Source organism: Heterodontus francisci, chromosome 1 (assembly GCF_036365525.1).
Source record: "Heterodontus francisci isolate sHetFra1 chromosome 1, sHetFra1.hap1, whole genome shotgun sequence".
NCBI lineage: Eukaryota > Metazoa > Chordata > Chondrichthyes > Heterodontiformes > Heterodontidae > Heterodontus > Heterodontus francisci.
The window spans coordinates 96,957,450-97,029,538 of record NC_090371.1 but is presented as its reverse complement, the minus strand read 5'-3'; the positions used below and the strand labels follow the sequence as shown (position 1 = coordinate 97,029,538).

At 42.9% G+C, this 72,089-nt stretch overlaps 1 protein-coding gene across 2 annotated transcripts; it reads right to left on the bottom strand.

Annotated features, from left to right (window-relative positions):
• Window positions 1-39,216: 39,216 nt before the first annotated feature.
• On the bottom strand, window positions 39,217-64,861 carry LOC137381736 (granzyme K-like). Of its 2 annotated transcripts, none has more exons than XM_068054416.1 (5): window positions 64,765-64,861; window positions 61,817-61,979; window positions 60,269-60,410; window positions 52,032-52,307; window positions 39,217-39,543 (listed from the first exon to the last, which is right to left on the bottom strand). In XM_068054416.1, the coding sequence occupies exons 1-5, from the start codon at window positions 64,859-64,861 to the stop codon at window positions 39,361-39,363; spliced, it is 861 nt and encodes a 286-aa protein (XP_067910517.1). In that variant the 3' UTR covers window positions 39,217-39,360. The 2 variants fall into 2 exon arrangements, with proteins under 2 accessions (XP_067910517.1, XP_067910526.1); XM_068054425.1 differs by having other exon boundaries at window positions 60,269-60,419; window positions 64,765-64,839.
• Between the last annotated feature and the right edge of the window lie 7,228 nt (window positions 64,862-72,089).

Below are 72,089 nucleotides of genomic sequence, written 5' to 3'. Positions count from 1 at the left end.
AGTTGAACGGGTACATTTCCTGGATAATCAATGCCAGGAGACCTTTGATTTACAGGAAATAGTCTATGGCCGGAATTTTAAAGTGGGCAGACGGGAACGGCCACTGACGTAAAAGTCGGTGGCGAACCCGTTTCCGCCTCATCTGGGGATCAGTTCAGTATTTTACGGGTCCCCAGGCTTTAATTGTTTCGAGGCGGGACTTCCACCCACTTGAGGGAGGAAGTCCCACCTCATTGACCTGCTGGCCAATCAGCGGGCCGGCAGCTCTTAGTCCCAGCAGTGCCACCCATTGTAAACTGTAAAAATGTACCATGTGAGCGGATTACATATAGAAATGTAAATTTCAGACAATATATTGACAAAATGTATTTTCCTTCTGTATATATTATCATCTATGAATAATTGAATTTAAGTAGAAGCATTGTTTGCTTTATCAAGGAACCATCTACATGCTTATGTTAATTAACAGCAACATTTATGTAGCTGCACCTTCAAAATAGAAAAACATCCCAAAGAGAATATTCAAACAAAAATTGATGCAGAGATAAAGAGGGTGACTGAAAACCTGGTCAATGAGGTAGGTTTTAAGGGAAGTCTTAAAGAAGGAGACATTATAAAGAAGAGGAGGGGTTTAGGAAGGGAATTCCAGAGCACAGGACCTAGATAGCAGAGGTTATAACTGCCAATGGTGGTGTGAAGGAAGGATGATGAATAAAAGAAGAGAATTGGAGAAACACACAGTTCTCATGGGTTGTAGGGCTGGAAAAGCTTACAAAGAGAGGGATGGGTGAGGCCATGAAGGGATTAAAATATGAAGATATGAATTTTAAACTTGATGGATTGGGGGAGAGGGGGCACAAAATTCAATTGTGTAGCATTGCTCCTAGCAGTGCTTTGCAGACATATCTGTCTTAGTTGTGTGGGAGACATCACTGCCTGCTTTCCCTGTGGGCCGTGTGACGCATGCAGGTCAAAGGACCGATGCAATGCACAAATACTAAAATTAGCCAACAAATGTGCAGGGAATGCCTTCCTTACAAAGATGGTTGTCTGGAATTCATTGTGCAGAACGGTGGTGGAGGCAGAAACCCTCAACTCATTTAAAAGGTACCTGGACATGTGCCTGAAGTGCTGTAACTTGCAAGGCTACAGACCAGCTGCTGGAAGGTGGGATTAGATTGGACGGCTAGATTTTTCGGTTGGTGCAGACACAATGGGCTGAATGGCCTCCTTCTGTGCCGTAATTTTTCTATGGTTCTATGGCTGCTCAGAGACAAAGGATATTCCCTTGCACATGTGGCTCATGACCCCCTTCCGCTTTCCCACCATGAGAGATCAGAGACCTTCAACAAGAGCCATGGAGACACCCAATACACCGTGGATAAAGGTATCAGTCTGCTAAAGTAGAGATTTTGCTGCATAGACTACTTGGGGTTGGGGGGGGAAGGGGTGGAGAATTTGGTGGTGTTGGGATCTCTGCAGTACATGCGCGAGATAATCTCCATTACTGGTGGTAAGTATTCAGCAGCCACCTTGAGGGGAAGGAAGAGGAGAAGGAGGAGGAGGCGGGAGAGGAAGAAGGGAGGAGACCACATGCAGCAGCTACATCTGAATGAGGTGAGAGGGACTGCAGAGTAAGGCTTTACTTCAGGTAAAAGGAACTTCCCCACCCTCAACATGGACCCACCATCTCCTTACAATACATTGATTCCAGACTCTCTGTGACAAATTTCCTTTCCTGGCTTCAACCTCTCAGGAAAGTGCACCCAGTGAGGCCTTGCTAAATCTGGGCATCCTCTCCTTCCCTTACTGTGACATGTCTTCTCTGTCAGTGGTGAAAACCAATTATCCATTGGCCTTTTATAGGGAAGTCTGTCTGGAACACATGCTTTCTACAGAAAGCTACCAGCCCGCTGGAGCCTGCACAGGAATGGAGACCGTGGGTGCATGAGTATCACACCTTCCAGCGCCACAGTTATAATGGAACACATCAGTTACCACCATAATTAAGCAGCATGTGGAAAAGCAGTTGACTTCTGAGATGTTCCTGTGGGTGTCCAGAAACTCTCTGTGGTATAAAAGTTGTGGCCAATGGTGACCTTAACTGCCATTGGCTGTGCATTGCAAATAGTTCACATTCCCTATTGTTTCTCTTGCACTGAACAGCACATTTGAGTCACAGCTTGCCAGTTGAGTAGGAGCCCTCTTCATTAAAGAATCATGCAGTGCAGAAGGAGGCCATTTGGTACATCGTGTCTGTGCTAGCTCTTTGAAAGAGCTGTGCAAATGGTCCCAGTTCCCTGCTCTTACCATACAATTTTTTTCCCATTCAGGTATTTATCCAGTTCTTTTTGAAAATGCACTATTCACATAATGCTGCTCAGGCATACTCAGGCAATATATCTGCTGATGTCAATATACATGCCTGCTGAGCCCTCTGTACTCCTTGATGACCCATATCTCTTCCTGCTGTAGTGCAAGTTTCCTGGAAATAGCAGAACTCTGCACTAGTCACTACTGTTAGCATTGTGGTGATGTTTGGAAACTGTTCCTATTATTAAGCTTCCTGACTCCAGATCAGACCTGCATTAAAGCATCACTTTTTAATTAATGTGCAGAGATGTGTAATTTTGCCTGAGTTATTCACGATCGGAACAGGGATCTTAAATAGCAAAAATCAACTTCTTGCCTGAATTTTTGCCATTTCATTTTGGTGGAATAGCTATCTCGTTAGCAGCACTAAGCATGGATAAATAGTTTTTGACTAACATTTTCTACCACATTTTATTTGTGTCTATTTTTTTCTGAAGTCCCATACTGCTTTTGGCAGGTGTGCAGCATTGAATCAGATCAAGTACTTCTTCTGGCAGCAAATTGGGGAAGAAGCTGATTCCGCCAGTACCTGCTTCAAAATTCATCTCCCAGAATTTCCTCGCATGATTTGACTCTTCCTTTGATTTGCATCGCGAGTCCCTGTGCAACTCATGACCAAGTGTGTTATGTACAGGCCAAATCATATCCTGTTTAATCACAGTTTAAAAAATATTGTATCAAGAAACTCAATTTAATGGTATGTTTTGTCAAGTTAGCAGCTAATATTCAGTCATCTAAAGATATTTTTCAGTGATTTAAAAACATAAATAGCAGAAACTTTAAAAAGAACCAGAAAATGCTGTAAATACACTGCATGTCTGTTGGCATCTAAAAGAGAAAGATGACTCACCTTTTATGGTTGGAAAATCCTCATCAGAGTTGTTTGCAATGTTTCTCACTCTGTAAAATATCACTTGGTTAAATTGCCATACAAGTGGTTTTCAATGCTTTCTGTAGGTACATATCCGTTATAAAGAAACCCCCCAAGCCCACTATACTGGCCTTCAAGAGTGAGTCTTGCAGCAAATGTAGTAAGAGATACAATTTCAACAATACTATTTGCAACTCCTCACATACTGAAGCAGTGGCAAGTAACATTCAAGCCAGACAACTACCAGGCAATGATCATCTCAAACAAGAGAGCATCTAACCATCTTCCCTTGACATTTAATGGCAGTACCATCGTTGAATCCGCCAACCACCCGCCCCCGCCCCCGCCCCACCCTTCCCACCATCAACATTCTCGGGGGTTAACATTGACCAGAAATTTAACTGAACAAGCCATATAAATACTGTGGCTACAAAAATTAGTCAGAGACTGCGAATCCTGAGGCGAGTAACTCTCCTCCTGACTCCCCAAAGCCTGTCCACCATCTGCAAGGCACAAGTCAGGACTCCGATGGAATATTCTCCACTTGCCTAGATGAGTGTGCCTCCTACAACAATCGTGAAGCCCGACACCATCCAGGACAAAGCAGCCCGCTTGATTGGCACCTCATCCACCACCTTCAACATTCATTCCCTCCACCACCGATGCACAGTGGCGGCAGGGTATACCATCTAGAAGATACATTCGTCAACTTGCGAATCCTCCTTCAACAGCACCTTCCAAACCATGACCTCTACCACCTAGAAGGACAAGGGCAGCAGATGCATGGGAACACTACCATCTGCAAGTTCCCCTCCAAGTCACATATCATCCTGACTAGGAACTATATTGCCGTTCCTTCACTGTTGCTGGGTCAAAATCCCGGAACTCCATACCTAACAGTACTGTTGGTGTACCTAACCCACATGGACTGTGGTGGTTCAAGAAGGCAGCTCACTACCATCTTCTCAAAGGCAATTAGGGATGGCCCTTGCCATCGATGCTCACATCCTATGAATGAATAAAAAAAAGTGCGACTTGATAGCACTGTCGACGACCCCTTCCATCACTTTGCTGATGATTGGGAGTAGACTGATAGGGCGATAATTGTCCGGGTTGGATTTGTCCTGCTTTTTGCGCACGAGACATACCCGGGCAATTCTCCACATTGCCGGGTAGATGCCAAAGTTGTAGCTGCACTGGAACAGCTTGGCTAGGGGCGGGGCTAGTTCTGAAGCACAGGTCTTCAGTACTATTGCCGAAATGTTGTCAAGGCCCATAGCCTTTGCTGTATCCAGTACCTTCACTGTTTCTTGATATCATGTGGAGTGAATTGGATTGGCTGAAGACTGGCATTTGTGATGCTGGGGACCTCAGGAGGAGGCCGAGATGGATCATCCACTCGGCACTTCTGCCTGAAGATGGATACAAATGCTTCAGTCTCGTTTTATTGCACTGATGTGCTGGGCCCCCCCATCATCGAGGATGGGGATATTTATGGACTCATTAACTGTTCCAAAAAACGACTTTGTTATTCTTCCTTGATGTGTTGTAATTTTTTTGGAATTCTCAGTATCATCTTAATGGCAGACTTGGTATCTCTTTAATAGATTTTCCCATGACTTGTTTAACTATGGTGGCTATTGTAAAGGTTACAGGATTGGAGGGTAACTAGTCTGAACTAGAATCTGGGCCCAAACTAGTCAAAAGCATGAGGTGATAGCCAAAGTTCTAATTTTTGCATTCCGTTCACCATCAACATTCTATGTTAGCAATCTGTCGAGATTGTAATTATGCTGAAGTTTTTACTTTTCATTTTTGCCAGTACCATTTATTGCAAAGACTCAAACCTCAGGAGTTGACGGCAATAGAGTAAACATACTTTGAAAGCGTTCAAGCCAAACTGCTGAGGAACCTCCTGTTAGTTGTTTAACTGTCCACCATCATTCACGACTGGATGTGTCAGGACTGCAGAGCTTAGATCTGATCTGTTGGTTGTGGGATCGCTTAGATCTGTCTATTGCATGCTGCTTCCGCTGTTTGGCATGCAAGTAGTCCTTTGTTGTAGCTTCACCAGGCTGACACCCCATTTTTAGGTATGCCTGGTGCTGCTACTAGCATGCCCTCCTGTACTCTTCATTGAACAAGGGTTGGTGCCCCAGCTTGATGGTAATGGTAGAGTGGGGGATATGCCGGACCATGAGGTTACAGATTGTGATTGAATACGATTCTGCTGCTGCTGCTGGCCCACAGCGCCTCATGGATACCCAGTTTTGAGTTGCTAGATCTTTAGAAATCTATCTCATTTAGCACAGTGGTAGTGCCACACAGCACGATGGTGGGTATCCTCAATGTGAGGACGGGATTTTGTTTCCACAAGGACTGTGCGGTGGTCACTCCCAGCAATACTTTCATGGAGAGATGTATCTGTGACAGGTAGATTGGTGAGGACGAGTTCAAGTAGGTTTTTCCCTCTTGTTGGTTCCCTCACCACCTGCTGCAGACCCAGTCTAGCAGCGATGTCCTTTAGGTCTCGGCCAGCTCGGTCAGTAGTGATGCTACCGAGTCATTCTTGGTGATAGACGTTGAAGTCCCTCACCCAGAGTAAATTCTGTGCCCTGGAGGAGTACAGACTCATCAGCTGTGGAGGGGGGTACAGTAGGTGGTAATCAGCAGGAGGCTTTCTTGCCCATGTTTGACCTGATACCATGAGACTTCATGGGGTACAGAGTCAATGTTGAGGACACCCCGGGCAACTCCCTCCTGACTGTATACCACTGTGCCGCCACCTCTGGTGGGTCTGTCCTTCCGGTGGGACAGGACATACCCAGGGATAGTGATGGTGGTGTCTGGGACATTGTCTGCAAGGTATGATTCCGTGAGTATGACTATGTCAAGCTGTTGCTTGACTAGTCTGTGGGACAGCTCTTCCAATTTGCACAACGCATGTTTTGTATTCTGCTGGCACACACACCTGTATTTTTCCTTTTCATGGCAACAGATTCAGAATGAATCTCTACTTCCTGTTCATCATGTTGCTTCTCTCATGCTTTTTTTCCTTGATGGGCTCCTCCCTTCCTATTCTCCTGAAATATCTGGTTCCCAGCTGTTCACTGTCACCCTCTCGTATTCACCAGTTAGCCATTTTTCATGTCTGAGTCTTGATTATGGGTTTTACCAGGCTATTTGACAGTGGGGAGCATTTCTTCTGAATCTTATCCTGTTCGCAGCTGATGTCTACATGTGCACACTTTCAGAAAGGGTTACTGAATAGTAATCAGGAGGAGAAAATTTTCCTTTCTTACCCCAAGGAACGTTGAGGCTAATTCTAACATGCAAGATGGTCTGGGTAAGGTTTGTTAATTCGACACAGGGATTAAATCTGGGACATTTCTTGTTGCTGTGGCTCAGCTACATATACCTTAAACAAGCAGAACCATTGCCTAAGGAAACGTTCTAAAGAAGTTTCCCCTTTCTATTTTATTTTAAAATTTTTTTTAAATATTTATTTTTTGTTTATCCTTTGTTTCCCACGAATCTGCCATTTCTGTGCTTCAGCTCATTCATATTCCTTTCTACTATGACCAGACTGTACAACTTTCTGGTTTCATCTATCTTTCTGGCAGAATACAACCCTCAGAATATGAAATAATACAGAGTTAAGCATAAATGACACAGGCTGGTTTGTGTTGAGGAAGGTAATTCAGTAACTCTTGTTGGAAAATGTTAAAAGGATGGGGTAGGGTCTCTTGGACAAATAAGAGCTCTCTATACAAATGCACATAGCATATTGAATAAAACAAATGAAATAGATGTGCAAATTTACCCTAAATGGTATAATGTAGTGGCCATCACAGATGAGGTGCACGACTTTGATGGGATTTCTCTACAGACTTTCTAATAGCAGTGATAAAGTAGCAGGATGTATAAAACAGAGATCAGAGAAGTTTGTTGAAAAAGCAGGGTGGTAATACTGGTGACTTTAGCTTTAGCATAGACTGGGTTAAACAGAACAGCTCAAGTCCCAAAGGCAGCAAATTTCTTGAGTGTTTGTGGAACAATACATTCTGGAACAAACCACAGGGCAGGCCAAAGTAGCTTTTGTGATGAATAATGAGCCAGAATTAATTAACAGTCTAATGGTAAGCGAGCAACGCTTAAATAACAGTGACCATAACATGATTGAATTCAGTATTAGTTTTGAGGCGGTGAATTGTGAGTCACAAACCAAGGATTTAAATTTAGGTAAGGCTGACTATGGAAGAATGAGGCAGAAATTGACCACAGTAAGCTGAGTAGAACTGTTGATGAATAAAACTACAGAAGAACAGTTCAAAGAAGTAATAAGTGCAATTGATCAGACTTCTGCTGTACCCAGCAGGAATATCTCTGAATAGCTTTGCATTACTCAGGGATATGATTGCCTATGTATGGGACAGGGGCGTGGACACCTGCCTCATCAGCTTATACCAGGAGAAGACCTTTAACAGAATATCGTACACCTACATGATGTACATACTCTCCAAAATGGGTTTGGGGAAGGGAATCAGCAACTCCCAACGGCTCTGCATAAACACCATTCGTGCAGTTTCAATCAATGGTGGGAGTCAGAAAGTTTACCGATCAAATCTGGAGTCAGGCAGGGCTGCAATCTCTCCCTGTCCTGTTTATGTGCTGTATCAAACCTTTTGCTCAGTCCATCGGGAAAGGTACGGGCATAAGAGGGATGACAATTCCAGGCAGCAGACACTCTGGTCAAAGCCTCCTTGTGCATGGATGGCGTTGGCATCTTCTGCTCGGAACCACTGTCGGTTTGCAGACTGATGAGCATCTGTGACCAATTTGAACTGACCTTGGGAGAAAAAAAAATTGCAGCAAAAGTGAGGCCATGTTCTTTGGGAACCAGGCGGACTGATCCTTAGTCCCCTTCACTGTCAGGTCAGACTACCTGAAGGTGCTGGAGCTATGGTTCAGAGGGGCCAGGACATGTGACAAAAACTGGATAGCCAAGGTGAAACAGAAACTGGGGGCTGGATTTTGTTCCCCCCAGGCGTCAGATTCTGTGGCGGGGGGGTGGGAGGCTGCCCGAAGATGGCTCTGGATCAGGCCCGCCACAGACCTTGACATCGTGAGGGTCCGGCCCGATCCTCCCAGTGGCGGAGAGGCTCTGAGGCGGCCCACTCACCCTCACCCCCTCACCCCTAGGCAATGGGACCACAATTAAAATATTTAAATAAATTAAATGAATACATTTAAATTGACTTCCCTGCAATCTTGAGGGTCCGCCATAATCTTCAGTGCGGTGGCCGGCACTCCTGTGCCTTCAAATCCCCATCTGGGGAATTGCGGTGGCACACTGCTGGGGAGGGGAGTGGAGGTAATATTTTCAGTGTGGCAGTGGGGACGGGGTCAAATAAAAATAATGGGTGTAGGGGATGGTGGGAAGGGTTGACCTTTAAACTTTGTGCAGTTTGGGGGGGCAAGGTCAGATGTAAAAGGCAAGTGTTTTTGTGGGCGAGGGAAGGGCAAATAGTTATTGTAATTGTTATTGGGAGGGTGGGAAAGGGGTGTTATAAATTTATTTATTTATTTTTGGCAGGTTACTATTTTAAAAATTTACATCTGCCGTCAGGGCTGGCTGCCTTTTAAAAATAGCGCCAATGTTTGGCAGCTGACACTATTGCCGGCGATGGACAGCCCGCCCCCTCCACGTGATTGGGGGAGTTGCCTGTCCCGTTCATTTAAATGAGCCACCTCACAGGAAATTACGGTGGTACTTTGCCGTGCGGCCTGTATGGGCGGGCCACCATTTTTTGAGCTTACTGCTGAGATCGGCAGTGAGCTCTTAAAATCCAGCCTTGGATATGTGGGAGCAACATTCCCTCTCCATTGTGTGTAAGATCCTGGTCATTAGGTGTGAGGTGCTATCAGTGTTGCTCTATGTGCCGCAGGCCTGGCTGATATCCCGCTCCTGCGCTGTGGCAGTCACCTGAGCCATCTTCCGCTTTATCTGGAGATTGAAAATGGACCATGTCCACAGGGACATGATGTTCAAACAAAGAAGTAAAAAATGTACCCAACATCGCCCTCTTCCTGATGGCCACCTTTGTGCACAGCTGAACCAAGCTGTGCAGACACTCGGTACACAAACACTAAGTGTCACTACGTGTTGAAGTTTGAAGTTCTATCCGTCCCTGCTGTTGTGAAGGATGGGTCTGACCACGTTGCTGCGGAATGCTCCATTTTGTGTTGTCCCGCCTGCCCCTCGTGGAAAAGTTTGTGCAGAAAAACTCCTTTGACTTATGTCCATCAGGCAGTGGTTGACACAACATTCTCTAGGCCCTGGGGGAAAAGGAGATGGTGGATCCTGTTGAGTGGTTCTCTGAGCAGACTGTCAAATTCATTTTGCAGAATGCCTCATCACCATAACTTTCAAACAAGCACCAAGACATAGCTTGGCTGATGGTGAGAAGGGCCTTCCTCGTCAGATTCTTCCTGCACACCGGGAGTCTCAGGGGCCACTGCACGGTGCCCTCGAAGTGGCTGTGGTGGGGAAGAGACGATTGCCCCCACCCACCTTCTGAAATGTGCCTTTAAAAAGCAGGTCTAGAAAGAGATTCTGATTTTTTTGTCACGGTTCATTAAGAACAGCTCTGTAACACAGGCCTCAGTGCTGTTCCCAGGGACGCACACTGAGACAAACATCAACTGCTGCTGGATCACTATCAACTTGGTAAAAGACACTCTTTGGTCTGCCCGAAACTTGCTGGTCTTCCAGTGCAAAGAGCTATCGATGACCAAGTGTTGCAAACTGGCAAGGACTACATGCTGAGGGACATACTAAAGCCTGGGGCAGCTGCTGCAAAGGCTCAATGGGCTACTATCTCAGGCCCTCCTGCCATAGTATACCCAGGGGCTGGAACCGATGTAAAACCCCTCGGGCTGTGTTCACCAGGGAATGTTTCACACGAAATGTAAAATATACATTACAAATTAAGCCTGCACTGGAAAGTGTTGTGAGGCACCTCATGTGCTGTATTGAAAGAAACTGAAATATATTGCACTTTATGTAATGTCAAATTTGAGCAGGTGTTGTAATGTACTTTTACAAATCTTATGAAAGTAGTATATTTTTGGGAAAAAATACTTGGTTCAATACGTAGTTAACTGGCAGGGGAGAGACCATGATCAAGAAGGTGGTACAACTACCATCATCACCACTACCCACTACCCACCACCACCCAAAACAACCTACTCCCACATATATCACCTTTAAAGTAATAAAATGTCCCAAGGCATTTTACAGGAGCGTTATAAAATAAAGTACAACACTGAGCCACAAAAGGAGATATTAAGTCAGATGACCAAAAGCTTGGTCAAAGAGGGAGTGTCTTAAAGGAGGAGAGCAAGGTGGAGAGGCAGAAAGATTTATGGAGGGTATTCCAGAGCTTGGGGACTAGGTAACTGAAGGTGCAGCCACCAATACTAGCGATTAAAATCAAGGATGCCAGAATTAGAAGAGTGCAGATATCTTGGACAGTTGTGGGGCTGGAGGGGAATGCAAAGGAGACTACACTGGGGACACTAAACGCAGATTGGGTGACCACTTTGCGGACACCTCCGCTTAGTCCAAAAGCATGACCCCGAGATTCCGTTGCTTGCCATTTCAACACCCCCACCCTGCTCTCACGCCCACATTTCTGTCCTTGGCCTGCTGCAGTGTTCCAGTGAACATCAACACAAGCTCCAGGAACAGCACCTCAATTTCCAATTCGGCACTCTGCAGCCTTTCGGACTGAACATTGAGTTCAATAATTTCAGAGCATGACTGCCCCTTTTTTTATTATTTTATTTTATTTTGTTTTAACATTTTTTGTTTTGCCATGTGCCTGCCTTAAACTTGTTTTTTCATGTTTGTGTTTTTGGACAGAGCTGTTCATTATTCTGTCATTAATACTCTCTCTGCCCTATTGCTTGGTCTTTCACCACATTATTAGTACACTCCCTTTGCCTTTGCTCCATGACCTCCTTGTCAGTTAATCTCTCCTGCCCTCTGCCCTATCACGCACTTTCCCTTTTGTTCTCTTTCCCACCCCCCCCACCCCCACTTCTCTTGCTTAAAACCGATTACATTTCTAATCTATGCCAGTTCTGATGAAAGGCCATAGACCTAAAATGTTAACTCTGCTTCTCTCTCCGCAGATGCTGACAGACAAGCTGAGTATTTCCAGCACTTTCTGTTTTTATTATGTAAATTACTGCCTAGCTTGTCACCTAACAAATACTTCTGCAACGATCTCTTCACAATTTATACACTTCTTTCTGCAGTAGCATTTGATACTGGGTGATATGGTGATATTAGAGTGTGTTGACTCCATTCTTACTCAGAAATATTTCAGACTCTTCTGACGTAAACTGTGGACCATGATCTGACACCAACACTTCTGGCAACCCATAAATTGCAAACAAATTCTCAAAACCTCAATAGTTTTGGCGCTTGTGATATTGGGCATAAACTCAACATTTATCCACTTGCTATAGCTATCAACCAAGACAAAATACTCATTACCTTCCACTTCAAAGAAATCGACATATACTCAATACCACTCATTTCTCATGTTTGACCATGGAATAAAAGGAACTTTGGTTGGATCATTTCTCATTCTGAGACACACTTCACGATTTTCACCAACTCTTCAATATCTGCGCTGAGTGTGAACTAGGGAGTTCGGCAAGTGAGTGAATTTTAAGGGTTAATCTCTCAAGACTAGTTTTTTTTATTTACATCTAGCAATTAATTGAAATTTCTGTTTCGGTTAAGAGGTAAGTTAGGTTTCTTGCAGTTTTAAACAGGGGCATACTAACACTCTGAAAATAGCTGTAGCTAGTTAATTAGGTAACTAGCTTAAACTGGTTTCTGAGCTGTAACAGAGCTCTAGCAGAGCTGACACTGCATTGTTTTCAGAGTGTAAATTCAGGAGACTCTCATTTCTGCTGTCTGCGTTGAGTGCTGCTGGAGGGCATAGACTGTTAAGGCAGTTTGGTAATTGAGGGAGTTCGGTCAGGAGAGGAACATAAATTAAGAAGAAAATAAATTTGAGTGCACAGAGTATAAAGTGGGAGTTTGGTGCGTGAGGGAGGGGCTCCTTTCTTTCTTCTACCTTTTTCAGCCTCCAGTAGCTGCCTCTCTCTTCGGTAAAGGGGAAGAAGTTGATTGATGAGTAACTGGTAAGTTATTTTACTTCTCATTGGAACAAAAAGTTTTTAAAGTTGTGGTATGGCAGCTCAGCTCGGCCAAGTGGAATGTACATCCTGCGATATGTGGGAAGTCATGGACACACCACATGTCCTAGACAAACACATCTGCAGGAAGTGTCACCGGCTGCAGAAGCTTGCGCTACAGTTTTCTGAACTCGGGCCGCGGCTGGAGTCACTGTTGTGCATCTGCAAGGCAGAGGACTATGTGGATAGCATGTTTAAGGAGGTGATCACACCATGGGTTAGGAGCATGCAGGCAGAGAGGGAATGGGTGACTGCCAGGCAGTCTAAGAGAACCAGGCAGGCAGTGCAGGAGTCCCCTGTGTCTATCTTGTTTGCTAATCGGGTTTCCATTTTGGATACTGGTGAGAGCGATGGTGCTTCGAAGGGGAGAGGTGCAGCCAGAGTGATGTCTGTGGCACCATGGGTGGCTCAGCTGTACAGGAGAGGGGTAAGAAGAGTGTCAGAGCAATAGTAATAGGGAATTCGATAGTCAGGGGATCAGACAGGCATTTCTATGGCAGTAAACATGACTCCAGGATGGTGTGTTGCCTTCCTGGTGCCAGGGTCAAGCATGTCATGGAGTGGCTGCAGGACATCCTTCTGGGGGAGGATGAACAGCCAGAGGTCATGGTCCACATTGATACCAATGACATAGGTAGGAAGAGGGATGAGGTCCTGAAAGCAGATTTTAGGGAGTTAGGAAGGAAATTAAAAAGCAGGATCTCCAGAGCAGTAATTTCAGGATTACTTCCAGTGACACGTGCTAGTGAGCATAGGAATAGGAGAATTGATCGATTGAACACGTGGCTGGAGAATTGGTGTAGGAGGGAGGGCATGAGATTTCTGAGACATTGGAACCGGTTCTGGGGCAGGTGGGACCTGTACCAGATGGACGGGCTACACCTGAACAGGACCAGAACTAATATCCTCGCAGGGAGATTTGCTAGTGTCGTTGGGGAGGGTTTAAACTAGCTTGTCAGGGGATAGGAACCTGAGAGGTAGCTCAAATTGGAAGGAAGTAAAGCTGGCAACAGGAGGTAGAAGAGTAGCAAGTGGCACGAGAAGGCAGGCGAAACAAAGGCGAGCATCAACTAGGCTTAGAATGCAGAATGTCAAGAAAACAAGGTTAAGGCATTCTACCTGAATGCACACAGCATTCGCAACAAGGTAGATGACTTAAAGGCACAAATAGAGGTAAATGGGTATGATCTAATTGCCAGAACGGAAACGTGGCTGCAGAGTGACCAAGACTGGGAACTGAATATTCAAGAATATTCAACATTTAGGAAGAACAGGCAAAAAGGAAAAGGAGGATAGGATCAGTACATTAGTAAGGGAGGATCTCAGATTGGACGCACAAAATGTGGAATCTGTTTGGGTGGAGCTAAGAAACAGCAAGGGGCAGAAAACATTGGTAGGAGTTGTTTATAGGCCACCGAACAGTATTGGTAGAGTGGGGCATGGTATTAATCAGGAGATTAGAGAAGCATGTAGCATGGGTAATACAGTAATCATGGGTGACATTGATCTGCATATAGACTAGGTAAACCTAATGAGCACTAATGCAGTGGAGGACTAGTTTCTGGAATGTGTTAGGGATGGTTTTCTAGAGCAATATGTTGAGAAACTGACTAGAGAGCAGGCTATTTTAGATCTAGTATTATGTAATGAGAAAGGGCTAATTAATAATCTTGCTGTAAAATAACCTTTAGGGATGAGTGACGATAATATGGTAGGATTTTACATTCTGTTTGAAAATGAGGTAGTTCAATCTGAAGCCAGGGTGTTAAATTTGAACAAAGAAAATTATGAAGGTATGAGGGGCAAATTGGCTGAGGTGGATTTGGAAAATACATTAAAAGGTATGACAGCACATAGGCAATGGGTAGTCTTTAAAGAAATATTACATAGTTTACAGCAACTATACATTCCTTCCAGGCACAAAAACCCCAAAAGGAAAGGCAGTCAACCATGGACAACAAAGAAGTTAAGGATTGTATAAGATTAAAAGAAAAGGCTTATAAAGTTGCCAGAAAAAGTAGTAAACCTGAGGATTGGGAGGATTTTAGATTACGACAAAGAAGAGCCAAGAAACTGATAAAGAAAGGGAGAATAGAATGTGAATGTAAGCTAACAAAAAATATAAAAATGGACTGTAAAAACTTCTACAGGTATGTAAAAAGGAAACGTTTGGCTAAGACACATGTGGGTCCATTACAGACAGAGTCAGGAGAATTTATAATGGGGAATAGAGAAATGGCAGAGAAGCTAAATGATTACTTTGTGTCTGTCTTCACTGAAGAAGGTACAAGAAATCTCCCAGAATTAGAGATCAAAGGGATTAGGGTGAATGAGGAATTGAAGGAAATTAGTATTAGTAAGAAGGTTGTATTGGAGAAATGAATGGGGCTTAAGATTGATAAGTCCCCAGGACCTGATATTCGACATCCAAGAGTATTGAAAGAGGTATCTATGGAGATAATGGATGCATTGGTGATCATCTTCCAAAATTCTATAGATTCTGGAGCAGTTCCTGCAGGTTGGAAGGTAGCAAATGTCACCCCACTATTGAAGAAGGGAGGGATAGAGAAAACAGGGAATTATAGACCTGTTAACCTTATATCAGTCATTGGGAAAATGCTAGAATCTATTATAAAGGATAAGATAAATGGACACTTGGATAATAATGATCTGATTGGGCATAGTCAACATGGATTTATGAATGGGAAATCATGTTTGACGAACTTTTGGAGTTTTTTGAGGATGTTACGAACAGTATTGATAAAGAGGAGTCAGTGGACGGAGTATACTTGGATTTTCTGAAGGCTCTTTATAAAGTCCCCCACAGGAGGTTGGTTGGCAAAATTAAAGCACATGGGATAGGAGGTAATATACTGGCATGGATTAAGGATTGGTTAACAGGCAGAAAACAGAGAGTAGGAATAAACGGGTCATTCTCGCGTTGACAGGCTGTGACTAGTGGGGTACAGCAGGGATCAATGCTTGTTCACAATATACATCAATGATTTGGATGTGGGAACGAAATGTAATATTTCCAAGTTCGCAGATGACACAAAACTTGGTAGGAATGTATGTTGTGAGGAAGATCGACCGAGGCACCGGAACCGACAACGGCAAACCCAGTCCTGTCGACTCTGCAAAGTCCTCCTTAGTAACATCTGGGGGCTTGTGCCAAAGTTGGGAGAGCTGTCTCACAGACTAGTCAAGCAACAGCCTGACATAGTCATACTCATGGAATCATACCTTACAGACAATGTCCCAGACACTGCAATCACTATCCCTGGGTATGTCCTGTCCCACTGGCATGACAGACCCAGCAGAGGTGGCGGGACAGTGGTCTACAGTAGGGAGGGAGTTGCCCTGGGAGTCCTCAACATCGACTCTGGACCCCATGAAGTCTCATGGCATCAGGTCAAACATGGGAAAGGTACTCTCCTACTGATTACCACCTACCGCCCTCCCTCAGCTGATGAGTCAGTACTCCTCCATGTTGAACACCACGTGGAGAAAGCACTGAGGATGGCAAGGGCACAAAATGTACTCTGGGTGGGGGACTTCAATGTCCATCACCAAGAGTGGCTCGGTAGCACCACTACTGACCGAGCTGGCCGAGTTCTAAAGAACACAGCTGCTAGACTGGGTCTGCGGCAGGTGGTGAGTGAACCAAGAGGGAAAAACATACTTGACCTTGTTCTCACCAATCTGCCTGCCACAGATGCTTCTATCCATGACTGTATTGGTAGGAGTGACCACCGCACAGTCCTTGTGGAGACGAAGTCCCGCCTTCACATTGAGGATACCGTCCAACGTGTTGTGTGGCACTATCACTGTTCTAAATGGGATAGATTCGAACAGATCTAACAATGCAAAACTGGGCATCCATGAGGCGCTGTGGGCCATCAGCAGCAGCAGAATTGTACTCAACCACAATCTGTAACCTCATGACCCGGCATATCCCTCACTCTACCATTACCATCAAACCAGGAGACCAACCTTGGTTCAATGAAGAGTGCAGGAGGGCAATCCAGGAGCAGCACCAGGCATATCTCAAAATGAGGTGTCAACTTGGTGAAGCTACAACACAGGACTACTTGCATGCCAAACTGCAGAAGCAGCATGTAATAGACAGAGCTAAGCGATCCCATAACCAACGTATCAGCTCTAAGCTCTGCAGTCCTGCCATATCCAGCCGTGAATGGTGGTGGACAATTAAACAACTGGAGGAGGTGGCTCCACAAATATCCCCATCCTGAATAATGGGGGAGCCCTGCACATCAGTGCGAAAGATAAGGCAGAAGCATTTTCAACAATCTTCAGCCAGAAGTGCCCAGTTGATGATCCATCTCGGCCCCCTCCTGAAGTCCCCAGCATTACAGATGCCAGACCTCAGCCAATTCGATTCACTCCGCGTGATGTCAAGAAATGATTGAAGGCACTGGATACTACAAAGGCTATGGGTCCTGACAATATTCCGGCAATAGTACTGAAGACCTGTGCTCCAGAACTTGCCGCACCCCTAGCCAAGCAGTTCCAGAAAAGCTACAACAATGGCATCTACCCGGCAATATGGAAAATTGCCCAGGTATGCCCTGTACATAAAAAGCAGGACATGTCCAACCCGGCCAATTACCGCCCCATCAGTTTACTCTTAATCATCAGCAAAGTGATGGAAGGTGTCATCAACAGTGCCATCAAGCAGCACTTGATTAACAATAACCTGCTCAGTGATACCCAGTTTGGGTTCCGACAGGGTCATTCAGCTTCTGACCTCATTACAGCCTTGGATCAAACATGGACAAAAGAGCTGAACTCAAGAGGTGAGGTGAGAGTGACTGCCCTTGACATCAAGGCAGCATTTGACCGAGTATGGCATCAAGGAGCCCTAGCAAAACTGGAGTCACTGGGAATCAGGGAGATAACTCTCTGCTGGTTCGAGTCATACCTAGAGCAAAGGATGATGGTTGTGGTTGTTGGAGGTCAATCATCTGAGCTCCAGGACATCACTGCAGGAGTTCCTCAGGGTAGTGTCCTAGGCCCAACCATCTTCAGCTGCTTCATCAATGACCTTCCTTCAATCATAAGGCCAGAAGTGGGGATGTTCGCTGATGATTGCACAACGTTCAGCACCATTCGCGACTCCTCAAATACTGAAGCAGTCCATGTAGAAATGCAGCAAGACCTGGACAATATCCATCGTAGGGCTAATAAGTGGCAAGTAACATTTGCACCACACAAGTGCCAGGCAATGACCATCTCAAACAAGAGAGAATCTAACCATCTCCCCTTGACATTCAATGGCATTACCATCGCTGAATCCCCCACTATCAACATGCTAGGGGCTGCCATTGGCCAGAAACTGAATTGGAGTAGCCATATAAATACCATGGCTACAAGAGCAGGTCAGAGGGTAGGAATCCTGTGGCGAGTAACTCACCTCCTGACTCCCCAAAGCCTGTCCACCATCTACAAGGCACAAGTCAGGAGTGTGATGGAATATTCTCCACTTGCCTGGATGGGTGCAGCTCCAACGACACTCAAGGAGCTCGACACCATCCAGGACAAAGCAGCCTGCTTGATTGGCACACCATCCACAAACATTCACCCCCTCCACCACCAACGCACAGTGGCAGCAGTGTGTACCATCTACAAAATGCACTGCAGCAGCGCACCAAGGCTCCTTAGAGCACCTTCCAAACCTGCGACCTCTACCATCTCGACGTACAAGAGCAGCAGATGCATGGGAACATCACCACCTGCAAGTTCCCGTCCAAATCACACATCATCCTGAATTGGAACTATATCGCTGTTCGTTCACTGTCGCTGGGTCAAAAGCCTGGAACTCCCTTCCTAACAGCGCTGTGGGTGTACCTACCTCACATGGACTGCAGCGGTTAAAGAAGGCAGCTCACCACCACCTTCTCAAGGGCAATTAGGGATGGGCAATAAATGCTGGCAAAGCCAGTGACACCCACTTCCCATGAATGAATAAAAAAAAGATGCAGCTTCAAGGGGATTTGGAAAAACTTAGTGAATGGTCAAGAAAGTGGCAGTTGGAATATCATGTGGAAAAATCTGAAGTTCTCCACTTTGGTCGGAGGAATAGATGTGCAGAGTATTTCTTAAATGGTTATAGAGTCATACAGTCATACAGCACAGAAACATGCCCTTCCCTTCGGCTCATCGTGTCTGTGCCGGCCATCAAGCACCTAACTATTCTAGTCCCATTTTCCAGCACTTGGCCTGTTGCCTTGTATGCTATGGCGTTTCAAGTGCTCATCTAAATACTTCTTAAATGTTGTGAGGGTTCCTGCCTCTCCCACATCTTCAGGCAGTGTATTCCAGATTCCAACCACCCTCTGGGTGAAATTTCTTTTCTCCAAATCCCCTCTAAACCTCCTGTCCCTTACCTTAAATCTATGCCTCCTGGCTCCTGGTTATTGACGCCTCCGCTAAGTGAAAAAGTTTCTTCCTGTCTATCCTATCAATGCCCCCCAATCATGTCCCCCTCATCCTTTTCTGTTCCAAGGAAAACAACCCTAGCCTTTTCAGTCTCTCTTCATAGCTGAAATTCTCCAGCTCAGGCAACATCCTGGCGAATCTCCTCTGCACCTTCTCCAGTGCAATCACATCCTTCCTGTAGTGTGGTGACCAGAACTGTACACAATACTCCAGCTGTGGCCTAACTAGTGGTTTATACAGCTCCATCATAACCTCCCTGCTCTTAATTTCTATGCCTCGGCTAATAAAGGCAAGTATTCCTTATGCCTTCCTAACAACCTTGTCTACCTGTACTGCTGCCTTCAATGAGCTATGGACAAGTACACCAAGGTCCCTCTGACCCTCTGTACTTCCTAGGGTCCTACCACCCTTTGTATATTCCCTTGCCTTGTTAGTCCTCCCAAATTGCATCACCTCACACTTCTCAGGATTAAATTCCATTTTCCACTGTTCTGCCCATCTTACCAGCCCATCTCTCATCCTGTAATCTAAGGCTTTCCTCCTCACTATTTACGACATCACCAATTTTCATGTCATCTGCGAACATACTTATCATACCTCCTATATTCATGTTTAGTTTAGTTTAGTTTAGTTTAGAGATACAGCACTGAAACAGGCCCTTCGGCCCACCGAGTCTGTGCCGACCATCAACCCCCATTTATACTAATCCTACACTAATCCCATATTCCTACCACATCCCCATCTGTCCCTATATTTCCCTACCACCTACCTATACTAGGGGCAATTTATAATGGCCAATTTACCTACCAACCTGCAAGTCTTTTGGCTTGTGGAAAGAAACCGGAGCACCCGGAGAAAACCCACGCAGACACAAGGAGAACTTGCAAACACCACACAGGCAGTACCTCGAATTGAACCCGGGTCACTGGAGCTGTGAGGCTGCAGTGCTAACCACTGTGCCACTGTGCCGCCCAGTCTAAATCATTAATGTACACGACAAACAGCAAGGGTCCCAACACCGATCCCTGTGGTACACCACTGGTCACAGGCTTCCACTTGCAAAAACAACCCTCAACCATTACCCTCTGTTTCCTGCCACCAAGCCAATTTTGGATCCAATTTGCCAAATTGCCCTGGATCCCATGAGCTCTTACCTTCTTAAAAAATCACCCATGCGGGACCTTATCAAAAGCCTTACTGAAGTCCATGTAGACTACATCTACTGCTTTACCCTCATTTACACATCTAGTCACCTCCTCAAAAAATTCAATCATAGTTAGTTAGCCATGATCTCCCGCTGACAAAGCCGTGCTGATTATCCCTGATTATTCCCTGCCTCTCCAAGTGGAGATTAATCCTGCCCCTCAGAATTTTTTCCAATAGTTTCCCAACCACTGATGTTAGACACACCAGCCTGTAATTACCTGGTCTATCCTTGCTACCCTTCTTGAATAATGGTACCACATTCGCTGTCCTCCAGTCCTCTGGTACCTCTCCTGTGGCCTGAGCGGATCTGAAGATTTGTGTCAGTGCCCCTGCTATAACCTCCCTTGCCTCACACAACAACCTGGGATACATCTCATCTGGGTCTGGGGCTTTATTAACTTTTAAGCCTGCTAAAGCATCTAATACTTCCTCCCTTTCAATGTTAATAAGAACAAGTAGATCGCAATCCCCCTCCCTGATCTCTACACCTACATCGTCATTCTCCACAGTGAAAACAGATGAAAAGTAATCATTTAAAACCTCACCTATGTCCTCCGGCTCCACACACAGATTGTCACTTTGGTTCCTAATGGGCCGTACTCTTTCCCTGGCTATCCTCATGCCCTTAATATACTTATAAAACGCCTTCGGATTTTCCTTTATATTGACCGCCAATGTTTTTTCATGCCCCCTCTTTGTTCTCCTGATTACTTTTTTAAGTACCCCACTACACTTTCTATACTCCTCTAATGCCTCCGCTGTTTTCAGTGCTCTGAATCTGCCATAAGCCTTTTTTTTCTGATCCATTACTCTATATCCTTTGACATCCAGGGTTCCCTGGACTTGTTGGTCCTACCCTTCACCTTAAAGGGTACATGTTGGCCCTGAACTCTCACTATTTTCTCTTTGAATGCCTTCCACTGGCCTGATGTAGACTTTCCTACAAGTAGCTGCTCCCAGTCCACTTTGGCCAGATCCTGTTTTATCAAATTGAAATCAGCCTTCCCCCAATTCAATACCTTTATATCTGGTTCGTCTTTGTCCTTTTCCATAACTACCTTAAATTTTACAGAGTTATGGTCACTATCCCCGAAATGCTCCCCCACTGATGCTTCTACCACTTGCCTAGCTTCATTCCTTAGGATTAGGTCCAGTACTGCCCCTTCTCTTGTCGGACTTTCTATGTACTGGCTCAAAAAGCTCTCCTTGATGCATTTTAAGAATTCCTCCCCCTTTAAGCCATTTGCACTAAGACTATTCCAGTTGGCTGGATGTCATGGGGCAGGATGTCAGAAATGCTCCATCCATCAATATTGGCGACCACGCTCTGGAAGTGGTTCAAGAGTTCACCTACCTAGGCTCAACTATCACCAGTAACCTGTCTCTAGATGCAGAAATCAACAAGCGCATGGGTAAGGCTTCCACTGCTATGTTCAGACTGGCCAAGAGAGTGTGGGAAAATGGCGCACTGACACGGAACACAAAAGTCCGAGTGTATCAGGCCTGTGTCCTCAGTACCTTGCTCTACGGCAGCGAGGCCTGGACAACGTATGCCAGCCAAGAGCGACGTCTCAATTCATTCCATCTTCGCTGCCTTCGGAGAATACTTGGCATCAGGTGGCAGGACTATATCTCCAACACAGAAGTCCTTGAAGCGGCCAACATCCCCAGCTTATACACACTACTGAGTCAGCGGCGCTTGAGATGGCTTGGCCATGTGAGCCGCATGGAAGATGGCAGGATCCCCAAAGACACATTGTACAGCGAGCTCGCCACTGGTATCAGACCCACCGGCCGTCCATGTCTCCGTTATAAAGACGTCTGCAAACGCGACATGAAATCGTGTGACATTGATCACAAGTCGTGGGAGTCAGTTGCCAGCATTCGCCAGAGCTGGCGGGCAGCCATAAAGACAGGGCTAAATTGTGGCGAGTCGAAGAGACTTAGTAGTTGGCAGGAAAAAAGACAGAGGCGCAAGGGGAGAGCCAACTGTGCAACAGCCCCGACAAACAAATTTCTCTGCAGCACCTGTGGAAGAGCCTGTCACTCCAGAATTGGCCTTTATAGCCACTCCAGGCGCTGCTTCACAAACCACTGACCACCTCCAGGCGCGTATCCATTGTCTCTCGAGATAAGGAGGCCCAAAAGAATTCCAGTTGATATTAGGTAAGTTGAAATCCCCTATTATTATTACCCTATTCTTTTTACACCTCTCTGAGATTTGCCTACATATCTGTTCCTCTATCTCTCCCTGACTGTTCGGAGCCCTGTAGTACATGCCCAGCCAAGTGATTGCCCCCCTTTTGTTCTTAAGTTCTACCCATATGGCCTAATTTGAGGAACCTTCTAAGATATCATCCCTCCTTACTGCAGTAATTGACTCCTTGATCAACAGTGCAATGCCACCTCCTCTTTTATCCCCTCCCCTATCATGCCTGAAGATTCTATACCCTGGAATATTGGTGAGAGATTAGAAAGTGTAGATGTGCAAAGGGACCTTGGTGTTCTCGTCAATTGGTCACTTAAAGCTAACATGTAGATGCAGCAACCAATTAGGAAGGCTAATGGTATGTTAGCCTTTATTGCAACAGGATTTGAGGACAGGAGTAGTGAAGTCTTGCTTCAATTGTATAGAACCTTGGTTAGACCGCACTTGGAGTACTGTGTGCAGTTTTGGTCCCCTTACCTTAGGAAGGATATTATTGCCATAGAGGGAATGCAATGAAGATTCACCAGACTTGTTCCTGGGATGGCGGGTCTGTCCTATGAATAGAAATTGGGGAAACTGGGCCTGTATTCTCTATAGTTTTGAAGAATGAGAGGTTATCTCATTGAAACCTACAAAATGCTTAAAGGGATAGACAGGATAGATGCAGCTAAGATGTTTTCCCTGGTTGGGGAGTCTAGAACCAGGGGACACAATTTCAAAATAAGGGGGAAGCCATTTAGGACCGAGATGAGGAGAAATTTCTTTACTCAGAGGGTTGTGAATCTTTGGAATTCTCTATCCCAGAGGGCTGTGGAAGGTCAGTCATTGAGTATGTTTAACGTAGAGATTGACAGATTTCTAAATATAAATGACATAAGGGGATATGGGGATAGTGTGGGAAAGAGGCATTGACGTGGATGATCAGCCATGATCATATTGAATGGCGGGGCAGGCTCGATGGGCTGAATGGGCTACTCCTGCTCCTATGTTCTTATCTCTATCTGCCTTTAGATACCAAAAATAGTGTCTTGCGTCTGCTTTCATCTGGACTATCCCTGTGTACTCTTGATGAATTTCCTCTAACTATCTCTCCCTAAACCTTGGAGAAATAGTGACTCTTAAGCCTTATAGGAGACAGCCCTGATCTGCACTCAGTTCACTTCTTTCTGTGAAATACTCCTGTGTGTTTTAAATCATCATACTCTTTAAACCAGCCACTCATGACATCATTGAATACTTTACTGAGCACCACATCCTTGTGAGTTTCTTCAGCAATTTCTCTGGCAGACACTGGATGTCATCTGTGCATGTAAAGTAATTTATAGGTAACTCATAGGCTAAAAATTGAATCAGTCTTCAGTCCCACAATGTCAGACATATTCTTACTGATCCTTATTGCATATAACTCAGCCAGTTTAACTGTACTTACTCAAGTCAATTTCTTCCCATCAGGGAGACTTTCTTCTCTTGGCCTACTACCAATGGCAAATTATAGGATGCATCATTGTATTCCACCATAACACTCAGTTCACTTAATACTGAAATACTGTTATTGGAATAACTAGTCAGTTTCACACCAGTTTTTTTGTAAGGGAATGTGACTTAGGGACTTGTTCATCTCCTTCCAAGATAATAGACACTGCTGCAGCTGTATCAATGACAAAGGTAAGTTGTGAATCTCTGATTTTCATCTTTACTGTGGATGCTGGAATTATACCTTCAGCCTTTTTTCTCTCAACTTCCATGTGCTGTTTTCCTTGCTCTCTGACTGAGTACAACTTTTGATCTTCCTACTCGATAACATCAACTTCTGTTTCCATATTTACCATATGTACATCTGCAGACTTTCAGGAGCCTTATCTAGCTTTAGGTCTAAAACAACTTCGACCTGGTGCATTGCTACAACCTGGGAGCTTTACCACGACCTGGAGCATTACTGTTTCCTCTACTCCTGCATGCCATCTGGATATGACCAACCTTCCCACAGCCATAGCACTTTGACTGGAAATGGGAGTATTTAGATGGTTGTTGGCTACCATGGCAACAATAGCATCTAAATTTCTGACTCTGTAAACCTGGCTGCCTGGTTCCTGCTGAAATCTGCTGGACCTTACCTGCTGGCTCAGGAAAAGAACTTCCTTGCAATCTGCCACTATTCCTTCCTGCCATTTCCATGGCTGTAGCCTCATTGCAGACCTCTTTCCATGTCAGCTTATTGCCTTTACACAAAAGCTTGGCCTGAATTTTACTGTTCTTTAGACCTCCAATGAACGTGTCTCTAGGTTGACTTCTAAGTTTGCACCATAACCACCGTGATGAGAAAGTTTCTTTCATTTGAGAATATAATCTACAATAGAAGCATTTGGCAACTGCTTCCTTCCACAAAATGCCACTCGCAGTGCAATTTCATTCCTAGTCATGTCATAATATAAGTCCCGAATCTCATCTATTCCAGAATAGTCCAAATTACTGGGGTCTCATGGGCAACATTAGTTAAACACCACCTCAAATGCTTCTGGCTCTATCATGGTGAGGAAAACATTCACGTCATCCTCATTTAGGATTTTATTAGCTTACAGCCAAATGTGTAACCTTTGATGTAATTACACCTCTCTTCTTTGTTAGGGTTAAATTCCCCCATTGTCCCAAAATATGTCTTCAGTTTTTAAAATTATGTACTCACTGAGTTGTAGCTGAACAAGAATTGCAGATACATGAGGCAATATTTCAAATCGCTCAAACTTCCTCAAAATCGACTTTGGGAGTTCCAAAAAGTGTGTCAGAATGTTCTTCAAACTGTAATCGCTCAAATTAAATGTAAAAAAATCAATCCGATTCTTTTGGCGTCATGTTGTGTATTCAGAGTAAAACTAACATAAAGTCTTAACTGGGAGCAGACATGTTGGAACTTATATTTATACCTCCTGTTACGACCGAGGTGAGAGGAGTGCACTGTTTATTTTAGTTCCACTTCTTCACCGGTCACAACATACATTTAATTTTTTTCCCCACTTACTGATATAAAGAACAAAGAGAACAAAGAAAATTACAGCACAGGAACAGGCCCTTCAGCCCTCCAAGCCTGCGCCGATCCAGATCCTCTATCTAAACATGTCGCCTATTTTCTAAGGGTCTGTATCTCTTTGCTTCCTGCCCATTCATGTATCTGTCTAGATACATCTTAAAAGACGCTATCGTGCCTGCGTCTACCACCTCCGCTGGCAACGCATTCCAGGCACCCACCACCCTCTGCGTAAAGAACTTTCCACGCATATCCCCCCTAAACTTTTCCCCTCTCACTTTGAACTCGTGACCCCTAGTAATTGAATCCCCCACTCTGGGAAAAAGCTTCTTGCTATCCACCCTGTCTATACCTCTCATGATTTTGTACACCTCAATCAGGTCCCCCCTCAACCTCCGTCTTTCTAATGAAAATAATCCTAATCTACTCAACCTCTCTTCATAGCTAGTGCCCTCCATACCAGGCAACATCCTGGTGAACCTCCTCTGCACCCTCTCCAAAGCATCTACATCCTTTTGGTAATGTGGCGACCAGAACTGCACGCAGTATTCCAAATGTGGCCGAACCAAAGTCTTATACAACTGTAACATGACCTGCCAACCCTTGTACTCAATACCCCGTCCGATGAAGGAAAGCATGCCGTATGCCTTCTTGACCACTCTATTGACCTGCGTTGCCACCTTCAGGGAACAATGGACCTGAACACCCAAATCTCTCTGTACATCAATTTTCCCCAGAACTTTTCCATTTACTGTATAGTTCACTCTTGAATTGGATCTTCCAAAATGCATCACCTCGCATTTGCCTTGATTGAACTCCATCTGCCATTTCTCTGCCCAACTCTCCAATCTATTTATATTCTGCTGTATTCTCTGACAGTCCCCTTCACTATCTGCTACTCCACCAATCTTAGTGTCGTCTGCAAACTTGCTAATCAGACCACCTATACTGTCCTCCAAATCATTTATGTACATCACAAACAACAGTGGTCCCAGCACGGATCCCTGTGGAACACCACTGGTCACACGTCTCCATTTTGAGAAACTCCCTTCCACTGCTACTCTCTGTCTCCTGTTGCCCAGCCAGTTCTTTATCCATCTAGCTAGTACACCCTGGACCCCATGCGACTTCACTTTCTCCATCAGCCTACCATGGGGAACCTTATCAAACGCCTTACTGAAGTCCATGTATATGACATCTACAGCCCTTCCCTCATCAATCAACTTTGTCATTTCCTCAAAGAATTCTATTAAGTTGGTAAGACATGACCTTCCCTGCACAAAACCATGTTGTCTTTCACTGATAAGACCATTTTCTTCCAAATGGGAATAGATCCTATCCCTCAGTATCTTCTCCAGCAGCTTCCCTACCACTGACGTCAGGCTCACCGGTCTATAATTACCTGGATTATCCCTGCTACCCTTCTTAAACAAGGGGACAACATTAGCAATTCTCCAGTCCTCCGGGAGCTCACCCGTGTTTAAAGATGCTGCAAAGATATCTGTTAAGGCCCCAGCTATTTCCTCTCTCGCTTCCCTCAGAAACCTGGGATAGATCCCATCCGGACCTGGGGACTTGTCCACCTTAATGCCTTTTAGAATACCCAACACTTCCTCCCTCCTTATGCCGACTTGACCTGGAGTAATCAAACATCTGTCCCTAACCTGAACATCCGTCATGTCCCTCTCCTCGGTGAATACCGATGCAAAGTACTCGTTTAGAATCTCACCCATTTTCTCTGACTCCACGCATAACTTTCCTCCTTTGTCCTTGAGTGGGCCAATCCTTTCTCTAGTTACCCTCTTGCTCCTTATATATGAATAAAAGGCTTTGGGATTTTCCTTAACCCTGTTTGCTAAAGATATTTCATGACCCCTTTTAGCCCGCTTAATACCTCGTTTCAGATTGGTCCTACATTCCCGATATTCTTTCAAAGCTTCGTCTTTCTTCAGCCTCCTAGACCTTATGTATGCTTCCTTTTTCCTCTTAGCTAGTCTCACAATTTCACCTGTCATCCATGGTACCCTAATCTTGCCATTTCTATCCCTCATTTTCACAGGAACATGTCTCTCCTGCACGCTAATCAACCTCTCTTTAAAAGCCTCCCACATATCAAATGTGGATTTACCTTCAAACAGCTGCTCCCAATCTACATTCTCCAGCTCCTGCCGAATTTTGGTATAGTTGGCCTTCCCCCAATTTAGCACTCTTCCTTTAGGACCACTCTCGTCTTTGTCCATGAGTATTCTAAAACTTACGGAATTGTGATCACTATTCCCAAAGTAGTCCCCTACTGAAACTTCAACCACCTGGCTGGGCTCATTCCCTAACACCAGGTCCAGTATGGTCCCTTCCCGAGTTGGACTATTTACATACTGCTCTAGAAAACACTCCTGGATGCTCCTTACAAATTCTGCTCCATCTAGACCTCTAACACTAAGTGAATCCCAGTCAATGTTGGGAAAATTAAAATCTCCTATCACCACTACCCTGTTGCTCCTACAGCTTTCCATAATCTGTTTACATATTTGTACCTCTATCTCACGCTCGCTGTTGGGAGGCCTGTAGTACAGCCCCAACATTGTTACCGCATCCTTCCTATTTCTGAGTTCTGTCCATATTGCCTCACTGCTCGAGTCCTCCATAGTGCCCTCCTTCAGCACAGCTGTGATATCCTCTTTGACCAGTAATGAAACTCCTCCACCCCTTTTACCTCCCTCTCTATCCCGCCTGAAGCATCGATATCCTGGGATATTTAGTTGCCAATCATGCCCTTCCCTCAACCAAGTCTCAGTAATAGCAATAACATCATACTCCCAGGTACTAATCCAAGCCCTAAGTTCATCTGCCTTACCTACTACACTTCTTGCATTAAAACAAATGCACCTCAGACCACCAGTCCCTTTGCGTTCATCATCTGCTCCCTGTCTACTCTTCCCCTTAGTCACGCTGACTTCGTTATCTAGTTCCTTACAGGCTTTAGTTACTACCTCCTTACTGTCCACTGACCTCCTCATTTGGTTCCCATCCCCCTGCCACATTAGTTTAAATCCTCCCCAACAGCGTTAGCAAAAGCACCCCCAAGGACATTGGTTCCAGTCCGGCCCAGGTGTAGACCGTCCAATTTGTAATAGTCCCACCTCCCCCAGAACCAGTCCCAATGTTCCAAAAATCTGAACCCCTCCCTCCTGCACCATCTCTCAAGCCACGCATTCATCCTGACTATTCTTTCATTTCTACTCTGACTATCACGTGGCACTGGTAGCAATCCTGAGATTACTACCTCTGAGGTCCTACTTTTTAACTTGGCTCCTAACTCCCTAAATTCTGCTTGTAGGACCTCATCCCGCTTTTTACCTATATCATTGGTGCCTATGTGCACAACGACAACTGGCTGTTCTCCCTCCCCTTTCAGAATATTCTGCAGCCGATCTGAGACATCCCTGACCCGTGCACCTGGGAGGCAAGTTACCATTCGGGAGTCTCATTTTCGACCACAGAACCGCCTATCTACTCCCCTTACAATTGAATCCCCTATGACTATAGCCCTTCCACTCTTTTTCCCGCCCTTCCGAACAGCAGAGCCAGCCACGGTGCCATGAACCTGGCTACTGCTGCCTTCCCCTGGTGAGCCATCTCCCTCAACAGTATCCAAAACGGTATACTTGTTTTGGAGGGAGATGACCGCAGGGGACACCTGCACTGCCTTCCTGCTCTTTCTCTGCCTTTTGGTCACCCATTCCCTGTCTCCCTCAGCAATCCTAATCTGCGGTGTGACCAATTCGCTAAACGTGCTTACCACGACCTCCTCAGCATCGCGGATGCTCCAAAGTGAGTCCATCCGCAGCTCCAGAGCCATCATGCGGTCTAACAAGAGCTGCAGCTGGACACACTTCCAGCACTTGAAGGAGTCAGGGACATCAGCCATGTCCCTGAGCTCCCACATTGAGCAAGAGGAGCATAACACGGGTCTGAGATCTCCTGCCATTTTTAATCTCAAGCTTAACTTAGTCTTAACTTAGATAAATGAAAAAGGAACGAAAAGTTTTTACCAATCACAGGAAAAAAAAATCAATAGAAAAAGCCTTACCTTATCTGCACACCACCGAGTCCTTTTTTTTTTGGTTAGAGGAGGAGGACGGGTGGGAGACACTACAGGTGTAGTGTCTCGGGTTCAGCCGCTGCCCAAATATATAGGACTTACTTACCCAGCTGCCAGCTCGCTCTCCCTGTCGCCGCTGCAAAAAGGGACTGCCAAAACAAAAAGGTAAGTTTATATAAGTTGTAAACTCACTTACCCAGCTGCCACCTCGCTCTCCCTGTCGCCGCTGCAAAAAGGCAATCATGGTCAATCATAGACTCTATTTTTATCCCAGAATAAAACACACCAATCAGGTTTCTTTAATATTCAACAAAATTATCAGTTTATTATTAAACAAGTCTTAACCAGTCATGAAGCAAAGCATAAACACACAGATTGAAATATTAAAGTTCCCTTTTTACCTCAGCTCCTCACACTCATACACACACTTACACTGGTTTACCGGAAAAATAAAGAGATTTGTGTTTTAAATCTCTACTACAAAAAAAAAAGACGAGAAATAACTTGGGTTAAATACTGACTAATTCTTGAAGAAGAAAAAGAAGATATGGAAAGATGTCCTTAGTTTGGGTTAGTGCTCCAAATGCGTATAGATAGCTGTCATTGGGATCTTCCTAGAACAGTTCTTTTCAGGCAATGTTGAAGATCAATTTGTGTAGGCTTCCAGGAAATGCTGCATCAGAGGTTCATACATAGGCCTTACAGGAAGAATGCAGCCACAGTTTCAGTCTGCTTCTTACCCTTGCTTTTCAGCTCCACGAGATATGAAAATTGACAGGCTTTTTCTAAACTGCTGGAACAGACTGAGTTGGTTTGTTCTTCTTGGCAGGTTTTCTCCAACTCCTTTTCAAACCACTGTTCATTGGCAACTGCCTTTTGTAACAATTCAAATATTAATAGGGGCATAGAGTATAAGAGCAAGGAAGTTATGTTGAAGTTGTATAAGACGCTAGTTTGGATCACAACATATATTTAAATTTTTTTCCCACTTACCGATACGGTCAATCATAGATTCTATTTTTATCCCCGAATTAAACACATCAACCAGGTTTCCTTAATAAACAACAAAATTATCAGTTTATTATAAAACAAGTTTTAACCAGACATGAAGTAAAGCATAAACACACAGATTGAAATATTAAAGTTCCCCTTTTACCTTAGCTTCTCACACTCACACACATACACATACACCAGTTAACCGGAAAAATAAAGGGATTTGTGTTTTAGAGCTCTATTATATAAAAAAAGACAAAAAACCTCGGGTAAACACTTACTAATTCTTGAAGAAGAAAGAGAAGATATGGAAAGGTATCCTTTGTTTCGGTTTTGTGTCCCAAATGCATATAGACAGTTGTCACTGGGATCTTCCTAGAACAGTTCCTTTCAGGCGACGTTGAAGACACAGTGGCGCAGTGGTTAGCACCGCAGCCTCACAGCTCCAGCGACCCGGGTTCAATTCTGGGTACTGTCTGTGTGGAGTTTGCAAGTTCTCCCTGTGTCTGCGTGGGTTTCCTCCGGGTGCTCCGGTTTCCTCCCACAAGCCAAAGACTTGCAGGTTGATAGGTAAATTGGACTTTAGCAATTGCCCTTGGTATAGGTAGGTGGTAGGGAAATATAGGGACAGGTGGGGATGTGGTAGGAATATGGAATTAGTGTAGGATTAGTATAAATGGGTGGTTGATGGTCGGTACAGACTATTTGGGCAGAAGGGCCTGTTTCAGTGCTGTATCTCTAAACTAAAGTTTGGGTAGACTTCCAGGAAATGCAGCAACAGTGTTTTAGACATGCCTTACTGGAGTAATGCAGCCACAGTTTCAGTCTGCTTCATATCCTTCATTTTCAGCTCCTCAAGGTAGGAAAACTAGCGGGCTTTTTACAAACTGCTGAAACGGATTGAGTTGGGTGGTTTGTTCTTCCTGGCAAGTTTTCTCCAACTCCTTTTCAAACCACTGTTCATCACAAATGCCTTTTGTAACAATTCAAAGTGAAACCAAAAACATTCCAGAAGTCAAGCCTCCTGGCCTCTATAAATCTTGACCTGTCACTTCTCTGTAACTATCTTCCCCAATTCAAAAACAACCCTGCTGGGTAATTATTTGAAGACAGGTGTCTTCCAGTAACTATTTACTATTCAAACCTCTCAGTGACCCTTGTAAATTAAAACACATCCATGGATTCCTTTTCAGTTTTAAAACACAAATTCTCAAAATTTAACAAAAAAATGGAAGCACTCGTAACACTCCCAACAGAGGGTAGCAGAGAGGCAGTATACAAAAGATATTCCAATTTGAATGTCTGCTGACAATGCAAAGCATTCGCAGAGCAATCGCCGAACTCATCAGTGCATCCGTACGTTTGCCAGCTTGCCAGTATGATTCTGCACACACGTGCAGTGACGTCAGTAGATAATGTTGTCAGACGTAATGACATCCTAGTGTTGCCTCACTTCTCAATGGCTGTGATTGCTGCCGCCATCCCACCCCCAACCATACCCCACTCCCTCCCGCAATCGCTGCATCAAGTTGCTTTTCTTCCCTGCTCCGTCTTACAATTGCTGCCGCAATTGCCGTATTCAGTTTCCCATCATCGCTGCTTTCCTTTGCCTCTCCCTCCCATGCCCGCTGACTCGCCTCTCCATCCTGCCGTTCTCTCCCGCTCCCAACTGCTTGCCGCTTGCTTCCTGTCTGAACGCTCATATCCTGCTTGTTCGCTCACCCCCTCGCTGCTTCTCTGCGTGGTGAGGTGATGAGGAAGTGATGGGAGGGAATGGCAGGTGGGTCGGGAAGGAGCTGGAAACTGAATGCAGAGTTTGTGGCAGCAATCGTGGGAGGGAGTGGGGTACTGTTATGGGAGGGGGTGGAGATGGTGATTGCGGCCATCGAAGGGGGTTTGGGTTTAATTTGCTTTTGTATGTCAAATTGAGCAGTGCCATCTTTTATACTGGCAACTGCCTGAGACATCGCAAACACTGATGTTTCAGTCGATGAGGCTGCATTTGCGCATGTGCCTGTACTGTGCAACCTAGTGGTTGCGTTGTTACACCTGGTTGAGGCTAGACAGTTCCTTCCATTCCAGGATTGACTTCCTGTGTGTGTTCTGAGCAGTCATGGTCAAAGCCATTAACACCAAGCCTGTGTTCCACTCTGACTACTGCCTCCTACTGGCTGACTGCCACCTACAGAAAGACCAGAGAGTTAGCAGGGGGACATTGAAGTTGAACGTGAAACTGTTGACCCCAGAGATTATTGAGGAACTCAAAAGGGATCACAAAGGTTCGAAAACTGTGAAACCTCTCTTTGAGTTCCCAATACACTGATGGAAAGCGATCAAGGCAAACATCAAGCGCTTTTTCATCCTCAAAGTTGTTCAGAAGATGAGAGAGAGAGAAAAACATGCAGAATCTGCTCCCGCTGCAGTCGATGCCAGGGAGGACCTTCAAGAAGTGAAGAGCCACCAGGCCTCTTTGCCTCAGAGGCCTCCAAGATCATCTTCCAGTCCAGAGTCCGCTCTGTGGAGCAGGATGAGACGTGCTCACATTTCTTCTTCCGAAAGGTATACAGAGCGAGCTCTGTGATCAGGAAGAAGATGGCTCAGTAACATCATCAGAGCCTGACGTACTAAGGATCAGCAAATCCTTCTATCCTGGGCTGTACGATGTGAAGCCCACAGACAGCAAGGCTTCCCAGTCCTTCGTGTCCTCTATCATGGGCACTAAAGTGATGCAAAGAAAGTACACAAAGGATAATGAGAACAGGATATTAGGGATCGTACTAAAAAAATTTTTACAAGCCTATTAAGAGAAAGGAGGTGACTAAGTGTAATATGGGTCTCTTAGAGTCATAGAGTTACACAGCACAAAAACAGGCCCTTCGGCCCATTGTGTCTGTGCCGGCCATCAAGCATCTAACTATTCTAATCCCATTTACCAGCACTTGGCCCGTAGCCACATTTCAAGTGCTCATCTAAATACTTCTTAAATGTTGTGAGGGTTCCTGCATCTACCACCTCTTCAGGCAGTGCGTTCCAGATTCCAACCACCCTCTGGGTGAAAATTTTTTTTCCTCAAATTCCCTCTAAACCTCCTGCCCCTTTCCTTAAATCTATGCCTCTTGGTTATTAACCCCTCCGCTAAGGGAAAAAGTTTCTTCCTATCTAACCTATCAATGCCCCTCATAATCTTGTGCACCATAATCAGGTCCCCCCTCAGCCTTCTCTGCTCTAAGGAAAACAACTCAGTCTCTCTTCATAGCTGAAATGCTCCAGCCCAGGGAACATCGAGGTGAATCTCTTCTACACCCTCTCCAGTGCAATCACATCCTTCCTATAGTGTGGTGCCCAGAACTGTACACAGCACTTCAGCTGTGGCCTAACTCTTAAAGACAAATGCGGGTAATATTGTAATTGAAAATAAGGAAACGGCAGCCTTGCTAAATAATTACTTGTATCAGTCTTCACAGTAGAGGAAGTGGATAAAGTACTAGCGATACAATGAAAATAATTCAAGGGAAGGAATTTACTAGATTTGAATAAAAAGTGGCAATGGAGAAATTAGTGAGACTAAAAATCAACAAATCTTCAGGACCTAAAGGCTTCCATCCCAAGTTATTAAAGGGCATAGATGAGGAAATTGCAGATAATTTTGTCATGATCTTCCAGGATTATCTTGATTCAGGAATTGACCTCTTGGACTCGAAAATTACCAATGTCACTCTATTATTTAATAAGGGTGTGAAAGAGAGAAATCAGGAAATTATAGACTGATTAGTGTAACATCTGCTGTGGGAAGTTACTAGGGGCCGAGTGACTTGTCACTCACAGAAATAAAAACTGATCAGAGAGCCAGCATCAATTTGTAAAGGGAAGGTCATGTCGAAGTAACACAGTTGAATTTTTTGTGGAGCTCTCTAGCATGATAGATAAAGGAATGTCATAGAATCATCGAATCTTACAGCATCGAAGCAGCCTATTCGGTCCATTGTGCCTGAGCTGGCTTCTTGAAAAAGCATTCCAATTTAGTCTCACACTGCAGCTTACTCCCTGAAACCCTGCACATTATTCTTCTTCAAGTTCATGTCCAATTTCCTTTTGAAATTTCTCATGGAGTCTGCTTCCATCATCCTTTCAGGTAGGGTGTCCAAATCATAACAATCTCTAATGCAGCGTGAAAAAAATTCTCTCCAGATAACTGAAGTCCCTCCACTGTGGTATCTTCCTTGTAAACCCATCTCTACCCTCCCTGAGGCTTGACATCCTTCCTAAAGTGTATTTGTTATGACCAGGTGAGACAGGTGTCTAAGGGTCTCTTTCAGCCTTCACCTGATCTTACTGTAACAGGATTTAATTATTAAACACACTGTGTTTTGAGCTCCCCCTTTGGTGAATCCTTGTTCACCGCTTTCCATTTATAAGGCAAAGAACACAAACAGGCTTTCTTAGGTTTAAAGAAGAAAAGTGAAATTTATTAAAACTTAAACTTACACCCTAATTTGGTTAACACCTACGGCTACACGACGTGCCCACACTAGCATGCACACGTGATACACCATGCAAATAGGGACAGAAAAGAGCAGAAGAAAAATAAAGTGAAAAGCTTTGAGGCAATCTCTGCATGGGGTTTGTTACAATGCTTCGAGCTCGCTGTAGAGTCCTTGATTATAGGTAGTCTTGCTTTTCGTTAGGGCCCATTCTTCTTCTTAAACCTTGTTCACTGTAGGAGACTTTTCACTCTTGGTGTTCATATGTCTTCAATGGTTCTTCAGTTCCTTGAGAAAGAGATAGAAGCAGACAGGAGATGTTGTACCGAGCCAGCCACGGGAGGTCTTTTCAGTCCAGGAGCAAACAGCTTTCTGTCTTCAAATACTGTTTCTCCAATTTAAAAAACTCCCATAGTCAGCCAGCAGTGTATTGGAAGCATCTTAGCAGTCAACCTGTAATACTAGCTTCTCCACCTTCAATGCCTGGTAATCAAAAGTCCATTGTGGATTAAAATGGAGCAGGGAGTAGCCACTTTGTCCTTTCCAAGTACTGTCTGTTACTATGCAAATGTCTTTCCAGTCAAGGGTCTGGTGTTTTTTTAAAAAAAAAGCAAGTTCTTTCTTTACTCCAGTAACAGGTTAGAAAATCAATGTTCATGTGGCAAAATTAATGTGCCTCATTCTTGGCAGGTTGGGGGTGCTGCACGACAGTATTACTCAGAATAGGCAAATGGAAATATGCTTGAAGATGACTAATTTGCAAGGTCTATGGATGCTATTTATATAAACTTTCAGAAGACTTTGTAAGGTTCTACACATGAGACTTAGTTTTTCTCTGTATTTATCAATGACTTAGATGAAGTAATAGAGAGATGCATATCTGGGTTTTCTGAAGACACTAAGTTAGGTGGCACAGTAATTCATGTAGATGGGAGTTGAAAGTTACAAAGGGCCATTAATAGATAAAATGACTGGAAAAAACTGTGGCAGTTGAAGATTAGTGTGGAGAGGTTTAAGGTTATGCACCTTGGACCTAAGAAAGATAGATCAGAGTATTTTCTAAGTGGTGCAAAGCTTGTAAATTGAAAGAGCAACGAGATTTAGGGGTCAGTGTACAGCAATCACTAAAAGAAAACTAGTGGACAGGTACAAAAAGATAATTAAAAAGGCGAATGCTGGCCTTTATCTCAAGGGGCTGGAACTCAAAGAGATGGAAGTTATGCTGCATTTGAATAAAGCTCTGGTTAGATCACATCTGGAATAATGTGTTCAGTTCTGGGCTCCTGAGGAAGGATATATTGGCCTTGGAAAGGCTGCAGTGCAGATTAACCAGAATGTTGCAGGGGCTAAAAGGGTTAAATTATAATGACATGTGGCAAGAACTAAGCTTGTATTCCCTTGAGTAAAGTCGATTAAGTGGTGATCTAATTGAGGTATATAAGATGATTAAAGGATTTGATAAGGTAGATAAAGAGAAACTATTTCCTCTGGTGGGGGAGCCCAAATAAGGGAGCATAACTTTAATATTAGAGCTCGGCCATTCAGGGGTGATGTCAGGAAGCATTTCTTCAAAGGGCAATGGAAATGTGGAATTATCTAGCTCAAAAAGCTGTTGAGGCTAGGTCAATTGAAAATTTCAAAACTGAGATTGATAGATTTATGTTAGGTAAGGATAGTAAGAGATATGGAGCAAAGTAGGGTAAATGGAGTTGAGATACAGATCATCCATGATCTAACTGAATGGCTGAACAGGCTCGAGGGGCTGAATTGCTTACTCTTGTTCCTATGTTCCTTATGGAATTTATGTGAGAACTGGATCAGGTACCAATGACCAAAGTGCCTAGTTATGTTTAATCTTTAAACTTAAGCTTAAATCTGAAGAATGGCTACATAGAGAAGGTACTGCAGAGGGGTTGGGCCAGTGAAATTGGTCCCAAGCAAGGAGAGGAGACAAAGCTCCACTCTCAACCCTGACCACACGGCAGGAATGGTGTGAGTGGAGTGTTAAAATGGTGGACAGGTTGAACCCACTGTGTTCCTGCAGTGTAACCACCACCCTGTAATTTCAATTTTTGGGAGCAAAGAGACCACCCGCCACATGCAGGGGTCTGATGATGTGATATGGACCTTAATGCAAGGGAAGATGGTGGTGTAGTGGTATTGTCACTGAACTAATAATCCAGAAATCCAGATTAAAGCCTTGGGGACATGGGTTCAAATCCCACCAAAGCAGCAGGTGGAGTTTGAATTCAATTAATTAAAAGTTAATTAATCTATTATTTAAAAAATCTGGAATTGAAGGCTGCTGAACTATGAAACTGTCATCAATTATCGTAAAAACCCATCTGGTCCATTAATGTCCTTCAGGGAAGGAAACTTGCCATCCTTACCATGTCTGGCCTCCATGTGACTCCAGATCCATAGCACAGTGGCGCAGTGGTTAGCACTGCAGCCTCACAGCTCCAGCGACCCGGGTTCAATTCTGGGTACTGCCTGTGAGGAGTTTGCAAGTTCTCCCTGTGTCTGCGTGGGTTTTCTCCGGGTGCTCCAGTTTCCTCCCACAAGCCAAAAGACTTGCAGGTTGGTAGGTAAATTGGCCATTATAAATTGCCACTAGTATAGGTAGGTGGTAGGGAAATATAGGGAGAGGTGGGGATGTTTGGTAGGAATATGGGATTAGTGTAGGATTAGTATAAATGGGTGGTTGATGGTCGGCACAGACTCGGTGGGCCGAAGGGCCTGTTTCAGTGCTGTATCTCTAAACTAAACTAAACAATGTGGTTGACTCTTAACTACCCTCTGAAATAGCCTAACAAGCCACTCAGTTGTCAAGGGCGATTAGGGATGGGCAATAAATGTTGGCCTTGTTGGCAACGTTCACATCCCATGAAAGATTAAAAATTTTTTAAAAAGTAATTCTAACTCGGAAATGCAGGGCTCATGTTCGGCTGTCCGAAAAAGCTGTTGGCAAGTGGCATCAGGCCAGAACAGATCCAGGTAAGTTATAATTCTTTGAAATTTTGGTAAGTTTTCTTGTGGGTCGGGGAAGCAGGAGTGTTTTCCCCAATCCCTGGCACCTCTGATTTACCTTGCCGGGGAACATTTCCAAGGGTTCCCAGTGGCGTCTAACTTCCATTCCAATTCCTGTTTTTGCCTACTGGCGTTGATCCCATTCCTGCAAGCTCTGGGCGGGAGACAGTTTAGCATTATTTAAATGAAGCCAGTAGTGAAAGTTGGTTTCAGCCTGAAGCTGAACAACCTGGGTGTGTTTCCCACCCAACCTGTATTAAAATCAGGGCTATTGAAGGTAACTTTATGTGTCTGTGCTGATAGTAAAGGGTAATGTGTGTCTGACTTTCTGATAATGTGTCATGGCATATTACACTAGAGCCATGTTATTCATTTCCTTTATAATTTTACAAAGTTATTATCAGATTGCTACCAGAACCTTCTCTCCCCATTTCATGATCCAAATTCTGCCAGCCACCCTCTCTCCATGATCCCTCATCCTTCCTCCCACCATTTCCCAGTTTCCTTCTCTTCTCTTGACCCCGTCTCACCCACCAACTCTTAAATCCACGCGCATCCTGATTGTTCTCGGCTATATGTGGTGGGTGGGTGGGTGGGGTCTGGGGGGGTGGGAGGGAGGTGGCAAAGGAAGATATCAGTGAGCCAGGGACTTCCTGATTGGGGCAGCTGATGATGTAACAGAGTGAGGGGCCCACAGCTGCGACAGGAAATATAAAGTGCCAGGATTTCCTGAGTTGCTTTCCCCATTCCGGGACAGTCCCGGGCAATCCGGGAAGATTGACAATCCTAAAATGGCACCTAGCTATCATGAAGATGGTACACATCCACTATATTGCTGTGAAGCTGGGAAAATTGATAGACTGGAAGCAGCCACACTATCTCACACCACTTAGCAGCTAGACATTTCCAAAGCCCTGTAGGTTTATTGGAGAATTGTTAACCCCAAAAATGGTAATTAAACTGCTGGTATTGTAAGGGACAGCTTCAATTCAAAAGTTCAGTTGATTACATAATAGCTTCTATCTCAGGCAGGGTTGTTTATAAAACAAAGCAGGTCTGTCCTGTTACTAAAATTTCACTTTAATATTTCACTTACTTACAAAAGCAGTTTGATCCACTTCCACAATTCATAATCCTGACTGAGGATTCAGTTAATGAAGTGCAACACATTTCACATTGAGAATTTCACATTTCAGGTTTTTATTACATTTTGTAGCAGAATGTTGTACAATGTACGAAAGATATGGGCAAAAGCATTATGGTCCTTATCTGAGCAAAGCAATTCAACAACAAGTTATTAAAAGCAAAACAGTGTAGAAGTAGGACTCTAGATACTCAGTACAACTCTTCAGCGGTCATATTGTAAGTTTGCACGCCAATTATGTTCTTAATCCAGTCAAGGTATTCCTTTGTTATGAGAGTGTAAATCCCAGGCTTTTTGGCATCTGGAGTTTCAGGGCCATATGACACAATCCCTGTATATTTATTTCTGCATATTAAAGGACCACCTGAATCACCCTGGAAGAAGAAAATGAAAAAGATAATATTAAGTAGAATTGGCTAAAATTGAGCCTGTTCAGATTGCAATATATTCCAGGCATATTGAGCTGTGCTCAGGTTTTATGTAGGTGTGAAGACTTACAACACTGTCGTAATGTGCACAACTGGAAAATACCATTGCAGTTAATCTGAGGAAATATCATATCCCATAATACCTCTTATACCCCACTATCAAATGTATCATCCTGCTCTTAATCAACCCACTTTTAAATTTGCTACTACAATCAGCCCTTACCACTTCCCTTAGCAGTCTATTCCACTCTTTGCTATTATCCATAGTTTGCTTCCACAACCATTGTATCCTTGCATTAGGAGTTTGCTGGGAACCAGGAGCCTCTGACAGCATAACCTGTCATTTTCAAAATTTGCTCACAAGGTTTGGGCATCACATGACAAAGCTACATTTATTGTCCATCCCCAGTTGGCCTGAGAAAGTGATGAGCTTATATTTTAGAGAAAAGTGACAGATTCACTCCGTGAGTTCAAACAGATGCATGCAATCAGATTCAATAAAGGGTGTTTTAAGTGGAAGGAAAGTTTAACAACCTCCCCCATTTCTGTCCGGGAAAAATACAGTCACAAATAAACGCATGACATTTTCATAATAAAAGTCATGACTGTAACTGGCTTACAGACACTTGTTATTTCATAGAGAGTTAGAAACGTATAATGGAGAGAAAAGCCCATTGTGCCTTTGATAGAGCAATTGTGCTTAGTCCCACACCCCTGCTTTTTGTTGGTAATCTTATAATTTCCTCATGCTCAATGTTAATCTGTGAATTGTGTATCAATGGTTTGATTATATGCAAGTGACGGGTGTTAATTGGTGTCATAGTTGAGCACTTATAAGCAGATACTCAGAGACTAGTGGAGGGTTTTGAGTGAGGGGCTACATGTTTGTAATCCTTTTATTCTGCACAATAAATGTGAAACTGAGTAAAGATAGGTTCCAGTATTATTCTTCAATAACAAGTTTTCTGGAATTTAACATGGTAGCAGAGGATGGTTGCCTAAAGCTGAAGGTTGGAAACTAGGAATTTCTTTTGCATAGAAAACTAAAATCTCAACGGCTATTGTGGAAAATATGGCAGAAAGCAAGTGTAAATTGTCAGGGTATGATTTTCCTCCGATATTCTAGGAGTCTGAACCATATGACCAGTGGAAGAACTAAGTGGATATGTGGATGCGGGCTGCATTTCTACCAAAGAGGAAACATGGTATGGCTTTGGCGTTGTCACTTCCTACCAAAAGCAAAATGAGAAGTAAAGTGTTTGTGAACTGGATGCTTGCCTGTTGGATACTGATGAAGGGTTGGATCTTCTGTTAGAATTCTTGGATGAAATTTACGAGAAAGATGACCTATTGAATGCATGTGAGGCATGGTCAGACTTTGATAGATTGTGGAAAACAGATGTTATTCAATGGAGGAATCTATCATGGACTTTAACAGACTGTATAGAAGATTGAGGAAAGTCAATTTGGAGACCCTGGTTCAGTGCTAGCTTTTAAATTGCTAGATTGTGCTAGGGTGTTACATATGGACAGGCTCCTGGTTCTAACTGGAGTTCGGTTCTTGGACAAAGACCCCCTGTTGGATCAAATGACTGCTGCCTTCAAGAAATTCCTGGTGAAACAGTCATTTCCTGCAGCCCTGATAGAACAATCAGGGCATTCTGCAGTGACACAAAGAATGGAGGACTCAATGTTTACTAGATTTTGAAATAATTCAGGTACTGGAAGGAAAGACAGGAGGAATGAGGATGATAGCACCTTTAGCAGGTCTGACTATTACAGTGGAAGACAGAATTGGAACAACAATCATAAGTGAATGAATCCCTAGAATGCCTGAGGAACAGTTAATAGGTGCTTCAGATGTGACTCAAAGTATCATTAGGCAATGAACTGCCCAAAGCGGAGGGGCAGAGTCCTTGAAACAAAACATGACAGAGAATTCTGAGGCAGAAGAGGAAGATGCTGATGAATCTGAATGAATTGTATTAGTCACAAGGAGTTTTAGTCCTGTGATGAATGTGTTGGTTGTGGATTCATTCAACTGTGCTGTATTGGATACTGCGTGCATGTGAACAGTATGGGGAACTGATTGGTTACAGTGTTATCTGGATTCACTCAGTAGTGAGGATTGATGCAAAGTTAAGCAGTATAAAAGTACTACCAGCTTTAGGTTTGGCGATGACAACTCATTGAAGTCACTGAAGAGAGTAGTAATTCTACTACTTGGGGTAAGCCAATTTATCAGTACTGATGTAGTCTCCAGTGAGATACCTTTACTGTTGAGTAAGCTTTCAATGAAAAAGGCACAAATGAAAGTTGATATGGAGCATGATAAGGCAATTGTTTTTGGAAAGTCAGTGAATTTACAGTTTACCCAGTCAGGGCATTATTGTATCCCCTTAATAAAACCTGATGTTTCTAGTCAGAGTGTTAGAGAAGTATTGATGGCATCAGTGTTAAGAATCAGAGAGGAAAAAGGCAAATAGTCTTAAAGTTACAGATAATTTGTTCAACCTTCTTGTCAGAGAATAAAAACCCTGATAAAGGATGCAGGTGTGATTGATGAAGAGTGTACGAAGATAATAGAAGAGATTAGTGAAAAATGTGAAATCTGTAAAAAATATCGAAGGACACCATCACGTCCTATGGTCAGCCTTCCATTGGCACGTGACTTTAACGAGGCAGTTGCCATGGATTTAAAGATATGGGACAAAGACAAGAATATTTTCATTCTACATTTTATAGACCTAGCAACTAGGTTTAGTCTTTCTACAATAATAAATAGTAATGACAAAAGGGTGATTATATTCAAAAATATGGAGAAATGAATAGGGACTGGACTCGGGCACCTGCTAAGTTTCTGACAGATAATGGAGGGGAATTTGACAATGATGAGTTCAGAGATATGTGTGAAAACATGAACATTATGGTTATGAATACTGCAGCTGAAAGTCCTTTCAGCAATGGGCTTTGAGAAAGGAATCACGCAGTAGTTTTATCAAGGCTGAGGTCTCTGAGAAAATTCGCAGAGCTCTGAGACATCATATAAGGGCATCTGAGGTGAAACTTAGTTCAGCATATTTGGTGTTTTGTAAAAGAGAGGGCCATAGGGAATGGAAGGGCCCTGGTAAGGTCATGATGGCAAGACAGTACTCATCATGCATGGAAATCAAACTGTTAAGGTTTATTCCTCATGTTTAATCAGGGCTGATTACAAAATCTCAGAATCTGAGCAGTTAAAAGATGGAAAAGAGGCACCTCATACCTCAAATACTCATATGATTTGTGATGAAGGTCCTGGGACACAGAATTCAGTAGATCAAGTAATATGAGCGATCATGATGCTCAGGAAAGAGCTATCACTTCCAAAGGCCAATTGTCTCGAGTAGGTATTTGGGTAACATACATTCCAGAGGGGTCTAATAAATGGAGGGATGCAACAATTATGGGATGTGCAGGAAAACTTACAGGCAGGTTTAAATATTGGCTAAATGTTCAAGATGATGGCCAAGAAGTAAGGTCCATGGAGTTCCAGAATGGGGTGAAAGAGTAGAAGGTAGGAAAGCACAGTTCAAGTTCTAATAGTGGGTCTGGAAGTCACTCTTGCATAAGAAAGTGATCATGTACTGGAGAAAGAGCCTCCGATAGTGTGTGAGGGAGATCTTCTTGCAGCAGTTCTGAAAAACATCACAGTGCTAATAAAGGCTGTAGTTTGAACAGATTTCACAATGAAATGAAGGCAAAAAGCAGTCTTGGAATAGAAACAGAAGCAGAAGTCCTCATGACTGCGAAGTTTTAGTGGTTGCCAATAAACTTGAGGATAAACTAATAAAAGAAGCAAAACATAAGAAATTAGAGAATTGGAGAGAGTTTGGGGTTTATTCTGAAGTACCAGATATGAGACAGCCAGCCTTGTCACAGATGGATTTGTTTGAAAAAGTCCTTCCCAATGGAACTTACAAGGCTAACCTGAGGCCAGTTGCCAGGGGTTTTGAAGAGCGACTGGGTGATATTGATGTTGGAGTGAACTCTTCTACAGCTGGAAAAGTAATCTTGAAAATCTTTTTGGCTCTTTTGGCCACATATTCATGGGAGTGTAGATCCATTGACATAAAAGCCACATTTCTGCAGGGTGATACTTTTCAGAGAGAAGTGTATCTGAAACCACCGATAGAGGCAGCACATGCAGAAGGAAAACTATTAAAACTGAACAAATGTATCTATGGCCTTAATGATGCTTCCATGATGTGGTATTTCTCAGTGAGATCTGTTTTGTTGAAAATTGGTTGTGTTCAACGAAAAACAGATCCTGCAATGTTTTATTAGGATCATAAAGGAAAACTTTCAGGCATCTTCCTGATGCATGTTGATGATTTCTTATGGTGTGGTACTGCAGATTTTGAGAAATATGTTATTAATAAGATTAGGGCAGAATTTAAGCTTGAGAGTCAGGCTTGTCGGGCATTTAAATATATTTGTTTAGATATTAAGTAGACTAAGTCTGGCATAGGTTTGAATCAACAAGCCTATTTAGAGAGTGTTATTCCCATCCCGGTTAATTGTGTTAGGTCATCACAAAAAAGATGATCTAAAGCAGAGGCTGAGCAATTGTGAAGCTTGGTTGGTCAATTAAACTGGTTGTGCACTCAGCCTGATGTGCTGGAGTTAAACACAATGATGAAACATCCAAATATTGAGAATGTTTTAAGGGCAAATAAAGCATTGAAAAAATTTAATCTGGAGAAATGTGTACTGAAGTTCCCATCCTTAGGTGACCCAAAAAAACATGAAGCTAATAAGTTTTAGTGACGTTTCACATACTAATTTTGTTGATGGGTATTCAAGTGCAGCTGGCTTCATAATATTTTTGATAGGTGAAAATGGAAAACAATGTCCTTTAGCTTCAGAGGCTAAGAAAATAAAAAGGGTCATTAAAAGCACTTTAGCTGAGGAAACACTGGGTCTTGTGGAGACTGTGGATATGAGGTTCCATTTGTCAAATATTTTGGGTGAAATTCTGAACAAGGGACAGACTGAAGATAGAATACTCATTGAATGTTATGTGGAGAATTATGTTTTGTGGGATAATGCACACTCTACAAAAGGTGTGAGTGAGAAAATACTACATATTGACCTTGCTGAATTGAAACAAATGCTAGAGAGAAAGGAAATCTCCAAACATAAATGGGTAGATACAAGTCATCAGCTATCCAATTGTTTCACAAAAAGAAATGCTTGTACAAAGAAATTGTTAGAGGTGCTAGAGGAGGGGCATCTCACAATGTAATACTTGGTACGCAGTATGGAATTTATTTTGATTTATTTTGAAATGTTCTTTGAGCATGTTGTCATGCAGGCCCCCACCTGCCAAAAATGAGGCATATTAATTTTGCCACATGGACATTAAATTACAAATTGTTGCTGGGATGAAGAGAAGGCCTGTGACAAGGGTTGCTAGGCCCCTGGTTGGAAAGACATTTTTTCATATTAACAGAAATTGCGTGGAACAAAGGAGCCCCTGCTCCAATACAATCCACAGACAGATGTGGTCAAACCAGTTAGTCACATAGCTAACCTGCTTGGCAATCTGGGTTTTTTTTCTGAATGGTACAGTTTGAACTGACAGCCTGCGGAAAGCAGAATGTTCCTGGACTGAAGCAGACTTCCCCGCCTGTCTGCCTGCTTACATCTCATTCTCACAAGCCTCTGAATCCACTGAAGCCACATGAACCCCAAGAGAGAAAAGTCTCCTACAGTGAACAAGATTTAAGAAGAATACTGGGCCCAATGAAAAGTAAGACATAATCAAGGACTCTACAGTGAGCTCGAAGAACCGTATCAAAAACTCTTCAGATATTGCCTCAAAGCTTTCCACTTTATTTTTCTTCTGTTCTTTCTGTCTCCATCTGCATGTGTGTATCGCGTTTGCATGTTAGCGTGGGCGCATCGTGTATCCATAGGCATTAACTGAATTAGAGTTTAAGTTTAATAAAATTTCACTTTTCTTCTTTAAACCTGAGAAAGCCTGTTGTGCTGGATTTGTTGCCTTATAATTGGAAAGCGGTGAACAAGGATTCACCAAGGGGGAGCTTTAAAGACAGTGTTTATACAGGTGAAGGGTGTTAATTGGGGTCTTCGTTCAGCACTTATAAGCAGAGACTCACTGAGACTAGTGGAGGGTTTTGAATGAGGAACTACATGTTTGTAATCATTTTATTCTGCACAATAAATGTGAGACTGAGTAAAGATAGGCTCCAGCATTATCTTTCCATAACAAGCTTTTTGAAGTTTAACACTCAGCAGCCTGTCCAATTCCCTTTTAAAATTATTTATGGAATCAGCTTCCACCACCTTTTCAGATACAGCATTCTAGACCCAATAACTCTGAGTGGAAGAAATTCTCATGATCTCCCCTCTAGATCTATTGCCAATGATTTTAAATCTATGACATCTGGCTATTGACCCACTTGCCAGAGGGAGCAGTCTTTCTATACCAACTCTATGAAACCCCTCATCCTCTTGAAAATCTCTATTCAGTTACCTTTTACCTTCTCTGCTCCAAGGAGAACAGTTCTATCCTTTGCACCCTCTCGTCGTACTCCTTCTAGGGCCATTGCATCTTTCCTGTAGTGTGGTGCACAGAATCTACCAGCTGAAGCCTAACCAGTGATTTATAAAGTTTTAGCATGACCTCTTTTCTTTTATATTGCATGAGCTGAAATTTGTGAAGGAGGCTGAAGTCCCGCCGCAGGAGCCAGAAGTGTGAGATGACCTGCATGGCTCCATGGTGCGGGACCCGGGAGACATATTGCCGGCGGTGGCCAATAAGTGGTGGCCGCCAGGGTCACTGTCCAATTGAGGATGACAGTCTGTCCTCAAGAGCTGCTGGTCCAATCAGAGGGACGGCTGCTCAGCAGTGCTGGTGGCTTTTGCTGAGACTGAAGGGAGAGGTTGTTTCAATGGCTGTGTGCCTTTGAAGGAAGGTAAGTGGAGTTGGGGTTGGCAGAGGCTGGGGCAAGTCAGGTAGGCCCTAGCGATTGGGGGTGGTGAGAAAATATGGTCGCTGAGTGCCCTTGGTGCTGTTGCCACGATGGCAGCCTCTGCCATTAGGGGGGGTCACTTTGTGGGCCATGGATTGCCCATAAAGCAAGCCCTCCCCATCCCGGAACCCACTGCGAGGCTGCCAGGTTTGACTGGGAAGTCTCCCCATATGAGCAAAATGCCTGCGGAGGTGGGAAGTGGCCACTTAAGTGGCTCAATTGGCAGCCGATCTGCCAACTTTCCTGCTGCTGGCAAAATGGCACGGTGACATGAAGATGTCAGGAACCCCCCCAACGCCTTCTCACACCATTTTGCCAGCTATCCCCCCTCTCAGCCCATTGCCAAAGGGCCTGGCAAATTCCGGCCTATGTCTCTATAAACCTAAGTAACTCATGTACTTTTTAAACCACCTTATCAACTTTCCTTGCCACTTTTAAGGATTTGCGTATATGAATACCAGGTGTCACTGGCAATCATGCCATTTATAGTAAGCATAATGTCTTTCCATTAGTCTTCCCAAAGTATATTACTTGACATTCCGCTACATTGGAACTCCACTTGCCATGCTTCTGTTCATTGCATCATCTTACATCATCCTGAGTCTACAACTAGCTTCATCAATATCTACTATGTTGCCAAGTTTCATGTCATCTGGAAACTTTATAATGCTGCTCCCTAGACCCGAGTCTAGCTCGTTTATAAAACATAACTAGAGTAAAGGAACCAAAACTGACCCTTGGGAAACCTCACTGCAAACCTCCTACAAGTCTGAAAAACATCAGTTCACAACCACCCTTTGCTTCCTGTCACGGAGTCAATTCCATATCCATAATGCCAATTTTCCCTTAATTCCATGGGCTTTCATCTTCTTAACAAATCTCCTGAATGCCTTCTGCAAGTACTTCAGGCTTTCTTCCCTGTGATGCTCTTCAGTGGAAATTATCATTTAATATCAGTTTGAGAGCTGATCTGGGACCATCATCTGGGCTCTGCTACAAGATCACAAACATTCCTCCACCCCACCTCAGCAAAACCTTAATAATTATCTTAGCAATTAAAGGACTACTTTTTGCAATTGATCACTAACAGCCTTTAAATAAATGACTCTGAATGAATACACAAGCATTCTGGGCCACAGGGCCTCCCTTATGGTGTTTGGAATCCAACATTTTTACCAATAGCCAGAATTTATTGATATCCAACACTCGGAGAGTTACGCGACTATAGTGATGAGAAGTCAACTTGATACACGGCATAGATACAAAGTTCGAAAAAATTACAAGATTGATAGGCAGGTTCCTCCATGATTAGTGTGTCCATTCATAAGACTATGGACCATTGGCTGAAAGACCAGCATTTATTGCTCATGCCTAGTTGCCCTGAGAAGGTGGTGATAGTGAGCCACCTTCTTGAAGCACTTTTTTGTGGCTTCTGAGGCCACTTCAAGGGCTGTTAAGAGTCAACCATGTTTTTTCTTCAATTTAGCATTTAACTAAAAATTACTCCTTACATTCAGAGAGGTGAAGTTTGATTCCAGCCTTAAATGATCAGTAAGTTTGCGGATGACATGAAAATCGTGTCGTAAATAGTAAGGAGGAAAGCCCTAGATTACAGGACGATATAGCTGGGCTGGTAAGATGGGTGGAGCAGTGGCAAATGGAATTTAATCCTGAGAAGTGTGAGGTTATGCATTTTGGGAGGGCTAGCAAGGTAAGGGAATATACAATGGATGGTAGAACCCTAGGAAGTACAGAGGGTCAGAGGGACCTTGGTGTACTTGTCCATAGATCACTGAAGGCAGCAACACAGGTAGATAAGGTGGTTAGGAAGACATTTGGGATACTTGCCTTTATTTGCCGAGGCATAGAATATAAGGGCAGGGAGGTTATGATGGAGCTGTATAAAATGCTAGTTAGGACATAGCTGGAGCGTTTCAGCTATGAAGGGAGACTGAAAAGGCTAGGGTTGTTTTCCTTAGAGCAGAGAAGGCTGAGGGGGGACCTGATTGAGGTGTACAAAATTATGAGGAACATTGATAGATTAGATTTTTCCCTTAGCAGAGGGGTCGATAACCAAGGGGCATAGATTTAAGGTAAGGGGCAGGAGGTTTAGAGGGGATTTCAGGAAAGATTTTTCACCCAGAGGGTGGTTGGAATCTGGAATGCACTGCCTGAAGGGGTGGTAGAGGCAGGAACCATCACAACATTTAAGAAGTATTTAGATGAGCACTTGAAATGCCAAAGCATACAAGGTGACGGGCCAACTGCTGGAAAATGGGATTAGAATAGGTAGGTGCTTGATGGCCGGCACAGACACGATGGGCCAAAGGGCCTGTTTCTGTGCTGTATGAATCTATGACTCTAAAACAGGGGTCTACAAGTTCTCTGGGAGCAGCTGCAGCTAGCTACTTAGATAGCTGTCTTAAAATAGTTTTCAGAAGCTTGAATCACTTATTTTTCAGAAAGTATAAAAGCAAGCTTCCTGAATGCAGTTTGGTCTGCACTGAGAGTTGCTTTGAATGCACAGAGTGTAAAGTAGGAGTTTGGTGAGTGAGGGAGTTCAGTAAGGGAGGTGTTCCTTTCTTTCATTTTCTACTTGTTTTCAGCCTTCAGTAGCTGGCTCTTACTTCGGTATGGTGAAGAAGCTGATTGGTGAGTAACTGATACATTATTCTACCTATTCTAATTGCAATAAATAATTTTTAAAGTTATGGTATGGCAGGTCTGCACGGCCAAGTGGAAAACATCCTGCGGTATGTGGGATGTCATGGACGCACCATGTGCCCTAGATAAACACATCTGTTGGACGTGTCACCAGCTGCAGAAGCTTGAACTCTGGGTTTTGGAACTCGAACAGCGGCTGGAGTCACTGTTGTGCATCCACGAGGCTGAGAACTATGTGGACCAGAGAACAGGCTATTTTAGATCTGGTATTATGTAATGAAAAAAGGCTAATTAATAATCTTGTTGTAAAATAACCTTTAGGGACGAGTGACCATAATATGGTAGAATTTTACATGATGTTTGAAAGTGATGTAGTTCAATCTGAAGCCAGGGTGTTAAATTTGAACAAAGAAAATTATGAAGACATGAGGGCAAATTGGCTGAGGTGGATTGGGAAAACATATTACAAGAAAAGACAGTAGATGGGTAATGGATAGTCTTTAAAGAATTATTACATAGTTTACAGCAACTATACATTCCTTCAAGGTACAAAAACCCAAAAAGAAAAGTCAGTCAACTGTGCCTAACAAAGGAAGTTAAGGATTGTATAAGATTAAAAGAATAGTCCTTTACAGTTGCCAGAAATAGTAGTAAATCTGAGAATTGGGAGGATTTTAGAATACAGCAAAGGAGGATGAAGAAACTGATAAAGGAAGGGCGAATAGAATATGAATGTAAATGAGCAAAAAACATAAAATCAGACAGTAAAAGCTTCTATAGGTACATAAAAAGGAAACGTTTGGCTAAGACAAATGTGGATCCATTACAGGCAGAGTTAGGAGAATTTATAATGGGGAATAGAGAAATGGCAGAGAAGCTAAATGATTACTTTGTGTCTGTCTTCACTGAGGAAGATACAAGAAGTCTTCCAGAATTAGAGATCCAAGGGATTAGGGAGATTGAGTAATTGAAGGAAATTAGTATTAGTAAGAAGGTTGTATTGGAGAAATTAATGGGGCTGAAGGGTGATAAGTCCCCAGGATTTGATATTCTCCATCCCAGAGTGTTTAAAAAGGTAGCTATGGAGATAGTGGATGCATTGGTGATCATCTTCCAAAATTCTATAGACCTTAGAAAGGTTCCTACAGATTGGAAAGTAGCAAATGTCATCCCACTATTTAAGAAGGGAGGGATAGAGAAAACAGGGAACTACAGACCTTTTAGTCTTTCATCAGTAGTGGGAAAATGCTAGAATCTATTATAAAGGATGTGATAAATGGGCACTTGGATAATAATGATCTGATTGAGCATATTCAACATGGAATCATGAATGGGAAATCATGTTTGACAAACCTGTTGGAGTTTTTTGAGGATGTTACTAACAGAATTGATAAAGGGGAGTCAGTGGACGTAGTATACTTGGAATTTCAGAAGGCCTTTGATAACTTCTCCTTCAGGAGGGTGGTTAGCAAAATTAAAGCAGATGGGATAGGAGGTAATATACTGGCATGGATTAAGGATTGGTTAACAGGCAGAAAACAGAGAGTAGGAAGAAACGAGTCATTCTCATGTTGGTAGGCTGTGATTAGTGGGCAAGGGTCAGTACTTGGGCCCCAGCTGTTCACAATATATATCAATGATTTGGATGTGGGGACCAAATGTAATATTTTTAAGTTCACCAATGACACAAAACTAGGTGCTAATGTCTGTTGTGAGGAAGATGCAAAGTGGCTTCAAGGGGATTTGTACAGACTTAGTGAGTGGGCAAGAGCATGGCAGATGGAATATAAGGTGGAAAAATGTGAGGCTATCCACTTTGGTAGGAAGAATAGATGTGCAGAGTATTTCTTAAATGGTCAGAGATTAGAGTGTAGATGTAGACAGCGAGCTGGGTGTCCTTGTCAATAAGTCACTGAAAGCTAATCTGCAGGTGCAGAAAGCAATTAGGAAGGCTAATGGTTAGCCTTTATCACAGGAGAGTTTGAGTTCAGCAGTAGTGAATTCTTGTTTCAATTGGAAAGAACCTTGGTTAGACAGCACTTGGAGTACTGTGTGCAGTATCCTTAGGAAGGTTATTATTGTAATCGAGGGAGTGCAACGAAGGTTCACCAGACTTGTTCCAGGGATGGCGGGACTGCCCTATGAAGAGGGATTGTTGAAACTGGGCCTATATTCTCTAGAGTTTTGAAGAATGAGAAGTGATCTCATTGAAACCTACAAAATACTTAAAGGGATAGACAGGGTAAATGCAGGTAAAATGTTACCCCTTGTTGGGGAGTCTAGAAACAGGGGTCACAATTTTAAAATAAGGGGAAGCCACTTAGGACAGAGATGAGGAGAAATTTCGTTACTCAGAGGATTGTGAATCTTTGGAATTCTCTACTCCTGAGGGCTACGGAAGCTCAGTCATTGAGTATGTTTAAAGCAGAGATTGACAAATTTCTAAATAACAATGACATAAAGGGATATGGGGATAGTGTGGGAACAGGCATTGAAGTGGATGATCAGCCATGATCATATTGAATGGTGGAACAGACTCGATGGGCTGAACGGGCTACTCCTGCTCCTATGTTCCTATGATATGATAATGGAGTCACATATAGTCCAGGCTGAGTAAGGAAAGCACATTTCCTTTTGTAAAAGATATTAGTGAACTGGTTGATTTTTTTGCAGACAATCCAATAGCTTCATGGTTACTTTAACTGATACCAGCTAACACAGTACACTCACCAAGTATGCGTCTTCTCTGCCTTTCTTGTCACCAGCACAGATCATGTTCTTGGTTACTTCAGGTTTATGATTGTAATAATCCTTACTGTTGCATGTTTTGCGATCGATTACACTTAGCTTCACTTCTTGAAGTGTGTCAGATGGACATTTTGAACCTACAGTTGTTCCTCCCCATCCTGCCACTGTGCAGCGAGTTCTGGGTTTCACATCCATATTCCCATCTTTAGGTAGTTTGAGCAGTTTCACATATTTGTTGATTTTTGCTTCACTGGCCAGCTATGATACAATAAGAATTAATTAGTATTTTTGCTCTTCAAAAGGCAAAGAATATCTTGTACTATTGATTTATTCTGAAGGAGGACCAAAATTTCCTATTTGTAATAAACTGCCCCACAAATGTGTCCCCTCTTGGCATGAATACTCTGACTTGGATCAGGCAGTGGTTCCATAAGCACTGACCACCCTCTGGTACGGCTCTCCATATGTTTTTCATCATGTATGAACCTTGATGGTGATTGTTGTTATGGGAAATATCATAACACAGCTCAGCCCTATCCTCATCCAACATCTGCACAACATGAATCACTGGATGGAAATTTGGAGCAGGAATCCCAGGTAATATGGGGGAGCTGTCAGAGGAATGGAGAGTGGCAAATGTGACACCCTTATTCAAGAAAGGGTGTAAGGACAGTTTAAGCAACTACAGGCCAGTTAGTTTAATATCAGTAGTGGGTAAGTTTTCAGAAACAATTATCAGGGGAAAAAAATCAACACACACTTGGAGGTTCGAGTTAATTAAGGAGAGCCAGTATGGATTTGTAAAAGGCAGATCATGCTTGACTAATTTAATTGAATTTTTTGATGAAGTAACAGAAAGGTTGATGAAGGGAATGCAGTGGGTGTTGTTTATATGGATTTTAAGAAAGCGTTTGATCAGGTACCGCATAAAAGGCTGGTTAACAAAATTGAGGCTCATGGAATAGGAGGGTCAATGTCCAATTGGATAAAAAATAGGCTTAAGGATAGAAACAGCGAGCCATAGTGAATGGTTGTTTATCAGACTGGAGGATGGTAGACCGTGGTGTTCCCCAAGGTAATAATGAGCCTATATAAAACCTGAATAGGACTTCAGTTGGAGAACTGTCTACAGTACTGGACCCCACACCTAGGAAAGATATTGAAGCTTTAGAGAGGGTACAACATTGAGAGGAAACATATGTAATACAAGAATCCAGAGCAAGAGTTCAAAGTATCAGCCACTTGGATGCTGCCTGGTATGAGGAAAGATAAATGCAAAGGAAGACTTTGACAAACTGGGCCCTTTTTTGTTGGAGCAGATTATGGGTGACAGAATAGAAGTGTTTACAACTGTGAAAGAATCAAACAGGACAGATAGAAATCGACTCTTTCCAATAGTTGAAAGGTCCAGAATAAGACTGAATAGAAGAAATTTAGAAGAAGCCAGGTGAAACTTTGTTAAACAGCTGAGAGTTGTGAGGCGCTGGAATTCACTTCCATTCTTAGTGGTTGAAGCAGAAACTATTCTGACCTTCAATATAAGGTTGGATAGGTAGATGAAGGAAAGGGAGATGAGGGGGTATGGGGATAGAGTAGTTGGCATTGTTACGACTGAGGCGGAAGGAGTGCACTGTTTATTCTAGTCCCACTTCTCCACAGTCACAACATATATTTTAAATTTTCCCACATACTGTTACAGTCAATCATATACTCTATTTTTCCACAGAATAGAACACAGTAACCAGGTTTCTTTAATGAACAATAAAATTATTAGTTTTTTATACAACAAGTTTTAACTTCTTCTTCTTCTTCGGCCTCCTTGTCTCGAGAAACAATGGGTAAGCGCCTGGAGGTGGTCAGTGGTTTGTGAAGCAGCGCCTGGAGTGGCTATAAAGGCCAATTCTAGAGTGACAGACTCTTCCACGGGTGCTGAGATAAAATTGGTTGTCGGGGCTGTTATACAGTTGGCTCTCTCCTTGCGCTTCTGTCTTTTTTCTTGCCAACTGCTAAGTCTCTTCAACTCGCCACACTTTAGCCCCGCCTTTATGGTTGCCCGCCAGCTCTGGCGATCGCTGGCCACTGACTCCCATGACTTGTGATCAATGTCACAGGACTTCATGTCACATTTGCAGATGTCTTTAAAGCGGAGACATGGACGGCCGGTAGGTCTGGTACCAGTGATGAGCTCGCTGTACAATGTGTCCTTGGGGATCCTGCCACCTTCCATGCAGCTCACATGGGCAAGCCATCTCAGGTGCCGCTGGCTTAGTAGGGTGTATATGCTGGGGATGTTGGCCGCCTCGAGGACTTCTGTGTTGGAGATATGGTCCTGCCACCTGATGCCAAGGATTCTCCGGAGGCAGCGAAGATGGAATGAATTGAGACGTCGCTCCTGGCTGCCGTACGTTGTCCAGGCCTCGCTGCCGTAGAGTAAGGTACTGAGGATACAGTCTTGATACACTTGGACTTTTGTGTTCTGTGTCAGTGCGCCATTTTCCCACACTCTCTTGGCCAGTCTGGACATAGCAGAGGAAGCCTTTCCCATGCTCTTATTTAATTCTGCATCGAGAGACAGGTTACTGGTGATAGTTGAGCCTAGGTAGGTGAACTCTTGAACCACTTCCAGAGTGTGATCGCCGATATTGATAGATGGGGCATTTCTGACGTCCTGTCCCATGATGTTTGTTTTCTTGAGGCTGATGGTTAGGCCAAATTCATTGCAGGCAGTCGCAAACCTGTCGATGAGTCTCTGCAGACACTCTTCAGTGTGAGATGTTAATGCAGCATCGTCAGCAAAGAGGAGTTCCCTGATCAGGACTTTTCGTACTTTGGTCTTCGCTTTTAGACGGGCAAGGTTGAACAACCTGCCACCTGATTAGCAGAGTGGCACAGCAGAAGCCTGCTGGCCCATAACCCAGAGGTCGATGGATTGAAACCATCCTCTGCTATTTAGTTTTAACTAGTAATGAAGTAAAGCATAGACACAGATTAAAATTTTTTAAGTCCCCTTTTTACCTTGGCCCCTCATACACACATACACACACACACACCCACACACGCACACGCATGCGCGCACACACACACACACACGTTAACTGGAAAAATAAAATGTAACAGCTCTGTTACAGACTAAAAAAAATCAGAAGACATATGTTTTCCATAACTGGCATACAGTCTTGCCTCTGAGTACATGTAGACAGGTCACTGGGATCTTTTAGAATAGTTCTTTTCAGCTGGCATTGAGAATTACTTTTAGCAGGCTTGCACCAAAGACAGGAGATGAGAAGATTTGACACAGTGGACTTCTCAGGGTCTTTTAGAGATGCTGGAAAGTGAGCTGGGTTGTGTTCTTCTCTCCTTCTTTCACTTCTTCAAGCTAACTCTATCAGCCGCTCACTCCAGAAGGTAAAACACATTCTGACAGCTACAACCAAAAGCTTGTGAGTTTTCTGCCCTCTCAGATGTTCGCTGCTGCTGCCGGGGCTTGTCCAGTCAAGGGGTGCGACTAGCTTCTCTACCCACATTTTCCCTGGTACCAGGGTTTCTGTTATATTTTTAACTCAAGTCATGTGACAACCAGTAAACATTGTTGCCAAATTAGTTCTTTCAGTATCCTCTTGAAAAAAAAAACTGGTCCAACATTTGTTGTACTGGGATTTGTAAAATATTTGTGGTTTCCATGCTGAGTTGCCATAGTTGCATTGCATTGTTAGTATACCATTGCAAAGAATGGGTGACCCATTGTATGCAGTTAACTTTGCAGTTGTCAGTTGTATCATTGATATCCAACGACCTCAGTACATATCCTTCAGGATTCGGACTGATAGGATATTTGCACCAGCTTCCATGTCAATCTTAGTCCTGAGTGTGTGTTTGTCAACTTTCTTTGGGCACATGATATTAACAGTAGCAAAAGCTTCCAGTTGTTTGACTTCATCAACACAATGTGTCAGGTTCACAATGTGGAACACCTATTCGTCTTCTGGCTGACATTCACTCCACTCTGAGTCTTGTCTTAGGTCTGTTTCACTGTGAACTTCGTGTATCGACTTGCATTTACGCTGGTCTCTGGAGCTCTCCTTGCTGCTGTTGCCATGCTTCTGCACTTGTTTGTTTGCGCCCTATTGTGTCTTCTGGCTGCATCTTTGGATCCATATTTCTTGCGTAGGCAAGCGCAGTGACCTTTTGCACCGCACGCCTTGTGCCAATCTTGAAATGCAGGACAACTTTGCGGTGAGCGGGACAAACCACATTTACCAACAGCTTGCTTCCTTTTTGTGATCTGGTTACCATGCCGATACTGTTGACTGCAGCTCGTGCTTGCAGATGCTGTTGTCCAGCTACAATGGCTTTGCATTTCCTGCCCTCTTCTAGCAGCGCATCAATACTGTGACCTTTCTTTTTCTCCAGGAGGTCTTTTCCAAATGCTTCAATAGGTGTTCAGACAATCACCAGCTCCATTATTCGCTCTGAGAGCTCAGTTTCTGAAAAATCGCATTCGTTGCCATTACTACGGAACCTACTGACAAATTGACCTATTGATTCCTGTGCCTGTTGCCCGTCAGACATCAATTCCAGGCAATAAATTCTAAAGTTCACTCTTACCCGAAGCTGATCTTCTAGCACTTTCCATATCTTTGCAGGATCTTTCTGGTCCTTTTCAGATAAGCCAGAGGTATTGATTCTGTATAACCCTTCATTTCCAACTGCTATCAGTATTTCACAGCTTGTTTCTCTGGTTCTGCAACTGTTTAAACTCAGATAGGCTAGCAATGGCCTTCCAGTTCATGCTGTGAAATTATATATCCATCCTTCTGCTGTTCCTTTGCTTATTGCTCTGTATTTAACTATGTTTAGTGCTGTGTGTGCCTTCAGCACTGTACTAATTATGACTTCTATTTGTGACTTAACACTCGTTCTATTAACTCTGCACTGATCCCCCTTTAAGAAATTCTTTTCTTCAGGCTAGCTGCTTTGATGGAGTGTTACAGATGCTTAACAGTGTTCTCTGTTTTTTTTCTTTCAGCACTTTGCTTGCATGTTTACACAACTGTTCAATAGGCGGGTCAAGGGTTTTCCCCTTTGATTTTCTTTGCTGGACTTTATTTATCTTCTTCACTCTTGACTGGTTTAATGATTTTTTTCCAGCTTGACTACTTTAATGGAGACTCTGTTGTGTTTGGAGGTTTCTGCTTTTTTTTACTATTGGACTTTTTTTTCAGTTCATGTGGTTTTCCCAATTTTTTTCTCTTGCTCACATGTTGAGATACAGAAGCTTAGAAAATAGGCGACATGTTTAGAGAGAGGATCTGGATCGGCGCAGGCTTGGAGGGCCGAAGGGCCTGTTCCTGTGCTGTAATTATCTTTGTTCTTCTTTGTTCTTATGCAGCCTTTTGAAAATGATTTAAAAAAAAATCTCTTCAAAGGCTTTTTTTATACCGGGATTTCTCGATCGTCGGCACAATGACTCACCTGATCTCTTGCTTTTCCGCCACGTTTCTGTACAATGGAGCTTTTCTCAGCTGTCTAAGTTATCTAACTATCTTTCACTCTTTTCAGGTACTTGTTTTAAAGTTTCTTCACTTGTTTGCTGTTTTACTCCTGGTCTTCAAGCTTATATCTTGTCTTTTCACCACTGCTGCCACCATATTATGAGTTTCTTTGTGTTATGTTAAGCAACACAATGATGTATGTGGATTCCAGTTCCTTGAAGATCTCCAGAAGGTTTATTAACAGCTAAACTAGTACATACAATACAAAGCAAAACTATATACAGAACCTTTGTCCAGGATATGGCTTCCAGTCACACGACTACATCCTGGTACTTAGCTCATTAACATACTGAGTTCCTAAAGGACATCAATCTTAAAGCAATCATACAATGCCCCTCTACTAGGCCCTTTCTCTCCATTTGCGAGCATTGGCATTATTTCTGCTAGCAAGCAGTCCCATGCAGTGATGGTAACAGGGTGGAAAGCAGTTAAATGGAATACGTGGCTGGCTCCTGTCCCTTTCAGAATTTGTTTGTGGTGGGCAGGGAAAGGGGCTGATCAGCAGAGATCTCAGAATGAGTGGTGGGAGAGAAATTTAGCTCAGGGTGGGAATATGGCAGCAGACCACAGAGAGTTAGGAATTTTCATTGCTGAACAGTCATTGAGTTCATGTTATTGAAGAGTCTTTTCATAGAATGTGATTAGGAGTACAATTACATAGATTTAAAGATTTTGAGCAATATGATTGGTCAACAAAGAAATTAAAAATTACCAATTTGAAAGGAGAAAAACAGAAACTTAATCATGAGCAAGAAAAAATTGACTTTTGGTCATGATGATTATTGTGTGGACGATGGACACGATGGACAAGCTGAACATAAACTTCATTGTAAAGATTCTTTCCTTTTTTGCTACCTAATTCCTTCCCACAGATTCTGTTAATTTTGCAAGTAAACGTAAAATAAGTGACTCATACAACTACAAAGTAGTTGGAAACCATAGAAATAGCTTTCAGTGTCTTTTTGAAAAAAGTAATGATGTTTTTCTGTCAACACAACAGTCAATTCGAAAGAATGTCATGTGTAAAGAATTGTAAAGAAACACAATGCAGACAGACTATTAAATAAATTACCAGAGTTACATGACATTGTCATTATTATATTCATTTACTTTAAAATTTATTTAGAATCCCTCTATGTTTAAACTTTTGTTTATCTTTAACCTGTTTCCTCCAGTACTATGTTATTTGATATGATCTAATTGTCTGGTAACTCATACCATGGGGCTCATTTTAACCTAACCCACTTGGTGGGAAACTGACAGTTCGGATTGGCTGTCCATTGTGTACTGCATCCGATTTTATTCTCCAATGATTTCAGTGGAGAGTAAAATTGGGCAGGGTGTAAAACAGATGGTGGACACGATCCCCTCAGGGTGGCTTAGGTTAAATGACCTCATATCTCTGCTGGCGCACTGCTGAGGCTGAAATCAAGTTACCTGATCAGAGCTATGAGAAGTGTTTGGAATGGAATTGGATAATATAGGGATAATTATTGATGAGTTGATCCAATACTATACAGAACATGCTAGTCCTCTGCTACTAGAAGAGGAAATATTTTAGGGGGTGCAATGGAGTTGGGTGGAAGAAACATATTTTAAAATACTGTTTGATTATTTTTGGAGATCAGGAAATGTTTCTGCAGAGATTTCCTTCAGGGAATAAAGGAACAAGCTTCCCCAATGTTTTGGTGGATAAATGCACCATCTGACCAAGAGGCTAAAGGTCTATTTAGTGACAGCTGACTTCAGCTGCAGCAGCAGTCAGACTGCTACAATTGGCCAGAGAACCCCAGGCTAAAGAGGCTTTTTTAAATTGGTTCATGGCATGTTAGTGATGTTGGCAAGGCAAGCTTTTATTGCCCACCTCTAATTGCCATTGAGAAGGTGGTGGTGAGACGCCTTCTTGAACCGCTGAAGTCCATGTGGTATAGGTATACCCACAGTACTCTTAGGGATGGAGTTCCATGATTTTGACCCAGGGACAATAAAGGAATGGCAAATTATTTCCAAGTCAGGATGGTGTGTGACTTGGAGGTGATCTTGCAGGTGGTGATGTTCCCATATGCCTGCTGCCCTTGTTGAATTGGCTGTAGACTGGCATCTGTGATAGTGGGGACCTCAGGAGGAGGCTAAGATGGAACATTCACTTGGCAGCTTTCACTGAAGATGGTTGCATAGGTTTCAGCCTTGCTTTTTGGACTTAGGCTCTGGGTTATCGCCATCATTTGAGGCTGGGATGTTTGTTGAGCCACCTCCGTTTCTCATGAGTTGGTTAATTGTCCACCACCACGCACAACTGGATGTAGCAGGACTGCAGAGCTTTGGTTGGGTGTGGGACTGTGATGCCTCCACCCCCCCTCCAGCCCCCACCAACACTCCCCGCCCAGCACCCACCACCCAGGGTCAAGCAGCTTGGAGATACTCATTCACAAGTGAAGAATGCGCATGGCAAGAACTGTAATCGTGTGCGCTTCTGAGCCTCCCCTTTGGTGTACGTTAACTAATAAAACTATTGGTGGACCTCACTAAATATTTTCCATAAACTTTACTCAAAGAGATTGAATGCATAAAGCTGTTGCTTTTCTGTCAAATGAAGCACTGCAGTCTTTCAAATGTGAAGTGTTAAACACCACAAACAAACAATAATAAAAGAAATAAAATTCATACTTCGAGCAGCATGATGTCATTGTCCGCAGTTTTTTGGTTAAAATGTTGGTGGGGGTGCTGCTTCTTGACCTCAAGTTTTTGTTTGCTCTTCTCATTCTGTGAAAGAGAATGTGCTCCAAGAACTACTTGAGTACGCCCTTGTCTGCAGTCGCTTTCATTAAAAAGACAATTTGCAGAAATTCATGAGAAAAATAACAATCATGACTCAAACCATGTAAGAATATTAAGCTGAACAAAATTAACCAGGTCCCTTACTATTTGCTATTGTTTTCATCCCTACATCAAATATTGAATCTACAAGACAGGAAAAGACCACTCGGTTCAACTGGTCTCTGCCAGTGTTAATACTCCACACAAACTTACTCCCATTCTACCTCTTCCCTCTGTGTTCCCAGATTCCCCTAGTCCCTTATCCCTGATGTATGCAAAGCTTCTGCATTTCATGCAAATATACAGTAAGGCAGATTATCATATTAATAAAAACACAAATTGTTGGAATTAAATAGCATCTCAGTCAGTACCTGAAAAGTTTGCATTTTAGTGGAACCCTTCAACAGATACTCACTGATCTGTTGTGGTATTTCCAAACTTTTCTGTTTTTACTTCAGATTTCCAGTAATCACATTTTTACCTTTAATCTCTAGTATAAGAGCAGAAGTTTAGCCTTTTACGAAGAAAAGTGCAGAAAGATGGAGGTGTGGCTTTTAACTAGAGAATGAAAATAAAATGGAAACAATCTGTAAAATATTATTCTAGCAATTCTAAGTGAGGTTAAACACCTGTGGGGGAGAGCACATCCTGGCCAGTGACTCGGCAAACTTTGCGACATGTTCATCAGTTTCCATGCCACTGGTGCTCTCCCACATGACTGGAGGCACATCTAAGTGCCTGCTATGTCCTAGAGGCTATATACTACAGAAGAGTGTCCAACTCGGCGTTACTTTGCAGCAGGGAAGAGTTAGGAATCAGCCCGCTACCCTCTGAAAGATCGCACCAGTTGCCCCAATGTCATGATGTCATCAGGCCATTAATTCATGCAAGTTATTAACATCCAGAATCCTCTCTGGTCATTTTGTTTATCCTGCAAGTTGCTCAGAATTTAACTAAAATAAACCTGCTTCGAAAACGCCTAGCTGGACAAACAGTGGGGGCCCAGAAACACTCCATAGGGCACAGCTTTAGCTGGTAAAATTCCAGCAATCCTACTACATATGTTGTGGTTCTGAGACCTTGGATCTTGCAAGACCATCAGATGCCTGGCTGTTCAAATAAAGTCATGATTACAACTGAACTATATGATTTTTTGCTATCTCACAGCCAGGCCAACTATGAAAGTAAATAATTAGATCTAATTTTTTTTTTTATCATATCAAGGATTATGCTGACACAAATATTCGCCAATAACATGGTATGCTGCTTAACTATAATGGTGTGACCACAGTGTTTGAAAGTAATTATTCAATGTGGGCTCGGTTTGGGAGCTAAGCTAGGTGTAGGAGTTAATAATTATAAAAATACTTTATTTATACATGTACACACTAAACTTACTTTTTACAGTGTGCTGCAGTCAGTACCCATTGACTTCTGATTAAAGCCCCTCCGCAACAATGTTCATATGTCTTTATTTTATTGTTGTAAACTTGGACAGACGCCATATAAGGTTTTGAGTGGGGTTTAACTTCACGGCCTCCGATAATTTCCACACCATGATCTGTATTAAAAATACATATAGAAAATATTGAAAAGCTTGTTTCATCAGTTGAAACAAACAATGAATTATTATCGGTAGATCTTTATGTAAGTGAACATGCAAGTAATCAAATGTTTTAATTTAATATGATGTCATATAACTTGTAATGTAAATAAAGCATTCTAAAGAAGGTGAGGTGAGAGTAACTGCCCTTGACATCAAGACAACATTTGACCAAGTGTGGCATGAAGGAGCCCTAGTAGAATTGAAGTCAATGGGGGTCAAGGTAAAACTCTGCATTGGCTGCTGTCATTCCTAGCTCAAAAGAAGATGTTTCTGACTGTTGGAGGCCATCCCAGCCCCAAGACATCACTGCAGGAGTTCCTCAGGGTAGTGTCCTGGGCCCAACCATCTTCAGCTGCTTCATCAATGACCTTCCCTCCATCATAAGGTCAGAAGCCGGGATGTTCGCTGATGACTGTCCAGTGTTCAGTTCCTCTCCAATTCCTCAGATATTGAAGCAGTCTGTGTTCACATGCAGAAACGCCTGAACAACATCCAGGCTTGGGCAAACTTGCAAGTAACATTCATGTCATAGAAGAGTTGGGCAATGACCATTTTCAACTAGAGAGAGTCTAAGCACTTCACCTTGTCATTCAAAGGCATTACCATCATCATATCTCCCACCATCAACATCTTGGGATCACTAATAACCAGAAACTGAACTGGACCAGCCACATAAACACTGTGGCTACAAGAGCAGGTGAAAGGCTCAGTATTTTGTGATGAGTGACTCACCTTTTGACTCCCTGAAGCTTGTCCACCATCTACAAGGCACAAGTCAGGAGTGTGATGGAATACTCTCCACTTGCCTGGATGGGTGCAGCTCCAACACTCAAGAAACTCAACAAGGACAAAACAGCCCACTCGATTGGCACCCTATCCATCACATTGAACATTCACAGGTGCAGATTGGCTACATGATACACAGCAGTAACTTGCAACAGCTTCTTTTACAGCATTACCAAAACCCACAACCTAGCTCATCTAGAAGGACAAGAGCATCAGGTGCATGGGAACACAACCACTTCCAATTTCCCCTTCAAATCACACAATATCCTGACTTGCAAATAACTGCACTTTGTGAGTACCATCACCACATGGAATGCCGTGGTTCAAGAAGGCAGCTCACCACCAATTTCTCAAGGGCAATTAGGGATGGGCAATAAATGCTGGCCTTGACAGTGATGCCCACATACTGTAAATGAGTACAAAAAGTTAATCCTTTGAGAATTTTCAAATATGTTCTTTCCCAGTGCTCAGAGGTCACAGTCAGTTACAGTTCAGAACGAGTCATAGGCTCCTGATATTCAGTATATAGACTGGGCAGAGAAATTGGGTGGAACAAGCCATTTGCTGAGTCTTCTTTGCCCCCATTTTTTCCTTCGCTGCTCTCTTTCCAACACACAGTTGCCTCTGTTATAAAAGCAAAATACGGCAATGCTGAAAATCAGAAATAAAAACAGAAAGTGCTGGAAATTCTCAGCAGGTCTGGCTGTATGTGTGGAGAGAGAAACAGAGTTAACATTTCCGGTCTGTCACAGTTTCTCTCTCCACAGATGCTGCCAGACCTGCTGAGTATTTCCAGCACTTACTGTTTGTATTGCCTCTGTTTCTAGACTCCTCTTTATACAGGTATAAAGCCAGCTGTGAGAAGGTGCAGAAGGACAGCCAATGGGCCTTCACTCACTGATTTCCCATGGGAATGGTCCCTGGCACTCATTTATGTGGTGTGGGGAAGGACAGGGTTGTGGGGGGATGTGATCATAATAGGGGGAGGTGGGAACTCCTAATCCTCAGAGCCCACAAGGCACAGTGTATTAGCACCGCAGCCTCACCGCACCCAGTGACCTGGGTTCAATTCTGGGTACTACCTGTGCGGAGTTTGCAAGCTCTCCCTGTGACCGCATCGGTTTTTGCCGGGTGCTCCGGTTTCCTCCCACAGCCAAAGACTTGCAGGTTGATAGGTAAATTGGCCATTATAAATTGCCCCTAGTATAGGTAGGGGAATTTAGGGAAGGTGGGAATGTGGTAGGAATATGGGATTAATGTAGGATTAGTATAAATGGGTGGTTGATAGTCGGCACAGACTCGGTGGGCCGAAGGGCCTGTTTCAGTGCTATATCTCTAAATAAATAAAAATAAATAAATACTTACCTACCTGTTCCCACAATCCGCTTTCTGGGAGGTTTGGCCTGGTGGAGGATCTGTCACTACTGCTGGACTCAGGCCTCAGACTAAAATTGCAGTCAGGCCCATTGATGATGTTCAATGGAATGGGTAATGATGCGAGGTGTATAACTAACTGCTAATTCAACATCACTTGTTTTACACCTTCTCCCAAAGTTATCCTCATGGGAATGAAAACTGGTATCTTTATTCACCATACCCACAAACAACACCACTTAGTTCTGTTGTTGAATATTATCAAGCAAGGTTAATAGGCAATTTGGTACCAAGATATATTTCTTCTCTCTATAATATTCTCTTAGATTTGTTTACTTTGCTTGAAAAATATTTTTGTACTTCCTAAAATGTTAGCAAATAAAAGTACATCGAAATGCAGGGAAATGTCTATTGAAATATATATAGAAAGGCATAAATATTAATATATTAATACATCAGATGTTGAAAGCTTGGATTAATTATTGTAAAAATGCTTAAAATAAACTTACTACCACTTGAATATTACAATAAATCCTGATATAAAAATACGAAATATAAAGTTCCTGATTTTGTTACTTACAGGTTGGAGTTAGGGAAACGGCAATCAAAGAAATGAACAGAATATGTTGCAATGATTTCATTGTAGCTTCTCTTGTGATTACAATGAAAGATCTCATGTAATTTATAATAAAATCAAAGGGATGTGGTTTGTTCACTTTGATGTCATCTCTAAGAAGTTGAAGCCTTTCTATTGTAAATCTATTCTATTTATGGCAAGCCACATGAGAGCAGCCAAAGCGAACCAGAGTATCATAACAAATATTAAGGCATGAAGAAGAGAAAACTAGGGTTTCGCTGAGGTTTTTCAAAAAATATTTGAATCTATCATTTTATATATAGCTTGAAATTTACAGTGAAACATTTTGATGACAAATAAGCAATTCGAAACTCACCATGTAATGAAGCAGTCCGTGCCCGCATGCAGCAAGACTTACAACATTCAAGCTTGGGTTGATAAGTGGCAAGTAACATTCATGCCACACAAGCAACCATCTCCAACAAAAGAGAGTCTAACCATCTCCCCTTATTCATTCAATGGTATTACCATTGCTGAATCCTCCACCATCAACATCCTGGGGCTACCATTGACCAGGAACATAACAGGACCTGAGGGGTCTTGACAGGGAGGATGTGGAAAGATGTGGGAGAATCTAAACCAGGGGTAACTGTTTAAAAATAAGGCATTGCCCATTTAAGTCAGCGATGAGGAGAAATTTTTTCCGTCAGCGGGTCCCGAGTCTTTGGAACTCTCTTCCTCAAAGGGTGGTGGAAGCATAGTCTTTGAATATGTTTAAGGCAGAGGTAGATTGATTCTTGATAAGCAAGGGAGTGAAAGGTTATTGGGGGTAGGTGGGAATGTACAGCAATCAGTTCAGCCATGAACTTATTGAATGGCGAAGCAGGCTCGAGGGGCCGAGTGCTCCCAATTTGTATGTTCGTATGGACCAGCCATAAAAAATACTGTGGCTACAAGAGCAGGTCGAAGGCTTGGAATTCTGCAGTGAGTAACTCACTGCCTGACTCCCCAGAGCCTTTCCACCATCTACAAGGCACAAGTCAGGAGTGTGATGGAATACTCCCCACCTGCATGGATGGGTGCACCTCCAACAAGGCTCAAGTTGCTTGACACCATCTAAGACAAAGCAGCCCACTTCACTAGCACCCCAGCCACTAGCTTATACATTCACTCCTTCCACCATTGCTGTATTGTGGCAGCATCAGGTACTATCTACAAGATGTACTGCAGCAATCCACCAAGGCTCCTTCAACAGCACTTTCCAAACCCTCAATCTCTACCACCTAAAAGAACAAGGGGAGCAAGCGAATGGGAACACCACCACTCACAAGCTTCCCTCAAGGTCACAAACCATATTTACTTGAAAATATATCACCATTCCTTCATTGTTGTTCGGTCAAAATCCTGGCACTCTCTCCCTAACAGCCCTGTGGGTATAACTACACCATGTGGACTTCAGTGGTTTGAGGTGGAGGCTCACCACCACCTTCTCGAGGGCAATTAGGGATGGGCAATAAATGCTGTCCTAGCTAGTGACATCCACATCCTGTGAACGAATAATTAAAAAAAAGAATTGGATCCCATAGCATACGAAAACTAAATAATGTAATAAATCTGAGAAAATATTATTGGAATGTGCTACTTTCATGTGGTTTACTTACAAATACAGCCCTAACAGAATAATTAGTAAACAGAAGTATATAACAATATTTTAAGTGGTATCCTTTTACATCATTTCATCAAAGGTTTGTGTGCACAGTGAGGTAGAAGGAAGAAGCAATAATATTAAGCTGGTCAGGGAACAAATGACAAAATCCAAGACCAAGTAGATGCCAAGTCGTGCTGTGGTTTTTGGTGCGTTATCTGGAATGGACTTAGAACCAATGAATAATGATAATAAGATGGAATCTCTCGGGTTCCAGGTTCTGATACTATCCAACAACTCTGTTGGAAATTGTACATGTAAGGATGTCAGATGAGGCCAGAATCTGGCTCAGCTCTGTTGCCTCACACTATTGAATATTCAGCTAGGCTCACTTAGATGCCAACTTGAACTCAGTGGTAGCCTTAATCTAGACTGATATTCCAGAACAATACTGAGGGAAGGCTGCAGTGTTGGAGGTGTTGGATTTTGGATGACACTATTCAAAGAAGAGCAGTGGAGTTCTCCTGGTGTCCTGGAGAGTATTATGAAGTATTTAGGAATGTCCTGAAGTTGTGAAAGGTGCAATATAAATGCAAGTTCTTTCTTAGGTTCACATGTGAAGAGGTGACCACTTATAGCACGATGAGTTCAGAAGTTTGCAGGGTGATCTAATTAAGGTGGATAAAATGATAGTGATTCAATTGGTTAGAAACTGAAAAACTATTTCATTTGGTGGGGGAATTCAGAAAAAAGGAGGCATAAGCTGAAAATTAGAGCTAGGCCATTTAGGAGTGAATTAAGGAAGCATTTTTTCACATAAAAAGTAATGGAAATGCTAGAACTCTGTCTCCCCCGAAAGGCTGATCAATTGAAATTTTGAAGAGTTTTCCGAGAGTGCTTCTATTTTTAGTAAAATATGTTTTAAGGGCTTATAGTTGAATTATGGACATTGATTCATCTGGAAAGTTGAAGAGATGCTGGACTTTGTGTCTTTTTAAAAGAGGTCATCAGAAGGATTCCTGGACTTGGCTTGAAAGACACCTGTTTTCAAATAAAATACCAGCAGGGAGCTTGTTGTTTTGACTTGGGGAGATGTTTACAAAAAAGTGACAGGTCAAGATTTATGAGGTCAGGAGGCATGACTTCTGTAATGTTTTTGGTTTCACTTTGAATTGTTACAAAAGACAGTTGGCTTTTGTCTGTCAAGAAAAAACAAGCTCACCTCTCTCTCTTGGAAAGAAACCCTGCATATCCAGTGTGCCAGTCTCATCGTTCCTCCTGTATTTGATGAAAACCTGCATATTGAATGTATGGGAACTGAAACCCCTGTTGCCAAATTTCTTCTGTAAGGTCTATCTGAAACCTCTGTTACTGCATTTCTGGGAATGCCTACCCAAACTAATCTTCAACATCGCCTGGAAAGAACTGTTCTAGCAAGATCCCAGTGACAGACATCTATACGCATTTGGGATGCCAAACTGAAACAAAGGACATCTTTCCATATTTTCTCTTGCTTCTTCAAGAATTAGCAAATATTTAACCCAAGTGTTTTAATCTTTTTTTTTGTAGTAGAGCTTTAAAATGCAAATCCCTTTATTTTCTAGCTAACCAGTATGTGTGTGTGTATGTGTGTGTGAATGGGAGGGGCTAAGGTAAAAAGGGAACTTTAATATTTCAATCTGTGTGTTTCTGCTTTACTTCATTACTGGTTAAGACTTGTTTTATAATAAACTGATAATTTTGTTGTTTATTAAAGAAACCTGGCTGATGTGTTTTATTCTGGGATAAAAATAGAGTCTATGATTGACCGTATCAGTAAGTGAGAAAAAATTTAAATATATGTTGTGACCCATAGAGAAGTGAAACAAGAATAAACAGTGCACTTCTTCCACCTCGGTCGTAACATATAATTGGACTCTTTGCTGGATAAACCCAATGCGGACAACAAAACAATTGTAATTGGGGTAAAAATAATTGAAAAAGGAAAGATGAAAAGAACCAGGTTTCTTGTGTAATAGAGTAAAGCCTACACCACCAGAATGTCTTTAACAGTTACTTTGACTTTTCTAGGGATGAATGATGTATCCCTGAGTGATTTGAAGAACTTAACCAAGGTTAAGCTAATAGCATTGCCAGCAAAATTGGGGTTAGATTTAAAACCAGGAGCTAAGAAAGTAGATATAATTGAAATAATAGCAAAACATTTGCAATTGGAAGAAGAAGAAAGCAAACCAGAGGGTAGTGCAGTTGAATTAGCTAAAATATAGTTACTGATGAAGCAGCTTGAGCAGGAAAAAGAATTGAAAAAACTTGAGCAGGAACAGGAAATAGAAAAACCTAAGCTTGAACAGAAAAAAGAGAAAAAAAAATGATAAAACCTGAGCTTGAATTAGAATTGATAATGAAGAAACTTAAACTTGAGGAAAAAGAAAGGGAAAGAGAAAGAGAAGGAAAGAAATTCAAATTAAAAAAGATGGAACTAAGACAAAAGAGTGGCTTTGGCTCCAAGGAAAGTTCTGGTGAGGAAAGATCTGACTCAAGCCCAGGACCCAGTGGACAGCTGTTTAAATTTCTGCAAGCCTTCCCTAAGTTTGAGGAAAGGGACACAGAGGCATTTTTAATTTCTTTAGAAAAGATAGCCAGACAGATGAAGTGGCCAAAGGAAATTTGGACACTCCTTATGCAAAGCAGGTTGATGGGCAGAGCTCATGAAGTTTATGCCATGCTTTCTGAGGAGGCTTCTGCAGGTTATGAGATGGCAAAAAAGGCTATTCTCGCTGCATATGCATTCGTCCCTGAAACATACAAGCAGAAATTACAGAACCTTTGGAAATTATATAGAATTTGAGAGGGTAAAGCAAATTAATTTTGATTGTTGGATATGGGCACTAAAGATGGAAGCCACATATGAGAACCTTAGGGAACTAATTTTCCTGAAAGAATTTAAAAATTCACTCCCTCCGTTAGGAAGAATCCATATAGAGAACCAGAAGGTTTCAACAGCCAGACAGGCAGCAGAAATTGCTGAAGATTATGAACTTGTTTATAAGCCCAAACATTTTGTCCGTCACCCCCACAAACCCGAGAAGGATAGAAGGTGGGAGGGTGAAAGGAAGGCAAGTAGCTGGGGACAAGAAGGGACAGCACTGATGGCAGCTGTAAGGCCAAGTAAAAAAACCCATGTGAGTGCAAGAGTTGTGAATAAGATGCCTGAGAGTTATAAGGAATTCTTGTCGAAAGAAAAAGTAACTTCTTATCGCTGAAGTGAGGCAGATAAATCTATAGCTATACTTAGGAATCCAGGAGCCACCCAAACTCTTTTGCTGTGGAAAGGCATAACATTTCCACCAGCGAGTGCACCGAATGCTAAAGTTTTAGTGAATGGTATTGGTGGGGACTATATACCCTTACCTTTGTATCTGGTGCAACTAGAGGGTGACGTAATGATTGAAATGGTAACTGTAGGAGTCCATAGTTTGCCAGTAGATATAGTTCAAACAACTCCTGGGATGTAATTTGGCCAGAGCGAAGGTAGTAGCTCCTCCAGTAGTCACAGAAAAGCCAAGTGAAGTTAAAGAGACAGAACATTTGCAGGAAAAGGTTCCAGGAATTTTTCCTTCATGTGTAGTAACCTGAGCAATGGCTAAACAAGTTCCATTGTCAGAGGTAAAATTGGCACCTCAGACAGATAGCCAAATATCTGAAACTTTCTTTGGGGATTTGGATAATCCACAGAAAATGTTTAATAAGTCTTTGATCACAGCTCAGCAAGATGATCCAAAGTTAGATAAAGTGGCACAATCAGCTCTATCAGAAGCTGAGGCACAAGGAGTTCCAGAAGGCTATTATATTAAAAATGGTATTCTGATGAGGAAGTGGAGACTTCCTCACAGACCTGCGCAGGAACAATGAACGGTAGTTCATCAGATAGTAATACCGCTAAAGTATTGCCGGGAACTATTAAGGATAGCCCATGAAGTTCCTATAGCGGGACATGTGAGGATCCAGAAGACCCACTCATGTATAAGTCAATGTTTTTACTGGCCTGGTACCTCCAAGGACCTAGTGCAGTTTTGTTAAACATGCCATACATGCCAGATTGTGGGAAAACCGCAACCTGCCATAAAACTGGCACCTCTAATTCCCATACCAGTTATTGGGGACTCATTTAATAGGGTGTTGGTAGGCTGTGTAGCACCTTTACTGAAAACAAAAGTGGGACACCAATATATACTCACTATCATGGATATGGCTACTCGGTTCCCAGAGGTCATTCCCTTGAGAACAATTTCTGCTGAGGAAGTAGTGGAAAAGTTAACCCAATTCTTCACTGGATATGGATTAGTGATTGAGGTTCAGTTGGATCAAGGTTCCAATTTCATGTCTGACGTTTTTCAGCAAGTTATGGTTAATTTGGGTATATTACAGTTAAATTCTTCAGCATACCACCCACAGACACAGGGAGCTTTAGAAATGCATCATCAGAGCCTCAAAACAATGATCAGGACATATTGGCATGAACATCCCCATGATTGGGATAAAGGGTTAGAATTTCTTTTGTTTGCCAATAGGGATTCACCTGATGAATTTACCGGTTTTAGTCCTTTTGAATTAGTTTCTAGACATGTGCTGTATAACTCTATGACTCTGTGACTCTGAGAACAGAGGTCCTCTAAAACTAATCAAAGAAAGGATTTTAGAACAGAGGGATGAATCTTCTGTACTAGATTTTGTATCCGTGTTCCAGGAACATCTCACGAGAGCATGCAATGTGGCTCAGGAACACCTTAATGCTTCCCAAACAACTATGAAGAAATGGCTGACAAGTATACCAAGACCTGGCATTTCAACCAGGGGATGAGATGTTAGTATTACTACCTTTACAGGGTGAACTGTTGAAAGAATGGTTCAGTGGTCTATATAAAGTGGTCAAAAGAACTGGTAAGGTAAATTATTTGATTGACAACCCAGAACACCGGGAAAAGAATTGGCTGTGTCATATCAATATATTAAAACAATATTATCACCGGGAACTCCAGGACATCACTGCAGGAATTCCTCAGGGTAGTGTCCTAGGCCCAACCATCTTCAGCTGCTTCATCAATGACCTTCCTTCAATCATAAGGTCAGAAGTGGGGATGTTTGCTGATGATTGCACAATGTTCAGCACCATTCGCGACTCCTCAGATACTGAAGCAGTCCGTGTAGAAATGCAGCAAGACCTGGATAACATCCAGGCTTGGGCTGATAACTGGCAAGTAACATTCACGCCACACAAATTCCAGGCAATGACCATCTCCAACAAGAGAGAATCTTACCATCTTCCCTTGATATTCATTGGCATTACCATCGCTGAATCCCCCACTATCAACATCCTTGGGACCATCATTGACCAGAAACTGAACTGGAGTAGCCATATAAATACCGTGGCTACAAAAGCAGATCAGAGTCTAGGAATCCTGCAGCGAGTAACTCACCTCTTGACTCCCCAAAGCCTGTCCACCATCTACAAGGCACAAGTCAGGAGTGTGATGGAATATTCTCCACTTGCCTGGATGGGTGCAGCTCCAAAAACACTCAAAAAGCTCGACACCATCCAGGACAAAGCAGCCCGTTTGATTGGCACCTCATCCACAAACATTCACTCCCACCACCGCCGACGCACAATGGCAGCAGTGTGTAC

Excerpts from the sequence above, each read along its gene's own strand:
- LOC137381736 (XM_068054416.1), bottom strand. The coding sequence starts at position 64,861 with ATGAGATCTTTCATTGTAATCACAAGAGAAGCTACAATGAAATCATTG. Across the intron at positions 61,980-64,764 it reads CGTTTCCCTAACTCCAACCT|ATCATGGTGTGGAAATTATC; the intron begins GTAAGTAACAAA and ends TTTTTAATACAG. Across the intron at positions 39,544-52,031 it reads GCAGAGAAGACGCATACTTG|GGTGATTCAGGTGGTCCTTT; the intron begins GTGAGTGTACTG and ends TTCTTCTTCCAG.